The following is a 72089-nucleotide window of genomic DNA, read 5'->3' as shown; positions in this document are numbered from 1 at the left end:
TCGGTCAATGGTGATAGTGACTGACTGGGGAATTAGATTAACAAGCAACAAGCGTTACATATCATCTTTGTGACACTGGCGGTACTAACTACAGGATAAGGGTGAATGCACTGAGGGGATTTGATATTCAGTCAATGCTAGGTTCTCAGAATGATATCAAATGATTCGACTGATACTACTATTTACTCTCCTACTTCTAGTTGTATTGTATGCATTACTCACACATTCCATTAGTCTGGCGAGCAGATTTGTCTTACAGTATGTTTCCGTGATGGAACGTGGTGGCGATGCAGCGGGGCTGTTGATGTCGCTTTAGCCTGACTCTGATCATTTAGCGTCGTTGGCATTGTTAGCCGTTCTGGGTGCTCTGCGCCATGTGGGAGGAAGTCCCATTTATCTCTCCCCAGTCTGCCTAGAGAAGTAGGCATAAACATTGCCTGGTTGAAGTGGATGCTGGGATAATGATGGAGAACGGAGAGAGATAACCGGAGAAAGAAGTGACCACACTCCCTGAATCAGGAGGCAGATGGCTAACTGACCTCACATATCACCCTGTTCCTTTACCGTGTCACCTCCCAGGCTGTCTTATTGACTCCATTTATCAGGCCTTTATTTGACATCACTGCTTTTCCTCCTCACTGCACATTCATATAGGGGACACTTAGCATCTCTCTGTTTTAACACTGACTTATGACCTTGTTGGTTTGGTTCACACACACACACAGAGACAAAGATAGCAATCTTGGTACTGAAATATTAATTTCTTCTTGAGGGTGTTAATTGTTCTGAAACGGAGACTTAATGAATCTCAATGTGTCAATGTTGACTTTCATCAAGTTCAGGGTTCATTAAGTTCAAATATCACAGAGTAAATGTTTAAACCTACATTAATGCACAAGTTTAATCACTCTTGACATTTAAAGCCACACGAAAGAGAAGATAAAGCCAGATGAATGAAAAAAACTAAGCATAGTTATCTTTGTCTCTCTAGCCAAGAACACTGAGGGTCATGTTTCTTTATGAGTGGAGTTTCACTGTGTTCAGTGTTTAAACCAGCGTCATGAGGTAGTCACCTGGGATGCATTTCAATTAACAGGTGTGCCTTGTTAAAAGTTAATTAGTGGAATTAAGCCGGAAACGGTCCACATGGATGTTGGTCCATGCTGATGCAATGGCATCAAGCAGTTGTTGCATATTGGATGGCGGTAGACCACCCGTCTGTACCGTTGACCCCAGGCAGGATGGGTCCATGGACTCATGCCGCTTACGCCAGATCCTGAATCTGCCATCAGCATGACGCAATGGGAACTGGGATTCATCAGACCACAAAATGTTTTTCCACTCCTCAATTGTCCAGTGTTGATCACATTTCCACTGGGGCCGCTCCTTCTTGTTTTTATCTGACAGGAGTGGAACCCGGTGTGGTCGTCTGCTATAATAGCCCATCCGTGACAAGGATCAATGAGTTGTGCGCACCGAGGTGCGGTTCTGTACACCACTGTTGTACTGCTCTGTTATTTGTCTGTTTGTGGCCAGCCGTTCTCTTTCGACCTCTCTCATCAACAATGATTGGATGATTTTGGTTTGTCGCGTCAAACACTAGACACTGTCCTTCATAAAAGCCCCGGAGGGAAGCCGTTTCTGAGATACTGGATCTGGCGTGCCTGGCACTGACGATCATACCACGCTCTAAGTCGCTTTGGTCACTTGTTTTGCCCATTCTAAAATTGAATCGAACAGTAACTGAATGCCTCGATGCCTGTCTGCCTGCTTTATATAGCAAGCCATGTGACTCACTGTCTGTAGGAGTGATCCATTTTCGTGAACTGGGTGGCCTGTTTTCTTGTCCCGGACAAGCATTAATGTCGAGTCCTGGAGATTTAATCACCATCACAGGGTTCACACACACTCAGCCATCAGTATAAGAGATGCAACCAGAGATTTGAGACAGTCACAGCAGACTGCTGAAGTCATGGAAAAGAGAATCCGGAGACGTGCATCTCCTTTTGTCTAAATCACTTGACTAAATGTCCATTTATTTCTTTGCTTTTCCCCTCTTCTCGGAAGGATGACTGTGTGTGTTCTACTCAGCAGCAGTTTCTTATGATACATTTCAGCACAGTGATACACACTGTACACATTTCTAAGTTTTTAAGGTTAAGTTTAGGCATTAACTCAGAATGGTTTGGGATAGGCTTAAAACAAAAATTGAAAAACAACTTCCAAACAACAAAACAACTAGTGTCATGCTCAGTGTAAAGGAGACTTCTTGTGTAACATTCACAGTAAACCTGTTACTGCTGTTGTAGGGTCATTCATAAGTGAGGAATCACGTTTTGGTTTGAAAAGCCAGTGGGGATAACACAGTCCTGACTATTTGCCCAGGCCATTTAGCCAGCTTTGTCAGGTTAGGCTCTAGCCTCATGCTTTAGCGCTTCGGGGTGAATTATCTTCAGAAATACCAGTTTATCGCCAGGCTCTCTGACTCTATCACACAAGTCCCTTACTCGTTTTCCAATGATGCTACCACCAACAGGGTCAGGAGAAATGGAACTTCTTTTATCAACCAGTTCACCAGTCCAGTGAGGAAAAGTGCACTTCTGTTGAACAGGACATATACCATTTGTGACCCTGGTCGTCTGTAATGCTCTGGTACGTCTTGTCAGGCACGTCCTGCAGCTCTGAGGAAAACATGCTTGAAAGGATCGGTTCGAATTATCAGGTTGAGTGGAGTCAACCTTGTGGCTCTATGTCCTTGTCTTTGTGCCTGTCTCTCCACACTGAAAGGTGGCTTCATGCTAATCCTGGATCACATTCGTGTAATTTAATTTTCCTTATTTAGCCAGGATAGTCCACTCAGTAACAATTACCACTGTGTTCCAGGGAGTCCTGGGTTCCATGGATTCAATAAAAACATACACGTCACATCAAGGTTTACTCTATAACACGCCATACACAGAAGCAAATACTACATGTGCAGTAGCATACATACAAAAGCAAGCTCACATCACATCTATCTAGATGTGTGTACTGCTCTTCTTGTCTCCTCTCCTTGTCTCCTTCCAGATTGCAGACTATAAAGGCTAGTTTAATTTGCTAACTAAGGAAAGGAGGCATGAGTATAGGGTTAGTCAAGCTCAGGACCAAGTGTTACATGAAAGAAGACTACGCTCTCTACCAAGATAATAACCGAGATCCTATCATTTGTGAATAACAGGATCTCTAACACACAGTCAGTCAGAGATGCCATGGAGTTGGCGCAGCCATCTGGTCTCTCCTGGCTGGTGTCTCCGTAGTAAGTTCTCGGTGAATCATTGGGTTCTCTGCTCTTTGTGCTGTCTGTCTGGTGACTTGTAATGACGGACTGCCAGCCCTGGGCCTAGCTGGTCCAATGTGCTACAGTGACAGGACCAGCCTGCCTGGCAGCCTGCCGACCCACACAGCCCTCGGTGATGGTGAAGGGATGGAGGGACAGCGAACAGGAGCTGTGGCCACTGTCCATGTAAGTCTGCAGCTGTTGGGCGCAATGTATGAGGGCTCAGACAAGGAGCAGTAGCAGGGGACTCTGATGTACCTCATTGATTTATCAGCTTGGCCAAGCACCCTGCGATCGCTGCGGGAGTGTATTAAGTGGCGTTTTGATGTTGCCATTCTGTCAACACCGGTGCCCAATAAGACCCTTGGCTCACTGAGAAATGGCCCGTAAATCCAATGTGTTTGTTGGATGCTTGATTCATTTGAACAAACGTTTGTTGGCAGTGGAAGTGGATGGAAGTTGAGCTGCACAGAAGCAGGACTGACGGTAGGATTATGTGAATACAGGGTGTGTGCGTGTACAATACAGTCTCACTGAGTATGATTATTTGCAAACAAAATACAATTATTGTGGATAGTCAGATTAATATGATAGTTTGATTAAGACCTTCACATGCTTTGAAAGAAGAACGATTTCCCTAATAATCCTGTTTACATGGCCACATCCCAAATCAGGCTACTTGATGGGACTTTGATAAATGCAGAAAATCTCAATAAAAATAAGAGTTCTACCACTGCGACCATGTTATTTTTGGGAAGCCTATTTGATTCCGAGTTCAGACATACAGTGCATTCGGAAAGTATTCAGACCCCTTGACTTTTTCCACATTTTGTTACATTACTGCCTTATTCTAAAATGGATTAAATAAAACAAAATCCTCATCAATCTACACACAATACCCCATAATGACGAAGCAAAAACAAGTTTTTAGAAATGTTTGCAAATGTAGAATAAATTAAAAACTGATATCTTATTTACATAAGTATTCGACCCCTTTGCTATGAGACTCGACATTGAGCTCCTCTGCGTCCTGTTACCATTGATCATCCTTGAGATGTTTCTACAACTTGATTGTGGTAAATTCATTATTTGGAAAGGCACACACCTGTCTATAAGGTCCCACAGTTGACAGTGCATGTCAGAGCAAAAACCAAGCCATGTGGTCAACGGAATTGTCTGTAGACAGGATTGCGTCAAGGCAAAGATCTGGGGAAGGGTAGCAAAACATTTCTGCAGCATTGAGGGTCCACAAGAACACAGTGGCCTCCATTGTTCTTAAATGGAAGAATTGTGGAACCCCCAAGACTCTTCCTATAGCTTGCCGCCCGCCCAAGCTGAGCAGTCTTGGGAGAAGCGCCTTGGTCAGGGAGGTGACCAAGAACCCGATGGTCACTCTGACAGAGCTCCAGAGTTCCACTGTGGAGATGGGAGAACCTTCCAGAAGGACAACCATCTCTGCAGCACTCTACCAATCAGGCCTTTATGGTAGAGAGGCCAGACGGAAGCCACTCCTCAGTAAAAGGCACATGACGGCCCGTTTGGAATTTGCCAAAAGGCAGCTAAAGGACTCAGAGACTACGAGAAACTATATTCTCTGGTCTGATGAAACCAAGATTGAACTCTTTTGGCCTGAATGCCAAATGTCATGTCTGGAGGAAATATGGCATCATCTCTACGGTGAATCATGGTGGTGGCAGCATCATGCTGTGGGAATGTTTTTCAGCGGCAGGGACTGGGAGACTAGTCAGGGTTGAGGGAAAGTTGAATGGAGCAAAGTACAGAGAGATCTTTGATGAAAACCTGCTCCAGAGCGCTCAGGATCTTAGACGGGGGCGAAGGTTAACCTTCCTACAGGACAACAATCTTAAGCACACAGCCAAGACAACACAGGACTGGCTTCGGAACAAGTCTCTGAATGTCCTTGAGTAGCCCAGCCAGAGCTCTGACTTGTACCCGATGGAACATCTCTGGAGAGACCTGAAAGTAGCTGTGCAGCGACGCTCCCCATCTAACCTGACAGAGCTTGAGAGGATCTGCAGAGAAGAATGGGAGAAACTCCCCAAATACAGGTGCTCCAAGCTTGTAGCGTCAAACCCAAGAAGACTCGAGGCTGTAATCGCTGCCAAAGGTGCTTCAACAAAGTACTGAGTAAAAGGGTCTGAATATATAAATGTGATTTTTTATTTTTTTTTAAATATGTATATATTTGCAAAGAAATGTTTTTAAAAAAAGTTTGCTTCATCATTATGGGCTATTGTGTGTAGATTGAGGGGAAAAAATAATTTAATACATTTTAGAATAAGGCTGTAATGTAACAAAATGTGAAAAACTTTAAGGAGTCTGAATGCTTTCCGGATGCACTGTATATAAACATTTTTATGTGAAAATGTCTTCAAAGATGGATACTTTCAGTTGTTCCGAACTTCACTGGCGCTAAAGAGGGAGGCTCTCGGCTGGTGTTAGTACACGCACATGTTAAGATAAGCCGAGTAAAGTGTTTGCATGACTAATGCTATACTCGGCCTACTGCCATAACCAGTTTAATATCAAATTATTAGTGTGCATGTAAACATACGCTTTGATTTACCTCATTTCGGTAGCGCAAGACAACTCCCCCTTTTGTCATAACTCGAAAACAATTGAGCTGGTTAGTTTTGTGTAGCAGACCCCGATGTGACTTCCTGTCCAGTTTCCTGAAACACAGGAAGTTAGAAGGGTGGACAGTGTGTGTGAATGTGCGCGCGTGGACGTGCACCACTGTACAGGCTGAGAGGAAGGGCCACTCCAGAGAACCCTAAATCAAAGGTTACTGAGACAACCATATTGTGTTTGCGTGCCTGTATCTAACACTAACTTTTCATTGAGTAGACTTCTGAAATACAGATCAGGCTTGTTACAGTACACATTGGACTAATAAACCCTGTTTTCGTCTCTCGCGTCTTCTGGCTCCTTCCCACACCGTTGATAAACTACCCCATCTTTTATGCATCACCTAGTTCTCCTCCTCCTCCTCGGAGTGCTGCCTGCGCCGTACGTAGGTCACTGGAGTGTGTGGAGGGAGCTAGCTGTATTTCCTTTGAGCTTTAAGTGCCTCTTACACACAAAAGGACTGCAGTTCAAAAGAGTTGGAGCATAATAGTAGCTGCTCCACTCAGATGACCTCATATAGGAGTCGTTATTTCCCCCAACTTAACTAGGTCTCCTCATATCACTATAATGTGATCCATCAGTTAATTTGTAAAGCAATATCTCAACCATATCAAGTCACAACAAGACCGGTGTAGAGCGCCATCTGATGTATGTGTGCTCTGGTAAGACTGTAGTATTATGCCAGGGCTGAAGAAAGAAAGCAGGGCATCTCAACCTACGATGACTCATATTTCTAAGGCTTTGGGTCTGTAGGCGGGCGCTTGAACCCTCTCTTCCACTCCTCTTTCCCACTCACTCACTCTCTCCTCTCATCTATCACCACTGTTGAGGAGCTGTTCTTCGGGCAGTGGCTCTCCTCTCTGCTGCAGCTGGTGGTATGGCTGGGTGTAGCCCCTATCTGGCCTTTCCTGCCAGGATGACGTTATGCTTGGATCCCCGTGGCTGCTGACAGGGTCAGGACCCAGGGCCTGGCCCAGAGCCAGAGACCGGGGGGGCTGGGTAGTGGACGTCAGGACTGACAGCGGTCCCCTGGGTGGGATCCTGGCCCAGAGACCGGGGGGGCTGGGTAGTGGATGTCAGGACTGACAGCGGTCCCCTGGGTGGGATCCTGGCCCAGAGACAGGGGGACTGGGTAGTGGATGTCAGGACTGACAGCGGTCCCCTGGGTGGGATCCTGGCCCAGAGACGGGGGGCTGGGTAGTGGATGTCAAGACTGACAGCGGTCCCCTGGGTGGGATCCTGGCCCAGAGACAGGGGACTGGGTAGTGGATGTCAGGACTGACAGCGGTCCCCTGGGTGGGATCCTGGCCCAGAGACAGGGGGACTGGGTAGTGGATGTCAGGACTGACAGCGGTCCCCTGGGTGGGATCCTGGCCCAGAGACGGGGGGCTGGGTAGTGGATGTCAAGACTGACAGCGGTCCCCTGGGTGGGATCCTGGCCCAGAGACAGGGGGACTGGGTAGTGGATGTCAGGACTGACAGCGGTCCCCTGGGTGGGATCCTGGCCCAGAGACAGGGGCTGGGTATTGGATGTCAGGCTTGACAGCGGTCCCCTGGGTGGGATCCTGGCCCAGAGACGGGGGGCTGGGTAGTGGATGTCAAGACTGACAGCGGTCCCCTGGGTGGGATCCTGGCCCAGAGACAGGGGGACTGGGTAGTGGATGTCAGGACTGACAGCGGTCCCCTGGGTGGGATCCTGGCCCAGAGACAGGGGCTGGGTATTGGATGTCAGGCTTGACAGCGGTCCCCTGGGTGGGATCCTGGCCCAGAGCCAGAGACGGGAGGGCTGGGTATTGGATGTCAGGCTTGACAGCGGTCCCCTGGGTGGGATCCTGGCCCAGAGACAGGGGGGCTGGGTAGTGGATGTCAGGACTGACAGCGGTCCCCTGGGTGGGGGTCCTGGCCAGAGCCAGAGACAGGGGGACTGGGTAGTGGATGTCAAGCCTGAGACAGTTAAAGTAATACAATTATCTGCCAGTGCACTAAGATAGGTTGTCTTGGTAAGACATCAAATCAATGCATTCTTATGGTAAGAGATATCTAGGTAGCGTCAACATTTTTTTGCAGTGTAACTAATATGTTAATTTTTATTGCCTGGCGCCATGGTAACTTCCTTAATATTCCGTAATTTATGCTGATGGACCTGTTATCAAGTTAACACCCAGTGTGTAAAAGCATCACATGAAAACAGGCATTTGATCAAATAAGACTTTTTCATTGCCGTACCAGCCTGCCTCGATCTCCGGCCAAACCGCTGCTCCTCTGCGTTACGCCACCTGGTGGTTGCTATGTTTAACTGCATGCTCCCCTGAAATGGACCTTTCAGTCAGAATGTATTTGCATCCCATTTGGCACCCTATTCTTTCATCTGCGTCCATATGGCTCTGGTCAAAAGTAGTGCATTATAAAAGGAATGTCCCCAGACAGTCAGTATTCAAGGCAGTCTTTCTGTACGCATCATCATCTGTTCAACAAATGGCTGTGTGCGACGCCTCTTTCTCATCAGCATGTGTGTTGTTCCGTCATCCAGGTCTATACCTGGCTGGGTTCGTTGTTTCCCCTCTCTGAATCGATATACAACCAGCAGAGTATACAGTACATTGAGCAGTATGCTCCGGAGCTGATGGTTGTGTGTTTCCTCCTTCATCAGATCTGAACATGGAGTACAACCCTTCAGACCATCCCAGAGCCAGCACCATATTCCTCAGCAAATCCCAGACAGATGGTGAGTGTCCCTCTCCTCTCACTCTTTCATTTTCAATCTCTCCTCTCTCTCTAGTACGTTGCACTCTCTCTTTTTCTTTTTTCAACCTCTCTCTCTCTCTCCTTTTCAATCTCTGTCTCTCCTTCTCACTCTCTTTCTCTTTTTAATCTCTTTTCATTTCTCTCTCGCCCTCCTTTTCCTTCCCACTCACTCTCTTCCTCCCTCTCTCTCTCTCTCTCTCTCTGAACACTAACTTCTCCACTGCGCTGAGTCATGGATATTATCTGTGGCACTATGAAGCCCTTTCGTTAAAAACCCTTATTTTCAAAGCGAATCCATTTTTTACAGTGTGAGAAGACAACGTCTGCAGGAATGAATTGAAGTCACAGATGCCGATCGTGTTCAAACTATAATAACGGTCGAATCAAATGAAATTCTCATTTCTCATCTCATGCCTTGCAGCGTGGATGATTTGGCATACAGCTCATGTGTAGCCGACCGCGGGTTGATGTCGTAGTAACGTATTGCTTTAAGCGCTGTAGATAATTACCGTTTTGTGAGGTGCTTTCTTTGTTATGTAACAGTCTACTGGCCTAGTTAGCGATGGCTGTGTCCCAAATGGGTTCCTATTCCTTTAACTGTACACTCTGTAGGAAATGGGGTGCCGTTTGGGATGCAGGCTCATTGATGCAATATGAGAAAGATAAAAGACAGGAATCCAACTGCATTTGTTACTTGTCCCTTTTTACGTTGCTAGGTAAATAGATATATGTAGAGACCGCTTCAACTTAGTCTTTTTCAGTTCCTGTCCTCAATAAGAAAGGTAAGTAGGATTTGGTGTAGGCTGGTGTGACGGGTGCGTGTTTGGCTTGTGTTTTGGGGGTATAGCCCTGCTCTGTCGTCTCAAGCTGTGTGCTTCTGACGGGAACACCGCAGTATGTTTTTGCAGCAGATTTCTGCGTGTGTGCGTATGTACAGCGTATGTGTTCATATTTTGTGGATTATTGTAAGCTTTACCTCCTGCATGACGCGTGTTATCTGTACAAACCTAGCCACTTCTGCTAAAACTGGAATGTACCGATGAGACATTCTCGCACACCCAGACCCTCTGTGCCTTTTTAAGAAGCACAATCAGAGTTTCCCAGCTAGATCAATATTTGAACATGTAAAAATGTGTGACGCCTTGTGTTGCAAACGCTCGCTTCCACGCTTTATTTTAGAATGTGCACAGCCATGACTCCTCACAGGGTTTAGGTGTGTGTGAGCTGATTGTATAGCAAGGTGACAGAGCTTCACTATGTCAGCGTTGTGTATCTCGTCCTGCCCTGCTGCTTGGCCATGCAGCGCTCCTTCTATGTCGCTACGTCACTCACTCACACACACACACACACACACACACACACTGGATCTCCGTCACCCAATCAGAGCGGCTTCCATACTTGGAGTCAACCCATCAATCGCAGCAAGGCCCAATGAGGAATCATTAGACTACTGATAAACAGTATGAAGGCCCTGTATTCACCACATGAATACAATGACATGATTGAATAAAAGCCAGATAGCGAAGTGGCGCTATAGTTATAGACATGACAATATTAGCGTGAATGAACCATTTAGATATGATGTAATCCCCAGAGGATTGTTTTCGGGGCAAACGCATGAAAGGATTGATTAAGCAATTAACTCAATTGCTTTGCTTTCTGCTCTCACACAGTTCAGAGTGCTAAACGTGATGTTATTTTAAGGCCTTTGAGGAATGAAAAGCATTTGTATTACCCCACAGGCGTTCATCTATGTCAGAAATGAGCATAAGTGTAATTTTGAAGGAAATGTTGAGTTGTAGCAATTATTTGCTTGCGCAGTACTTTTCAGCGATATGTTTTTTTTGTTTTTTTTGGAGTTCCCACAAAGCTGATATTGAAAAACGGCCAATCCCTATAGTGCAGGACAGCCTTGGGATTGACTGCCCCCTGTCAGTAATGGCTGTGTACTGCAACCTGCCTTGACCCCTATCAGCGTGTGTTTCAACTCCAGGGGATGAACTCTGCTCAATCTTGTGTGCCTAATCATTGACTGTTGCCATGCTGTCACTGATTTCATCTCGCTCTCTCTCAATTTGCAGTGCGAGAAAAACGGAAGAGCATCTACATCAATCATGTGAGTGTCAATCTCAGATTGGACGCCATATTGAATATAATGCTGTATTTGCATAGATGATGATGCTGATGAAATTGTTGGCGTTTGCATGGTAATATGCTATGCTTTGTCATTGATTTTAATCATGTCATTTATGTATGCCCTACTGAATAGAGAATATTTGGTTAGCAAGTGTTCCTCTGTCATATGTCAGACTGCATTATTTCTTTGAGCACATGATTGTTCCTGTGATTTTGTTTATGAAGATTTTAATCAACTTTATTATTTTGCAAGTTAACACACATTTCGGAGAACAAGGTAAAGTATTTTGTATCCCTGGCATTTGTGTGTTTAGATATAGATTTATTCTAGATGTGCCTGTTATATCCACTCCTGTCTCTTTTGTCATCTGAGTACAGAAGCAAAGTGTATGTATGTACAGTATGTATGTACAGGTAAATGCCAAAATAAAGGAAACACCAACATAGTGTCTTAACCACGAGCCAGAACAGCTTTTTTTTATTTTTATTGAACCTTTATTAAACTAGGCAAGTCAGTTAAGAACAAGTACATATTTACTGGGGTGGCAGGGTAGCCTAGTGGTTAGAGCGTTGGACTAGTAACCGGAAGTTTGAAACCCCCAAGCTGACAAGGTACAAATCTGTCGTTCTGCCCCTGAACAGGCAGTTAACCCACTGTTCCTAGGCCGTCATTGAAAATAAGAATTTGTTCTTAACTGACTTGCTTAAATAAAGGTCAACAACTTTTTAAAATGACGGCCTACTGGGGAACAGCCTTGTTCAGGGGTAAAATGACAGATTTTTACCTTGTCAGCTCGGGATTCAAACCAGCAACCTTTCAGTTACTGGCCCAACGCTCTAGCCACTAGGAGACCTTCCACCCCAAAAGCTTTAGTGCACCTTGACATAAACTCAGCAAAAAGAGAAATGTCCTCCCACTGTCAACTGTGTTTATTTCCAGCAAACTTAACATGTGTAAATATTTGTATGAAAATAAGATTCAACAACTGAGACATCCGGGCTCTTCGCTGGCCATGGCAGAACACTGACATTCCTGTCTTGCTGGAAATCACGCACAGAACGAGCAGTATGGTTGGTGGCATTGTCATGCTGGAGGGTCATGTCAGGATGAGCCTGCAGGAAGGGTACCACATGAGGGAGGAGGATGTCTTCCCTGTAACGCACAGCGTTGAGATTGCCTGCAATGACAACAAGCTCAGTCCGATGATGCTGTGACATACCGTCCCAGACCATGACGGACCCTCCACCTCCAAATCGATCTCGCTCCAGAGTACAGGCCTCAGTGTAACGCCCATCGGCGACGTTGTTGCCGGTCATGTCTGGTGAGGACCTGCCTTACAACAGGCCTACAAGCCCTCAGTCCAGCCTCTCTCAGCCTATTGCTGACAGTCTGAGCACTGATGGAGAGAGTGTGCGTTCCTAGAGTAACTCGGGCAGTTGTTGTTGCGATCCTGTACCTGTCCCGCAGGTGTGATGTTCGGATGTACCGATCCTGTGCAGGTGTTTTTACACGTGGTCTGCCACTGCGAGGATGATCAGCTGTCCGTCCTGTCTCCCTGTAGTGCTGTCATAGGCATCTCACAGTACGGACATTGCTATTTATTGACCTGGCCACATCTGCAGTCCTCATGCCTACTTGCAGCATGCATAAGGCACGTTCACACAGATTTCAGAGTCAGTAGGAAGGCCTCTTTAGTGTCCTAAGTTTTCATAACTGGGACCTTAATTGCCTATCGTCTGTAAGCTGTTAGTGTCTTAATGACCGTTCCACAGGTGCATGTTCATGAATTGTTTATGGTTCATGGAATAAGCATGGGAAACAGTGTTTAAACCCTTTACAGTGAAGAGCTGTGAAGTTATTTGGATCTTTACTAATTATCTTTGAAAGACGGTCCTGAGAAACAGACGTTTCTTATTTTGAGTTTATATTCTACAGTGTCTGGAACTCTATTGAAGGGATGTGACACCATTGCTCCATGAGAAATGCCATAATTTGGTGTTTTGTTGATGGTGGTGGAACGCGCTGTCTCAGCGCTCCAGAATCTCCCATAACTGTTCAATTGGGTTGAGATCTGGTGACCACCTTGGCATTTGGCTTTCATCGTTTTCATGCTCGCCTAACCATTCAGTGACCACTCGCGCCCTGTAGATGGGGGAATTGTCATCCTATGGGGGCATAGCCATGGTAGCCAAAATAATAGCCTGCCCAGCATTTTTATACAAGAATGATGGAATGTTAATTGCTTAATTAACTAAGGGCCCACACCTGTGTGGAAGCACCTGCTTTGAATATACTTTGTATCCCTCATTTACTCAAGTGTTTCCTTTACTTTGGCAGTTACCTGTATGTCTGTCTATATGAATCATGCTGATTGTACATGACATGCTGTACTAGGGTGATGAGATGAATAGAGTGAAAGGGTTGGTGATTGGCTGATATAAGCCATCTCAATGTGCAGTAGACTGATGGATTAAAGTAGAAGCTACTGTTTTTAGCGAAACCCATTCCGTCTGTATGTGTACAGTATGTCACTCATATAAAACCACAAAGCAGGGGTATTAGCTGGTCTACAGCAGTTGATTCAAGGCTTTTTACAGGACCTGCTGTGAGTGTGCGCATGCCTGTACGTTTTGTGTGTGGATGCATGCGTTCTAGCCTGTGTGTGTGTGTGTGTGTGGACTGTGGACATAACAGTAACAGCGTGTGATGTGTGTGTGTTGCAGCACCATGCGGCTCCAGTCAGACGGAAGTACAGCTCCTGTTCCACCATTTTCCTAGATGACAGCACCGTCAGTCAGCCTAACCTCAAATACACCATCAAGTGGTAGGTTAATCACCAATCAGTCAGTCAACCAATGAATCCATCAAAATGTACTTCTGTTGTGTTTGTAAGAATTCTGTATGCAGTTATCATTGTGAAAGACTAAATTGCAAATGAAATTGTAACTTCATTGTAATGATTTGTCTTTACAGTGTAGCCCTGGCGATATACTACCACATAAAGAACCGGTAAGAATGACCTGTTAGGAGGGGGCAAAAAACAAACAAAAGATGACTATTGTAAAATATACTATGTCTGTCAAATGTACTGTATATTGTATGTATAAGCTGAACGTAGAAGTCGAAGAGTTATTGTCCATTAGGTTACTCCAATTAGGGGAGGGATGGTAGGGTTAGGGGAAAATAATGAAGGAAAATATATTTGGGAAGAGAAGGAAAAAGTCGGATGTTTACATACACTTAGGTTGGAGTCATTAACTTGTTTTTCAACGACTCCCCAATTTGTTTTGTTAAACTATAGTTTTGACAAGTTGATAAGGACATCTACTTTGTGCATGACACAAGTCATTTTTCCAACATTGTTTACAGACATATTATTTCACTTATAACTCACTGTATCACAATTCCAGTGGGTCAGAAGTTCACATACACTAAGTTGACTGTGCATTTAAACAGCTTGGAAAATTCCAGAAAATGATGTCATGGCTTTAGAAGCTTCTGATATGCTAATTGACATAATTGGAGTTAATTGAAGGTGTACCTGTGGATGTATTTCAAGGCCTACCTTCAAACTCAGTGCCTCTTTGCTTGACATCATGGGATAATCAAAGGAAATCAGCCAAGACCTCAGAAAAAAAATGTGTAGACCTCCACAAGTCTGGTTCATCCTTGGGAGCAATTTCCAAACGCCTGAAGGTACCATGTTCATCTGTACAAACAATAGTACGCAAGTATAAAACCCATGGGACCACGCAACCGTCGAGACGTGTTCTGTCTCATAGAGATGAACATACTTTGGTTTAACATTCTTAAAATAAAGTGGGGATCCTAATTGACCTAAGACGGAGCATTTTTTTCTAGGATTAAAAAAACGAGTTTAAATGCATTTGGCCAAGTTGTAAAAATCAAATCAAATTTATTTGTCACATACACATGGTTAGCAGATGGTAATGCGAGCGTAGCGAAATGCTTGTGCTTCTAGTTTCGACAATGCAGTAGTAACCAACGAGTAATCTTGCCTAACAATTCCACAACTACTACCTTATACACACAAGTGTAAACGGATAAAGAATATGTACATAAAATATATGAATGAGTGATGGTCCAGAACGGCATAGGCAAGATGCAGTAGATGGAATCGAGTACCGTATATACATATGAGATGAGTAATGTAGGGTATGTAAACATTATATTAAGTGGCATTGTTTAAAGTGGCTAGTGTATGTAAACTTCCCATTTCAACTGTACAATAATATGTGGGGGATTGGAAATGATCAGACAATTCCATAGATGGAAGCCACAAGGGCCCCCCCCAAAAAAGGAAAAGAAAGAATGATCTGTCACATTAGAATCAGCCTCTCCTAGTGCTATTGCAGAGCCTGCCCATGTTATACTGTAGTCCTTTATGTTGAAAGAACACCACCCCCCCCACTGAAGGTTATTACATTCTATTTGGACATCCGGTATCAATAAAGGGTGAGGGAGGGTCACACATAAAAGTCAGCCTTTGATAACACGAACAGACCCCCATTGCCCCCCCTGGCATGAGTCCAAAATTCCAGTCTTTAGAGGTCTAGTACCTTAGGTACTGTGAGTATGGGTCTGAAATGACGCCCTTTTCCCTTTATAGTGTACTATATTTGACCAAGGCCCATAGGGCTATTGTCAAAAGTAGTGCACTACGTAGGGAATAGGGCGCCATGTGGGACACCATTCTGAGTGTTCTGTGGCAAGATGAATCAATGTGCCTTTCAAACAGAGTGGCGAGGTCACTGAGGCTGTGTTCCCCTATTGGTCTACAGAGGATCGAAACAGCATCACTCTCCTCTCCTCAGTCAAAACAGTCAAAGCCACAGGGTGTTTGTGAACGAGCCTCCGTACTTGGGTCTGGTGACTGGTTACTGTCATCACTTGTCATTCAGCAACTGACCTGCATGGCCTTTTTTTTGTCATTCCAGGGAGATCGATGGGAGAATGGTATTAGATATTTTTGATGAAAAGCTTCATCCACTTACGGTAAGACTTTTGTATTTATATATAATACATTATGGATATGCTTGTGTATTAGGCTGCATTTACACAGGCAGCCCAATTATGATCATTTTGACACTAAATGGTCTTTAGATCAATTCAGAATTGGGTCAGAATTGGGCTGTTCCCATGTTTCATTACTATATTATCTGTCTCTTTGCTCCTCTGTTGATTACAGAAATCGGAGATTCCTGCGGACTATGAAAAGCACGACCCGGAGCAGAAACAGATCTATCGCTTTGTCCGGACGCTGTTCAGTGCAGCCCAGCTCACTGCAGAGTGTGCTATCGTCACACTAGTAAGTGACATCGTCATCACACCCTGCCACACAACACTAGGAGGGAGTGTTACTCCCATTTAATAACATCTTAACTAAATGGCACCATATTCCCTATATAGTACACTACTTTTGACCCGGGCCCCATAGGGCTATATATGGAATAGGGTGCAAGTTGAGGTACATCACTGTCATTTTGGGCCTACTTGTCCTTGTTCAGGTCAAGTTAAAGTACATGGGTCTTTCTAAACACTGAGGATTTCCTACACTGGACAACTTGTTATAACTTATTAATAATAATCTGCATAAAATGTTAATGTCAAGATACAGTATATGGCCGAGGGATCATAGCTATATTCAATAAATTCACAAGTTGATTGAAAACCTATGTTTAATCCTTTTATCATGTTTGGTGTCTTAAAGGATTTGTCCAATATCTACCAAATGGCAACCTATTCCTTATGTAGTTCACTGCTTTCAACCAGGGCCTTTCAGCAGCAAACCCCCCAAAAACAGCAGGTGTTATTGGGGCAGAGCATAGCCTAGTGGTTAGAGCGTTGGGCCAGTAACTGAAAGGTTGCTAGATCGAATCCCCGAGCTGACAAGGTAAACATCTGTCGTTCTGCCCCTGAACAAGGCAGTTAACATATTGTTCCTAGAATTTGTTCTTAACTGACTTGCCTAGTTAAATTTTAAAAAGTAAAAGTAAAAATTGTGATGGAGGATGTTTCTACAATGGTTTACTACACGGAGTACACAAACCATTAATAACGTGTCCGTGACTACGGAAAGTATTCAGACCCCTTGAATTTTCCCACATTTTGTTAGGTTATGCCTTATTCTAAAATTGATTAAATAGTTTGTTTTCTTCATCAATCTACACACAATGCCCCATAATGATGAAGCAAAAACATGTTTTTAGGTATTTTTGCTAGTTCATTAAAAATAAAAAACTGAAATATCACATTTACATAAGTATTCAGACCCTTTACTCAGTAGTTTGTTGAAGCACCTTTGGCAGCGATTACAGCCTTGAGTCTTCTTTGGTATGATGCTTCAAGCTTGGCACACTTTCATTTGGGGAGTTTCTCCCATTCTTATCTGCAGATCCTCTCAAGCTCTGTCGGGTTGGATGGGGAGCATTACTGCACAGCTATTTACAGGTTTAAGTCCGGGCTTTGGCTGGGCCACTTAAGGACATTCAGAGACTTGTCCCGAAGCCACTCCTGCGTCATCTTGGCTGTGTGCTTAGGGCCCTGGTCCTGTTGGAAGGTGAACCTTCGCCCCAGTCTGAGGTTGTGAGCGCTCTGGAGCAGGTTTTCATCAAGGATCTCTCTGTACTTTGCTCCGTTCATCTTTACCTCGATCCTGACTAGTCTCCCAGTCCCTGCCACTGAAAAACATGCCTACAGCATGATGCTGCCACCACCATGCTTCACCGTAGTGATGGTGCCAGGTTTCCTCTAGACATGACGCTTGGCATTCAGGCCAAAGAGTTCAATCTTGGTTTCATCAGACCAGAGTTTCTCATGGTCTGCCCCAAGCGGGCTGTCATGTGACTTCCGTCTGGTCACTCTACCATAAAGTCCTTATTGGTGGAGTGCTGCAGAGATAGTTGTCCTTCTGGAAGGTTCTCCCATCTCTACAGAGGAACTCTAGAGCTCTGTCAGAGTGACTATCGGCTTCTTGGTCACCTCCATGACCAAGACCCTTCTCCCCTGATAGCTCAGTTTGGCCGGGCGGCCGGCACTAGGAAGAGTTTTGTTGGTTTCAAACTTCTTCCATTTAAAAATGATGGAGGCCAATGTGTTCTTGGGGACCTTCAATGCTGCAGAAAACTTTTGGTACCCTTCCCCAGATCTTTGCCTCGGTACGATCCTGTTTCGGAGCTCTATTGACAATTCCTTCAACCTCATGGCTTGATTTTTGCTCTGACATGCACTGTCAGGTGTGTGCCTTTCCAAATAATGTCCAATCAATTGAATTTACCACAGTTGTAGAAACATCTCAAGGATGATCAATGGAAACCGGATGCACCTGAGCAAAATGTTGAGTCTCATAGCAAAGGGTCTGAATATTTATATGTAATAAATTTGCAAAAAAATGATAACCTGTTTTCGCTTTGTCATTATGGGTATTGTGTGTAGATTGCTGAGGATTTTTATTTATTTAATCCATTTTATAATAAGGCTGTAACATAATAACATTTTGGAAAAAGTCAAAGGGTCTGAATTCTTTCCAAAGGCACTGTACAGTATGTCATGGTGGTGTTCTTAATGTTTTGTGTAAACCATTGTAGAGCAGAACACCTCTCCACTCTGCTTGGAAACGTCCTCCATCCATCTCAATAACACCTGCTGTTTTTTTGGTTTACTGCTGAGAGGCCCTTGTTGAAAGCAGTGAACTACATAAGGAATGGGTTTCCATTTGGCATGCAGCCCCGGCCTGATGGAGCTTTGCTCTCTGGCCCTGAGATGTGTGGTCCTCCTGTGGTGTTCTGACACTCCATTGTCTGGTTATGACTTCACTGGCCTGTCATCTCTGTCACTTGGGATGATCTGGTTTCCACAAACACACACACACACACCGCGTGCCTGGCCCACAGACTGTCCCATTGACCCCACACCCTAGAGAGAAAACAGGGATGGATGTCGACAGTAATTGAATAGGGAACAGGACCAGTTTCAGCTGGAGAAAACGGGGAGGTTGTCCTGTGTTTTAGAGTCGGAGTGCTGATCTAGGATCAGGCCCAGCTTGTCCATTCATAGCGATTCAAAATGCGAAACTGATCCTAAATCAGCATTCGTCCTCTTGAGACGTTATATGAATACGGGCACTGGAGGGGTGAGGTTGTGCTGGGTGGGTGGTGTTTTACTTTACATACTGCCAGTGGTTAACAACACAATGTTTCCATGTTGGGAGAGTTTCCGTCTTCACTGTGTGAAGCCATGACAGGGATGCCGCTGTGCATCATAAGGCAATCTCTCCAAAAATGTGGGTGTCACGTACCCTGCCACCTCCGCTGTATGTAATCCTACGCACACATTTCCAAGTTGTTTTGTGTAGAAGACCAGCTGTGTATCTAGGCTTAGGTTTGGGTGAATCTAGATGTACAATCTGAAGCTAGGTAGGTGATCGGTGATGAAGTCTGTGGACAAAAGATTAACGGAGCACAGTCCTTGGAGACTGCTGGATGGATTAACTGAAGTGCGTACTCTATTAGTAAGTCTGATACATACAGTACAGGCCTCTAGATTCACCACCCACCTACCACATAGCACGGACTGTGTCTTAAGACAGACCAAACACATTTCCCCAAGGAAATGACTAAAATGATGATACATGGAGAGAATATAAAAGAAATTGCTGTAAATTAGACTACTCCTAATATATTGTGCCTAACGGTTCAGTGCATTTTTTTATTCACTGACGAACTGAATGGAGACTGTGGCTGCGATAATGGAAAGGCTTTTTGATTGACATGTATATTTTACGAGAAAGCCCAGAGAAACTGCATTACATCAGGTTTTGACATGGTCTATTATTTTGGCTTTGTGGAGACGGAATGCCAGGGGAGTTTGGAATGGAACATTCATTCCAGAATCCATTCAGGCACACAGAGAACAGGGTAATTATCTGGATCCAAAGTAATTATCTTAGATGAGGAAGAACTCTACTGTATATTGTTGTTCATACATCATCTGGGAAATGTCCATTTGTTATTTGAATTATTCACAATTCAACAAGATTCTTGTTTTTGCTCCAATTATGTATTGAATTGAGTCTATTGGAGTTTATCACACACCAGACCAGAGGATAGTTGAGGAATGTCTTTGACGTCAGACATCTTTTAAAAGGAGGACTGTCTTTGACATCTTTATTTATTTATTTTTCTCTCCCAGGTGTACCTGGAGCGCCTGTTAACTTATGCAGAGATAGACATCTGCCCAGTCAACTGGAAGCGTATCGTCCTGGGAGCCATCCTGCTGGCGTCCAAGGTGTGGGACGACCAGGCTGTGTGGAACGTAGACTACTGCCAGATCCTCAAAGACATCACCGTGGAGGACATGTGAGTCTGGAACAGTTTGACCCCAGTCCATTAAGCACACTAACCCAGATCAACCAGCAGCCAGCTAGTCCATCTAACAGTTTTCGGCAGAAGCTACAGGTTAAATCTCCTTTTTAAATCTCCTTTTTACAACAGACTTTCAATTGTCCTTATGCAAATAGACAGGGTATAGACCGTCTATTGTAGGATGCATGCATGCATGCATAATAACAGTATACATTATCTCATGTAGGGATAGGCATGAGTAATGGAGTACTCGAACGGACGTCAAAGCTCGATTTCTAACCAGAGATGGTGTAAAACTATTTAGTGGAATGCTCATTCATTTGCCTTGACTCTAGTTTTCCATTTGTACATGTGCATTTGCAGGGCACAACTAAAAAGAAACCAAGCCAAGCATCACACTGTTCTTCTCCCTAAATTCCCTTTCCACTCCGTGTCTCATTCACTCAGTTGTGTTCCACCCGCTCCCTACACAGGTGTGCTGAGATGGCACACAAGCTCCCATTAGGCCTACAGAAATAAATATGTACAACAACATATCTAACTGATGGGATACACAAGCTCCCGTTAGGCCTACAGAAATACATGCCTACAACAACACATCTAACTGATGGGATACACAAGCTCCCGTTAGGCCTACAGAAATACATGCCTACAACAACACATCTAACTGATGGGATACACAAGCTCCCGTTAGGCCTACAGAAATACATGCCTACAACAACACATCTAACTGATGGGATACACAAGCTCCCGTTAGGCCTACAGAAATACATGCCTACAACAACACATCTAACTGATGGGATACACAAGCTCCCGTTAGGCCTACAGAAATACATGTCTACAACAACACATCTAACTGATGGGATACACAAGCTCCCGTTAGGCCTACAGAAATACATGCCTACAACAACACATCTAACTGATGGGATACACAAGCTCCCGTTAGGCCTACAGAAATACATGCCTACAACAACACATCTAACTGATGTGATACACAAGCTCCCGTTAGGCCTACAGAAATACATGCCTACAACAACACATCTAACTGATGGGATACACAAGCTCCCGTTAGGCCTACAGAAGTACATGCCTACAACAACACATCTAACTGATGTGATACACAAGCTCCCGTTAGGCCTACAGAAATACATGCCTACAACAACACATCTAACTGATGGGATACACAAGCTCCCGTTAGGCCTACAGAAGTACATGCCTACAACAACACATCTAACTGATGTGATACACAAGCTAAATTCCTTGCCAAATGACGACAGTTTTATCACCAATTCAAAATGGACTGGTTGATCGAAGTATGAAAGTATGTGTTCCAACAACGAGCTGCAGTTTTGGAATAATTGCTTCCAGTCTGGTTTCTACTTCAGATACTTTGCGAACTCCTAGTGCCATTTAGAATTGTTTAGCCTAGGCAATAACCCTCCCTAAACATAGACCGGTTCCACTCTGAATATATGCCAAAACATTAGTTTGGTAAAGACAGAACGTATTTTCATCAGAATCATGAAGATGCCTACTCACAAAAGGGATGTTGTAGCTGTAATTCCTCACCGTACAGTGTTCAATGTGAAATTGTTTATCCATTTACAAAATTCCAAAATGTTTTTCTAATGATCAATTAGCCTTTTAAAAGTGATAAACTTGGATTAGCTAACACAACGTGCCATTGGAACACAGGAGTGATGGTTGCTGATAATGGGCCTCTTTACGCCTATGTAGGTATTCCATAAAAAATCTGCCGTTTCCAGCTACAATAGTCATTTACAACATTAACAATGTCTACACTGTATTTTGGATCAATTTGATGTTATTTTAATGGACAGAAAATGTGCTTTTCTTTCAAAAACAAGGACATTTCTAAGTGACCCCAAACTTTTGAAAGGTAGTGTTTACTTCAGTATAAATCAAATGTCTGTATATCAAAAATAACACCGATGATTTTTACATTTTGTCATTGAAAATAAGAATTTGTTCTTAACTGACTTGCCTAGTTAAATAAAGGTAAAATAATAAATAAATTAGCCTATCAGAAGCTTCTAAAGCCATGACATAATTTTCTGGAATTTTCCAAGCTGTTTAAAGACACAGTCAACTTAGTGTATGTAAACTTCTGACCCACTGGAATTGTGATACAGTAAATTATAAGTGAAGTGATCTGTCTGTAAACAATTGTTGGAAAAATGACTTGTGTCCTGCACAAAGTAGATGTCCTAACCGACTTGCCAAAACTATAGTTTGTTAACCAGAAATTTGTGGAGTGGTTGAAAAAGGAGTTTTAATGACTCCAACCTAAGTGTATGTAAACTTCCGACTTCAACTGTGTGTATATATATATATATATATCTATACACACACATTCACACACACACACAACATGTGGAGTAAGTCAAGGGGTATGAATACTTCAGATTAATTTTATTTTAGTACTCTGAAATAATAATGCAAACAGTAAAAAAAAAAAAAAGTCAAATGCCCATCCCTAATCTCATGCTCTACTGCCAACCCCACTCAGTGCTGGGAACAGTCGGGGACAAATGCCCATCCCTAATCTCATGCTCTACTGCCAACCCCACTCAGTGCTGGGAACAGTCGGGGACAAATGCCCATCCCTAATCTCATGCTCTACTGCCAACCCCACTCAGTGCTGGGAACAGTTGGGGACAAATGCCAATCCCTAATCTCATGCTCTACTGCCAACCCCACTCAGTGCTGGGAACAGTCGGGGTCAAATGCCCATCCCTAATCTCATGCTCTACTGCCAACCCCACTCAGTGCTGGGAACAGTCGGGGACAAATGCCCATCCCTAATCTCATGCTCTACTGCCAACCCCACTCAGTGCTGGGAACAGTCGGGGACAAATGCCCATCCCTAATCTCATGCTCTACTGCCAACCCCACTCAGTGCTGGGAACAGTTGGGGACAAATGCCCATCCCTAATCTCATGCTCTACTGCCAACCCCACTCAGTGCTGGGAACAGTCGGGGTCAAATGCCCATCCCTAATCTCATGCTCTACTGCCAACCCCACTCAGTGCTGGGAACAGTCGGGGACAAATGCCCATCCCTAATCTCATGCTCTACTGCCAACCCCACTCAGTGCTGGGAACAGTCGGGGACAAATGCCCATCCCTAATCTCATGCTCTACTGCCAACCCCACTCAGTGCTGGGAACAGTCAGGGACAAATGCCCATCCCTAATCTCATGCTCTACTGCCAACCCCACTCAGTGCTGGGAACAGTCGGGGACAAATGCCCATCCCTAATCTCATGCTCTACTGCCAACCCCACTCAGTGCTGGGAACAGTCGGGGACATTTTGCGTTTTTGAACTCAGAATAATCTTGATATGGGGTCAGTGGTGGTTTAGTCGGTGTTGGGACAGTCCAGTGTTTTGGAATCGGGCATGACTCAGGTCTGCTTCTCCCAGTCTGGTGCCTAGGGCTGGGGCTTGGGTATAGGGCTGCGACAGGGGCTGGACCTGAGGCTGGGGCTAGGGTTGAGGCTAGAGCTTGAGCTGAGATTAGGGCTGGGGTACGGGCTGGGGTGTTTTCAGAGAGGCGGTATCTGCGGCATGGATACAGTCTGAAGTCTCATAGCCTGGTAGACAATAGTTAACTAAGGCCACAGGCCACTGGGGCTTCGACCTCCTTACCCAAAATGAATCACAAACAGACGACAAGGAGAATCTATGTGGATTATTTAGAGACGTTATCTGACACCTTGAATGTGTAGCCACCAGTAAACCTCCTGACCCATCCTGAGTACACAGTTAGTTTTAAGACTGCTTGTTGTCACGACCCCCTCTCAGTGGGCTCATAGAACATAGCCCTGAACCCAAAACAAATGCATGCGATTCTTTCTCTTGGTCTCTCTCTCTGAGGAGGAGTAGGAGGAGGAGAGGAGTTTTATTAGGCAGAGCCTCCACCGCTCCTCGGTGGGCTAAATTTAGCTTGTCTGTTGCTGCATGAATTAGAATATCTATGTAGGTGGTGAGAAAAGCCTGATGCTTGGTGTAGCAGACGTCTTTAACCTTTTGAATCAAAGACCGGGGCTTTGCTACAGAGACACAGACTGACCAATTAGGCTGTCTCAAGAATGTCAGAGAAACAGTCGGTCAGGGGAAACGGTCAACTGAAACCAATCAAAGCTAAGCTGCAACCACAGTTAATTGACTTGATACCATGGAGTCTGTAATTTTGTATAATTCTAAAAGCTTAGCACATAAGACAGTTGGTGACGTCTCTTTTTCAGTTGTTTAGTTCTTCTTAAAGTTCAGTTCAAGACACTGACTGGTGATCATTTCTTTCGTTCTCTCTCTGTCTCTCTCTCTCTCTCTCTCCATATGAAGGAATGAGCTGGAGCGTCAGTTTCTGGAGCTGCTGCAGTTCAACATCAACGTTCCGTCTAGTGTTTACGCTAAGTACTACTTTGACCTGCGCTCCATGGCCGAGGCCAACAACCTCAGCTTCCCTCTGGAGCCACTGAGCAGGGACAAGGCTCAGAAACTAGAGGTGAGTTGCAGTGGCGCATACAGTCGCTGCTTCTCCACCATCCCATCAGCTGTGAGGATGCTGATCTTGTTTTCGTTGACAGCATTCAAAGGACCTACACAATGCTACTTGTTTATAGACACTGCTACCACTTCTACTACTGTCATCACCAACTAATTGAAGCCTCTTTGAAAACAGCATGCACAATTTCTTATCATTCATTTGTGCTCCAGAGGGAGCTTTTCTCGTTTCATCAAGATATTAACTCTGTAAAACATGGCTGGAGGATGCACAAACACAAGGGCTAGATATAGCCTGCTAATTAGTGGGCAGTGAGCACAGTGTGCATTTGACAGAGGTGGTGGTGTGTTCTCTGCGTTCGTTTTGTGTCTGTGACGGAGGACGTGAGGCGGCATTCGTTGCCATGTAATTATCTTCCCAGCAGCACCAGTGACCCCCTTCTCTCCCATCCGCTCTTCCTCCTCATCCCTCCTTCCTCCCCTTCCCCTCGTCCCCCTGCATCTCCGCTGGGCAATTAAGGTCTGAAATGAGCCCTTGTGGTGTGGATGCTGGTTGAGGCGTCGTGTCGTTCTCCGTTCTCTGTCAGTGGAGCTGTAATAGTACTGCTTATCTGCTGGTACACTGATCACTGGAGAGGTAACAGGCAGAGTTTTGGATCGTATTCGATATTGATCTGACTTGTTAAAGAAATGCCACCAAAGATGATAAGTGATCTTGCTCTGTTTCAGAGCAGAACTATGAATATCCCTACATTTTTGTTATTAGGCTTCCATTGTAGTTTATGTAGCTCTGTGTACATGAACATAAAGTTAATTATGTTTTATATTATTCTATGTCTTAGTGTGCATTTTTCCATGTCTCAGGCCATCTCCAGGTTGTGTGATGACAAGTATAAAGACTTGAGGAAAGCGGCCAAGAAGAGGTCTGTGAGTGCAGACAATCTGACGGTGGTGAGGTGGAATCCGGCCATCATATCCTAACAGCGTCCTTCGCCACCAGGAGGAGGACAGCGCATCCACCATGACGGAGACATGACATGGCTGCCTGGCCTGGGAGGTCAAGGGTTAGGGCAAGAGAACTTAGACTCAGAACTCAGTTGTCCAGTTGCGTCTGTGTGGTTTGTTTCACACAGAAATGACCTGCTGGCACTTTTGTGGATAATAAGTGTTATTGTTGCTCTGATGGTCCACTTGTGTACTGTACATACAAGATGTCCCTCTGGTTGTCTGAAGTTGAACTTGAGTCCTACAGGTGACTTGGTGACCAATGGCAGAAGAGCAGTGGCCAGATGGGAAAAGATTAAAAGAACATTGAAAAGATCAAGAGACAGTGGGAAGATTTGAAAAATCCTAGAATAATAACCCATAAACTCAAGCAAAAGCATTCCAATAGCCATTTTAAAGGTTGACTGTCTTGTATAGAGAAGAAATCGCTCGGGTATACTGTACATTCCTATGATTTTCAAGGATTTCAGCAAATTCCTCTCTAAAGCACAATGTTTTTTTCCCCCAGGTAACAGGCAAACCTAATTTGTACACATTCCTGAAATATAGAAATGTCTCTACTTTCCTTGGAGGCAGTAACAAGAGCTCATCAAGTGTTATTCTTACTGTGTTTGGTTGCAATGAAATCAAACTGCCAAAACCTCAAGGGTTTCTTTCTCTGTAACGTTCAACAAACTGCACCTGTGTTTGAGTTTAAAATGGCAACTGTTTTGTATTTACATTTCCATAAAGACACCAAGAGAGGGAAAGTGAAGTGAGAGATGTACAGTAAAGGAAGACCGACATTTGAAGAATAACTTAATTAGGGCGATAAGACTGATAAATGAAGTTCAGTTGAAGGTGAACAAAATTATCTTTATCTTTAATTGCATTCCCTTCTATCTCTAGCTATACCAATTTGCCACTGAGTGATGATTATCTAAAACTATTTCACACATTAGTTCTATCTCTCTCTTTCTCATGGCCAAAATGATACAGCCTGCGTCCCCACATGGCACCCTTTTCACTATATAGTGCACTACTTTTGACCAGGGCCCATAGGGTAGCCATTTGGGATACTACCACAGTGAAACATTCCAGTGAACATTCCGCTCACGCCAAGCAATATTCATGTCCCACTTTGTTTCATGCTAGGTCTCGAATGACGTACAGGGATGAGTTTGAAGGACAAGCCCTCGAATAGATAGGAGAAAAACATCTTCCAAGAACAGGAAATGACTGTAGTATAAGTAAGACAAAAATGGTGAGTTTGAACATCCATATAGTGTATTCACTGCCGTTGTTCTGACCTGTGGTGCCTGTAACATGCTAGTGTAACATGCTAGTGTAACATGCTAGTGTAACATGCTAGTGTAACATGCTAGTGTAACATGCTAGTGTAACATGCTAGTGTAACATGCTAGTGTAACATGCTAGTGTAACATGCTAGTGTAACATGCTAGTGTAACATGCTAGTGTGACATGCTAGTGTGACATGCTAGTGTGACATGCTAGTGTGACATGCTAGTGTGACATGCTAGTGTGACATGCTAGTGTGACATGCTAGTGTGACATGCTAGTGTAACATGCTAGTGTAACATGCTAGTGTAACATGCTAGTGTAACATGCTAGTGTAACATGCTAGTGTAACATGCTAGTGTAACATGCTAGTGTAACATGCTAGTGTAACATGGAGACCTTCCTTTTTCCTTTTTAAAGTGCAACTGGGGTTGAGTTTTTTTTCTCAAGTGTTTCTTTTTTTAAATTACTGATCTTCCAACTCCTAAAGAAACAGCAGAAACCTAATTTCAGAAAGCCAATTTGCATGATGATTCTTCAATATATTGGAAATGTATTTCTAAAAATGTCCTACAGTATATTAGAACAAAAGGACGTTTATTGATTAACAAACACTGTTCACAAAACCATTAGGAATAAATCAAAAATAATTATTTAGCAAATTAATTGATTTTGTACAGTGTATATAAGATATCAGTGTGCAGACAAAGAGCACATTAACTTTCAAACATGGAGAATTGGGGTGAAATATTTATCAATATCTGATCAGTATTTACATTTTTAAAAATTGCAATGTCTTATTATACCAGATATGAGGAGAGTTTAGAACTATTGGTTATATGGAAGCTGGTATTATTTTATCTAGAATCTAGATAGTAAAGCCATTGGAAGGAATTTGAATCTTTGTCAGGATCTAGTTTTTCATATCAAGTTTTGCATAGCTCAGATAAACTACAGTGAATGATGGGTTCATGTGTTTTTCACACTCAAACATTGAATTGAGGCCGTTCTGTTAGACTCTCTCATCTTATCGTACATACACTTTCTGTGACCGTATGAATGATGTTTTCAGTGTTACATGGTTTTATGATATCCCTGTTGCAAAACCAGGTATGTAAGTGAAACATTCCTCTTGTTCTTGATGCTGTTTTATTTGAAAGTTGTTGAGTTCACGGTGTTTCCCCACTCTTAAGCAATCTTAACTATTGAAAAGATGAAAGCAATTCCTTATCAAGGCTCTCTACAGTTGTTGTTTTCATAGTTTTATTTGATAGCATTCCGTGAATACCAATCAGCATTCATTCAAACCATTCATCAGGACCAACTATCTGCCAGATGTTTCACTTTCATATGTAAAAAGGGATGGAGTTGAACCAAAGTATCAGACAATGAAGGATTAGCCTTGGAATATGTATTTGTTGGCCTTGAAACAGAACAGTGAATGATAACTCTGAAACGGAACAGTTGGAATGGCATGGCCTTGAAACAGAATGGTATGATGGGGGACTCTGAAACGGAACAGTTGGAATGGCATGGCCTTGGAAACAGAACAGTTGGAATGATGTGGGGACTCTGAAACGGAACAGTTGGAATGGCATGGCCTTGGAAACAGAACAGTTGGAATGATGTGGGGACTCTGAAACGGAACAGTTGGAATGGCATGGCCTTGGAAACAGAACAGTTGGAATGATGTGGGGACTCTGAAACGGAAATGTTGGAATGGCATGGCCTTGGAAACAGAACAGTTGGAATGATGTGGGGACTCTGAAACGGAAATGTTGGAATGATGTGGGGACTCTGAAACGGAACTGTTGCGTTCTATGGAGCTGTGACTGAGCGACTGGAGTGCAAATGTCTTCGGGCGAGAAGAAACAGGCGTTGTCGTGAGGAGACAGTAGAGGTATTTTTAAGATTGTATATCTTATTTATTGTATGTGTGTGTGCATACAGTCTGAAGTTGATTTCTAGAAATGAAAATGAACTCCTCATGCTCTATGGGCCCGAGCCTGTGGTATAACCTAGGCTAGTGACTGGGGTGATAGTCGTGTGCACTAGACTCTACCTCTGCATAGAGTTTTTACTTCTTCTACCTTTTCTCTTTCTATCTCTTCTACGACAATGTTAGGATTTACCAATGCAACTCTCAGTTGTCAATGATTTCCTGTGCTAATGAAAGAAACTGCTGTAGTTGTGTGAACTCTGTTTTTATGTTTTGTTTTATAGTTTATTTCTGGGATTTTATTGCTGTTTTATGTTGTTTGTCCCTGTTCTCAGTTTGCCCAATGTGGTTAGTCTATCTTTTTGAGTACTAATCTCTTAGTTAATTGTAGCCTACATTCTAAGAAGTGATCCCAGGACCAACAACCCTAAGGGACTGGAGTCTGAATAAGCCGCGGTCTCTCTCCCTATATGGACTGTTCTAACTATGATTTTAGTTTAACTGATGTGCCCAGTTCAGAAGCAATGTTTAGAAACCTGCACAATAAATAAACGTTTAAACCTTGCAATAAAAATACCATGGTGTCACTTTACTTGGGCGTGACAAAGTAGCATTCGTAAAGTCTTCATATGCATATGTCAGTCCCTGTGTTTTATATCATCTTTTATAAATACTTTGTCGTTGTTTTTTGCTGTACTTGAACAGGATCAGTTCCATTTTCAATGGGGGCCGTACTCCTGTTTATGCTGTACGCGTCTCCAAGTCAACTGTATACCACAGTGTCACCCATTTAACTATGAACCTTGCTTTGGTTCTGTGGTGGTCAGGGCTACTTGGCACGTCTATCGGTGTCTCTGATTGAACAGCCCTGGAAGAGAGACGATGATTATGTCATGTCATCCCAATGTAAAGGACTGGGTCAATGTCGGTGAAAGAGAGACCGTTTTGAATGAGAAATATGAATGTAAAGTTCAATTAGTTGGCCGCTAGACTATCTTCCGTCAATGTTATGTCCTATTATGCCATTCAAAGTTGGTCACTCACAACGTTAGGTATCTGGAGTTCAAGCAGGGCTTATTTTTTTTAAAGAAGATCACCACTACACATGACTTCAGGCCAAAATCAAAGTAGTTATTTATTTTTTTTTAAAGGAAAAGTGAGTCGTTTCTATTATTCTGCTAATGTAGCCTATGTTGTGATCGGTATGCGTGTTTTTTTTTCTCTCTCCCTAAGAAACAAAGATTTAAAAGCCAGAAAAGCTCTCTGTTTACACTCGCACAGTCACATTGTCACTAAGGACCGTGGATAATCCTCCATATATTAGCCCAGATTTACATTTCAAATACTGAGCGGTAATTGCTGCGCTAGTCAATTGATTCTCTGCCGTGACATTTACTGAAGGAGAGCTGTAGGCTAATGAATAACATGCTGCCACATTTCTTATAAACACACACCTGCAGGACCATCTCTGCGCACAACCAGCCAGGAGTACTAATATGTTACACAAGGAAAAGCTTCATTTTATGAAATATTGGTTCAAGTGATGTGTGGGTATGATATTAATAAGTCTACCAAGCTGACGGAGAGATGATAATCAGTTAAAAAATCCTACATTTATTACAAGCCAATGAGGTTGAACAAGGACCAAAGCAATACAATCTGTTCAACTGACTGGTGATGCCCATCACAAAGTAAAATGTATTCCTTTGGTCCATTTCTTTTAGTATGGCCATTGTGTATCCTTAACGTGCACGTTTGCTGACCGAATGGAGCCGTACAAATAGCAACGTGCTAACCTGTTTCCCAACCTTTTTTTAAAATAAGTAATTACCTGTGTTTTATAGACATTTACAGCAAATCCACTGCAATCCTCAAACACACATACAGACACACGTGCAAATGGCCCCCCACGCTCAACCTAAATCCCCCTGGGTGTTCACCACAGCCCGTAACTTAATCCCCACAAAGCAGCCTCCACGCATGGAACATGTTTCCACACAACTACATGATAATAACTGCAACTCTTTGTTTATGTTTATTTATTTTTATTTCACCTTTATTTAACCAGGTAGGCTAGTTGAGAACAAGTTCTCATTTGCAACTGCGACCTGGCCAAGATAAAGCGTAGCAATTCGACACATACAACAACACAGAGTTACACATGGAATAAACAAACATACAGTCAATAATACAGTAGAACAAAATAAAACAAATAGTCTATATACAGTGAGTGCAAATTAGGTAAGTTAAGGAAATAAATAGGCCATGGTGGCGAAGTAATTACAATATAGCAATTAAACACGGGAATGGTAGATCGGCAGAAGATGAATGTGCAGGTAGAGATACTGGGGTGCAAAGGAGCTAAATAAATAAATACCAGTATGGGGATGAGGTAAGTAGATAGGCTAAGTACAGGTGCAGTGATCTGTAAACTGCTCTGACAGCTGGTGCTTAAAGCTAGTGAGGTAGATATGAGTCTCCAGCTTCAGAGGTTTTTGCAATTTGTTCCAGTCATGGGCAGCAGAGAACTGGAAGGAAAGACAACCAAAGGAGGAATTGTCTTTGGGGGTGACCAGTGAGATATACCTGCTGGAGCGCGTGCTACGAGTGGGTGCTGCTATGGTGACCAGTGAGCTGAGATCAGGCGGAGCTTTACCTAGCAGAGACTTGTAGATAACCTGTAGCCAGTGGTTTTGGCGACGAGTATGAAGCGAGAGCCAACCAATGAGAGCGTACAGGTCGCAATGGTGGATAGTGTATGGGGCTTTGGTGACAAAACGGATGGCACTGTGATAGACTGCATCCAGTTTGTTGAGTAGAGTGTTGGAGGCTATTTTATAGATGACATCAGCGAAGTCGAGGATCTGTAGGATGGTCAGTTTTACGAGGGTATGTTTGGCAGCATGAATGAAGGATGCTTTGTTGCGATATAGGAAGCCGATTCTAGATTTAATTTTGGAATGGAGATGCTTAATGTGAGTCTGGAAGGAGAGTTTACAGTCTAACTAGACAACCAGGTATTTGTAGTTGTCCACGTATTCTAAGTCAGAGCCGTCCAGAGTAGTGATGCTGGACGGGCGAGCAGGTGACTTTATGACTGCTTATTGCCTGGCATCTGCCAATGCTAATCAGCATAACTCTCCAGTCATTAATGGGGCAAGCCTAGTCTGTACCCCATGCTATGTGTCCAGTAAAGATGTGCTTCTCTGAGAGGATGAAAGGATTTATGACAGCAAGGCAACAATACAGAGGAATACCAATGTGGGCCTTCTTTCCCATGGCAACGGTTAAAGCTTCCATCCTTGCTTTTCGTCTATCCTTTTGTTTATTATATATAATTCCAGAGTTTTTTTTCTTCTTCAAGTCTCACACAAAAGCCATTTTAAAACTTGCCATGAATTATCCTGATTCAACACAATTCATCATTCACCATGTTATCCAGCCAACATGACAATGTGAAGAAGATGCCACATGGACCCTCGATGTCCTTGGCAGGGATATACATTGGGACTAGCTTTGAAATGCTTTCCATTGTGCTTGAGAACTTAATACGGCAACTTTAATGAGTAATCCTGCAGCTTGTTATTCTCCTGGAAGGACACCCAGCCAGCCACCAAAATATCTCAGCAATGCCAGGATGGTGGACATGCCTCTCTTAACTGGTGGGTAAGAATAACCCTTACAATGGGACTCACTCCCATCTCCTGTTCTGTTGTCTGAGGACAGTGGTCACTGGGACAGGACAGACGTTGGGAAGAGACCAGAGGCAAGACGGGACTGACGTTGGGCTGACGTCAGGCACGGTCGACTCCACGGACTCTGGAGGTGTACGGACTCTGGAGACTCAAGAATTTGGGAGGATGTTCAGATTTGTATCCGTTGTGTTAGGAGAAACTAGCCACCTATTCTATCTGATCACCTGGAGCTGACTGGCTGATGTAGATTCTAGAAGAGAGATTGTACTATTCTAAATGAAGATATTCATCTGTTCGAACTGGACTCGAGTGTCTCGTTAATCTGCTCACTGGAGGTCACTGGCTCCTGTGGAACCATTTTTGCCCTGGTGTGGAGGCGGGTTAGGGTGGACAGTGTCCTGGTGATCGAGGAGGAGAAGAGGCTCAGACAAGCCTGGAGGGCAACAGCGTGGCTTCAGAGGGCCTTCATCATCATCATCTGCTAACATGGGCAGACAGAGCGCTTCCGAGGTGGTCTTCATCTGTCTAAACCACAACATAACGCTTGTAGGTGAGTATCTTGTGGATCTTTCACTGAGCGGAATGCGGACTGGATTTGTCATTGTAAGATATTGTCAGTCAGAAAATATCAGAGAACATCAGTTTGCTTTGCATATATGATTATGTATGTTTAATGCAGTTCTGTCAATTCTGGAAGTTGTATCCTTCCATTGGTTTGATTTGACATCTGACAAGGGCTCATAGAATAGATCATCAGAATGCCAATGTCTGTCAGCCTGTCTAAGCTCAAACTCAAGGTGAGAACTTTCCCCTATCTGTTAGGTATGAATGATTGACAAATGTTTGACCCATATAGGTAAAATAAGTGCAATTTACTAAACTCCCTGTCAGACAAAAAGTTTTAAAGTTTTACATTTTGGGATATTTTCCATTTAGAATATATTGATATTCCCCAAAATACCTAACAATTGTGATGAAAATGTACAGGCAAGATATATTTTCTTGGTAAGCTTATTAACACATTTATTATTAGCAGTTAAAAATAATTTAAGACTTTACCAGTCCTGCAATATGAAATTAAATTAAACTACGTGATTTCAACATATCTGTAATATTTATTGCAATATAAATAGCAAGTGTGAGTGGTTGTGACTAACTCTGACATTCTTTACTTCACCTTCACTGTCTTCCAGGGAAGATATGGTTGATCCTGATGATTTTACTGAGGATCCTGGTCCTGCTCTTTGCAGGATATCCCCTCTACCAAGATGAACAGGAACGCTTTGTGTGTAACACCATCCAGCCGGGCTGTGCTAACGTCTGCTACGACATCTTCGCTCCTATCTCTCTGTTCCGCTACTGGCTTGTTCAGCTGCTCGTTCTCTGTCTCCCATACATCATCTTCGTTATCTACGTCATCCATAAAGTCACATCACGCCTCAACGTCGACACTACTGACCCCTCAGATAGAGTTAGAGCTGAACCGCTCTACCAGATCCAGCAGGAGTCATTCAGGAAGATGGCCCTGGCCAAGACAGCTCTCCAGGCGCAGCACGGCAGGAGTCAGTGCTTCACAGGAGCATACACCCTCCATCTTCTGTTCAGGATACTGCTGGAGGCCGGGTTCGGGGTGGCCCACTACTACCTGTTTGGGTTCTATATCCCCAGGAGGTTCCTGTGCCAGCAGACTCCCTGCACCACTCAGGTAGACTGCTACATCTCCAGGCCCACGGAGAAGACCGTCATGCTTAACTTCATGCTGGGGGCCGGAGCCCTGTCGTTATTACTCAACTTGGCTGATCTCATCTGCGCCATCAAGCGCTCGGTGACGCAGAAGACCAAAAGGAAGATGTTGGTGGAGAAGATGTACGAGGAGGAGCAGTACTACCTCCCCTCCAGCGGGGGGAGCAGAGGCGTGGAGGCTAACATCCCTCTACTTCCCCAGAACCTGGTGGTGGAACCTATAACCTTCCGGAAGAGAGGGGCCAGTAAGTCCAGCACTGCTGACCAACGAGCCTATCCCCATCTGGGGGAGGCTGAGAACACCTCTGCCCCTCGCTGTGGCTCTAGTTTCTCCTCAGGGCATCCAGGCGCCAACACCAATGGGAACAACCTCTACCCTGCAGCCCAGGAGGAGGGCCCCGAAGCAGAGGGGAGCGAGGTGGCTCTGTGCCCTGTAGAGCCCATCGGGACACCCAGGTCCATCAGGGTTTGCAAACGCAGTCGCCTCAAACCGCCCCCGCCCCCACGACGGAACCTGTGCCCCCCAACGGCAACCGCTGCAGGCGTCCCACCAGGAACAGCGGTGTGCACCAGGAGAGTGGGTCAGTACACCCTGGTAGAGATGACAGCCTCGGACTTGCAGTCCAACACCAGCGAGGGCCAGGAGAAGAGGTCTGAGTGGGTTTGATTGGACTGAGATGATGCGAGAGCTGCAGCACTGAGGAGAGTGATTTTATTTATTTCCATGATGGAGATGTGAGAACCAGTGTTGGGGAAGCTACTCTGAAAATATAGTTTACGAAGTTAACAATTACTTCACACTGAAATAACTCAATTAAGCTACACTAAAGCGACCCTTAAAAATATAATTAACTTAACTAAAGTTACTTTGAAGAAGTAGTTCACTACATCCAAACTACTTCATGATAAATCATATCTAAATATGAAGTATCATAGACTACATATTGCAAGAACAGATCACTCTGGAGTCAGATAATAACACAAAAACAATGTTTCAAGTGAGAACTAGAAAGTTCTGATGCCAAAAAGAAAGGAAATGATTGCCTACTTAAATAGTTAACCACTACATGGCTAAAATGTCATACAAAAAAACACTGCCAAGATTTGAATGTAGTTCAACTACCACCGAGCTACTGCAAAGGGTAGTTACATTACTAGTTGAACTAGATGTAGTTCACTACTCCCAAACACGGGTGAGAATGTCAGGATCAAACCCACCTGCCTCTGTGGGATGTGGTGACAGATTCTTATGTGGCTAATACATCAGCAACTGTTGGAGAAATGAAATCCTTTAGGCCCATTGTGTGCTGTAAGACTGAAGTTCATTCTGACATTCAGACTACGCTTTCACACCAGGATAATTACATGGAATACGTGTCTGTCATTTCTATCTGACCATGTGATAAATGCACATAGTTATGGTGTTATTATACCATCAGTGCGTTGGCATAAACTGTATAATGTATATTCTTTTAGAATGACGCAGAGAGAAGATAATCCAGTCGTGGATACTATCTTACTGCCAGGGACTCACTGCCTTGGTGCCTATCATTATAGCCGAGTGTCCTTCAGTAAAACCTTTAGTAAAAAGCTATAACTGTTCTGCCCACCTGTTCTCTCTGTCTACGTTAGATCCCCTATCACTGTCAGTAAACAAAGACAGGCCTTGACCTGTCCTGGCCCTGCCCCCAGCTAGGTCAAAGGTCAAAGATGACTGTAGAGCCTAGCTCTTAGCTCTGGGGTCAAGGTGGACATGTACATACAGCCTGCGGATGGAGACGTGTTTGGATGGACACAAGGTCAGGTGGTCAGGTCGAGTTAAAAGACAATGACCCTGTAAGGTGCTACTCCTCCAGGCCAGGGTCTTCAGTAGGGAATGATATACCAGACCTGGCATCAAATAACATTCAAAGTAATTTCAAATACTTTCTGTGCTATATTGAGCTTGCCTGGCTTAATAGAACCAACAGAATAGTCCCAAAACTTCAAACCTTTTGCCTCTGGCATTTCAGGCAGGCTCAATGTATTTGATTTAGAATAGAATTTGAACCCAGGTCTGGAGGATATACTTCCCCTCAGATATGGCCCATCCACAGTTGGAATCTGCCACAGTTGGAATCTGTATTTATGGAGATAGATTGTCACTCTATTTCAAGGCCTCTGAGGGCTTCAGACATATACAGAGTCTGGAAATAGAGTGAGGTGGTGCAGGGTGTAACTCAACTATACACTAGAAGAGCTGCATCCCAAATGGAACCCTACTCCATATACTTAGAATGTTTTTATTTAACTAGGCAAGTCAGTTATGGAAGAAAATATTATTTTCAACGATGGCCTACCTTGGCCAAACCCTCCCCTAACCCGGATGACGCTGGGCCAATTGTGCACCGCCCTATGGGACTCCCGATCATGGCCGGTTGTGATAAGGCCCGGGATCAAACCAGGGTCTGTAGTGACACCTCTAGCACTGAGATGCAGTGCCTTAGACCGCTGCGCCACTCGGGAGCCCTATATATAGTGCACTACATTTGGCCAGAGCCCTATGGGGTAGGTTGAAAGTAGTGCACTAAATAGAGAATAGGTTTCCATTTGGGATGTAAACTTGATGTGGCCTACCTAGCTGCCTTTTCTGGTGACCTAGTATGTCATTGTAGCGTTTGTTTCACCTCGACGGTCAGATTAATTTGTGAGAGTCGGTGTGTGCACGGTGCAGTGTGCCATTACTTGTGGCTGACTGTCAATTGTAGTATGTCATGAAAGAAGCATTTGATTCCTTTTACACGTTGTTAGAACCCTGTCAGAGCATGACTGTTTAGTGTTTTATTAGCCTTTACCTTGGCTGACATGTCCTTTGGTTTAAAATAGTTTTTGTTGAGATGTCATTTATTTTTTTTCTCTCGAAAGGTTATATTTCATTGTTTTGTTATACAATGATTTCTTTTCTAGGGCAAAGAATCCAGTCATCGTCATTGTGACTGTCAGATACAGGTCATAAACACTTTATACGTATTCCTAAACATATCTGAACATGTATTTAACCAGTGACTAACCAACAATGGATTGCACTGTATACCACCACCCAGTTATAAATGATCCCCATAGATTGGGGTACAATCTGATTTGGCCATGGGGTGAACCTCTGTGTAAAGGGATAGCTCTTGATCTTGATTTGCCATTATGTCTCCTCCTATGGTCCCTTTGAAGGTGACAACAAAGCTGGCTCCTACCTCACTGAGTCTCTAACAGCACTGTAATGTGAGTGAACTGAGCTCAGCGCCATAGGGCAATAAGCTCAACTCCTCTCTGGTGAGATGCTTGATGTCATATGATCTGTCTTCGTCTAGGGTACTTGTTGCAGATAAATGAGTTCTGTGAAACAGGATGTACAATTATAAAAGTGTTTTATTTGTTTGTATTAGAGACGAAACTGACGTTCAATTCCTCCTGTCTTCATCTACTTTTTGCAGGTATCTGATCAACTTCTTTGAAATACGACGCAACATTTTTTACATCGTTTTTATTTGTTTGTATTAGCATGAAAGCAGGCATCCATTCCCCTCTGTTTCATTGGTGTTATGATTGGTTGGGTGAAATGGGTTTGGAGGCCATTCAATGCAATGAAAAGAGTCTGTGAAGTGACTACTGCAGGTGATTTTGGGTCTCTACAGATGATTTTGGGTCTCTACAGATTACTATTTATTACTGTGCTATAACTACTTTATTTTCCAGCCACATTCTTTCAACAATTGATTTCATAATATTTGTTTCATTATCTGTTTGCCATGGTCAACTGAAGAGCTATGCCCTGGCCTAGTATTTGTATCTTAGTGTTTACACTGAAAGTCAGCTGACAAAAGTTTATTAGAAATATCAAAACATGAGGTATCCTTTATTGAAATAAGGTCTGTAATAGAATGGAATAATGTTTTTTTTAAGACTAGATATAGAATTTGTTTGGATGTTTTCTTGTAACACCCCACTGCCCCCCAGTGGTATGAACCATTAAGTCTTTTTTAAATTTACAATCATACCAATTTGGTATCTAACCACCTCATAATACTTTATTTATGATGATTAATATCAATGTTTATATAAATGTATATTTATATTTCATGAACTCTATGGGTTCAGTTCATTCAGTCTGAGTGAATGTGAGACAGTGCTGCGTTGATAGAAGATCAAAGCCTTTCTTCCTCAGCTTTCAGATTCAGAGTATATCTATCTATCTATATCTATCTATATCTATATATATATATATATATATATATATATATATATATATATATATATATATATATATATATACTGCTCAAAAAAATAAGGGAACACTAAAATAACAAAATACTTTTTTCTTTACATAGTTGAATGTGCTGACAACAAAATCACACAAAAATGATCAATGGAAATCAAATGTATCAATCCATTGAGGTCTGTATTTGGAGTCACACTCAAAATTAAAGTGGAAAACCACACTACAGGCTGATCCAACTTTGATGTAATGCCCTTAAAACAAGTCAAAATGAGGCTCAGTAGTGTGTGTGGCCTCCACATGCCTGTATGTCCTCCCTACAATGCCTTGGCATGCTCCTGATGAGGTGGCGGATGGTCTCCTGAGGGATCTCCTCCCAGACCTGGACTAAAGCATCCGCCAACTCCTGGACAGTCTGTGGTGTAACGTGGCGTTGGTGGATGGAGCGAGACATGATGTCCCAGATGTGCTCAATTGGATTCAGGTCTGGGGAACGGGCGGGCCAGTCCATAGCATCAATGCCTTCCTCTTGCAGGAACTGCTGACGCACTCCAGCCACATGAGGTCTAGCATTGTCTTGCATTAGGAGGAACCCAGGGCCAACCGCACCAGCATATGGTCTCACAAGAGGTCTGAGGATCTCATCTCGGTACCTAATGGCAGTCAGGCTACCTCTGGCGAGCACATGGAGGGCTGTGCGGCCCTATATATATATATATATATATATATATATACAGTACCTGTCAACGGTTTGGACACACCTACCTATTCATTCAAGGGTTTTTATTTATTTGTACTATTTCCTACTGTGGTAGCCGCCATGCTAGTTAACTGTGCCTTGAATTCTAAATAAATCACTGACCGTGTCACCAGAAAAGCATCATCACACCACCTCCTCCATACTTCACTGTGGGAACCACACATGCGTAGATCATCTGTTCACCTACTCTGTGTCTCACAAAGACACTGCAGTTGGAACCAAAAATCTCAAAGGACAGATTTCCACCGTTCTTAATGTCCATTGCTTGTGTTTCTTGGAACAAGCAAGTCTGTTCTTCTTATTGGGGTCCTTTAGTAGTGGTTTCTTTGCAGCAATTGGACCATGAAGGCTTGACTCACGCAGTCTCCTCTTAACAGTTGATGTTGAGATGTGTCTGTTACTTGAACTCTGTGAAGCATTTATTTGGGCTGCAATCTGAGGTGCAGTTAACTCTAATGAACTAATCCTTTTCAGCAGAGGTAACTCTGGGTCTTCTTTTCCTGTGGAGATTCTCGTGAGAGCCAGTTTCATCATATCGCTTGATGGTTTTTGCTTCTGCACTTGAAGAAACTTTCAAAGTTCTTGAAATTATCCGGATTGACTGACCTTCATGTCTTACTAATGCTTTGTAAACTTCTGGAAAAAATTGTGATTGACCAGATACAATGCTATTTCACAGTTAACAAATTGACAACAGAATTTCAGCATGCTTATAGGGAAGGACACTCAACAAGTACAACACTTATACAAGTGACTGATGATGGGCTGAGAGAAATTGATGATAAAATAATTGTGGGGGCTGTCTTGTTAGACTTCAGTGCAGCTTTTGACACGATCGATCATAGTCTATGGCTGAAAAAACGTATGTGTTATGGCTTTACACCCCCTGCTATAATGTGGATAAAGAGTTACTTGTCTAACAGAACACAGAGCGTGTTCTTTAATGGAAGCCTCTCAAATATAATCCAGTTAGAATAAGGAATTCCCCAGGGTAGCTGTTTAGGCCACTTGCTTTTTAACATTTTTACTAACGCATGCCACTAACTTTGAGTAAAGCCAGAGTGTCTATGTATGCGGATGACTCAACACTATACACGTCAGCTACTACAGTGACTGAAATGACTGCAACACTCAACAAAGAGCTGCAGTTAGTTTCAGAGTGGGAGGCAAGGAATAAGTTAGCCCTAAATATTTATAAAACTAAAAGCGTTGTATTTGGAACTAAACACTCACTAAACCCTAAATCTCAACTATATCTTATAATAAATAATGTGGAAAGTGAGTAAGTTGAGATGACTAAACTGCTTGGAGTAACCCTAGATTGTAAACTGTCATGGTCAAAACATATTGATACAGTAGTAGCTAAGATTGGGAGAAGTCTGTCCATAAAAAAAGCAATGCTCTGCCTTCTTCACAACACTATCATAAAGGCAGGTCCTACAGGCCCTAGTTTTGTCACACCTTGACTACTGTTCAGTCGTGTGGTCAGGTACAACATAAAATGACTTAGGAAAATTGCAATTGGCTCAGAACAGGGCAGCACGGCTGGTCCTTGGGTGTACACAGAGAGCTAATATTAATAATATGCATGTCAATCTCTCCTGGCTGAAACTTTTATTTATGAGAGCTATTGGCATGTTGAATGCACGGAGATGTCTGTCTGGAATACTTGCACACAGCTCGGACACCCGTGCAGACCCCACAAGACATGCCACGAGGTCTCTTCACAGTCCCCAAGTCCAGAACAGACTATGGGAGGCACACAGTACTACATAGAGCCATGACTACATGGAACTCTCTTACACATCAAGTAACTCATGCCAGCAGTAAAATTAGATTTTAAAAACTGATTAAGGCCTCCCGGGTGGCGCAGTGGTTAAGGGCCACCAGAGACTCTGTGCTGTGCCACCAGAGACTCTGGGTTCGCGCCCAGGCTCTGTCGCAACCGACCGCGACCGGGAGGTCCGTGGGGCGACACACAATTGGCCTAGCATCGTCCAGGTTAGGGAGGGTTTGGCCGGTAGGGATATCCTTGTCTCATAGCGCACCAGCGACTCCTGTGGCAGGCCGGGTGCAGTGCACGCTAATCGAGGTCGCCAGGTGCACGGTGTTGTCTCCGACACATTGGTGCGGCTGGCTTCCGGGTTGGATGCGCGCTGTGTTAATAAGAAGCAGTGCGGCTTGGTTGGGTTGTGTATCGGAGGACGCATGACTTTCGACCTTATGGGAGTTGTAGGGATGAGGCAAGATAGTAGCTACTAACAATTGGATACCATGAAAAAGGGGGTAAAAATTCAACAACAAAAAAATATATTAAATTTTTTTTTAAATGTTTTTTTTAAACTGATTTAAAAAACACCTTATGGAACAGCGGGGACTGTGAAGCAACACAAACATTGGCGCAGACACATGCATACACACACACGATAACATATGCACTATGCACACACATGGATTTAGTACTGTAGATATGTGGTAGTGGTGGAATAGGGGCCTGAGGGCACACAGTGCATGTAGTGCATGTATTGTGAATGGAATGTATTTTTTTTTAAATTGTATAAACTGTCCAGGAAGAGTAGCTGCTGCTTTGGCAACAGCTAATGGGGTTCCATAATAAATACAAATACAAATGATGAGGTCGTTTTTCTTTGCTTATTTGAGCTGCTCTTGCCATAATATGGACTTGGTCTCTTACCAAATAGGACTATATTCTTTTTTGGTTACTACATGATTCCATATGTGTTATTTCGTAGTTCTGATGTCTTCACTATTATTCTACAATATAGAAAATAGAAAAAAATAATAATAATAAAAAAACCTTGAATGAATAGGTGTGTCAAATTTTGTCTGGTACTGTATATATGAACACTTGGCCATACGGTCTGTTCACAGTTAGGCATCTCCCTGCAAGATGGTATGAAATGTATTCTCCATGTAGCATGTCTCCCCTCCTGAATATCGTAGTGGTCCGGCTATAAACTGTCCTTTGTGGAAGAACGTCTGGGAAATAGCTCAGTCCTTTAGATAAAAGGAGAACTTTTCCTTTTGTGTGTGTGTGTCAGTCACAGGGGGACCGAGGAAAAGGAGCACTGTGTTCCTCCTTGCCGTGTGGGGGACAAGGGGGTTGCATGGGAACTCTTGAGAGTCAGGATGTTGTACAGACCATTCTCCCTCTGCGGGGTCATTGTTGTCATGTTAACATGACATCTTTGTCACACACAATAACAGTTCTGCCTCTGCTGACACCTGTCCTTAAGTTAGAGAGGTACTAAAACGGCAAACTTCTTAGTTGGACTGTCGGACCACTTCTCAAGTGGTCTTTGAAGTTTAAATTGCTTAATTGGATCAGAGGATACTTTGAAGAAAGGATATGTCACAAAGATAGAATTTCCCATTTGGGAAAACAAACTGGGTGTGGCAGGTGGTAGAGTCAGGTGTGGGGGAAGCCTGTCTTCTAGTGTGTTTACTAATCATAAAGCAACTTTAATCCCAAGCCCAACTGTAACCGTTTCTGTGACGTTTATTTCCCTTGTGGTGTAACTCCAAAATATGAGAGAACACAGATGTTGCTGAGCTCTTTATTTCTCAACATCTGCGTTTTGAACAGGCCTGTTGGGAATATGAGCATAAAACCAGTCTACGGGGTCATGAACCCTCCCACTCCATATGAGCAAGTCACAGATCACAAGGGTCAGGGCATGCTCTATCTCATACAGTAGATGTAGTCATACACTCGGATACACAGCTGTGGGGTCTTTTTTATTAAGTTGTAAATGTTGTCGTCTTCACTGTAAATGGAAGGGACAGGGCGGCGGGTAGCCTAGCGGTTGAGAGCATTGAGCCAGTAACCGAAAGGTTGCTGGTTCAAACCCCTGAGCCGACTAGGTGAAATATCTGTCTGTGCCCTTGAGCAAGGCGCTTAACCTTAATTGCTCCTATACGTCGCTCATGGTATAAATGTTTGCTAAATGACCAAAAATATATATATAATTTAAAAAATATCAAAATGACTATTCAACAAAGCTGTGGTATAGTCACAGATCACTGTGGTGAAATATTAATCCAATACCTAATTACATTTGTGTCTCTTTTGTGATTTTCGCACACCACAACGTGTTGTTTGGGGTTGGTGACATATAGGCTGATTATAGCCAAGAGAACCGTTTTGATTTCTGGCTAGCAAATTATCTGAGGTTGGTGTCAGAGTTGCTGTGTGTCCTCCATCATCACTAAGGCTTTGTACTAATGTATAGGCCTACTCCACTCTACATCTCACCTCACGCACTAGGAGATGAAAAGGCTGTGTGTGTGTGCGTGCGTGCGTGCGCATGCTTGCGATCGATGGTGTTTAATAAGCATAACCTGGCTCTGACCCTCTGCAGTCCTCTGTGTTGCTCCTTCATCAAACACTGTGATTAATATTTAATGGCCTAGCCATGTCAGAATGCATGCATCTCTTACCACGTACGGCAGAAAAAGGAACAACATAAAGGCTACGGATGCTTCGCTTCACTGCAGCCACTGATTAGGAAATCAGACAAGTCAATCGCTGCAATGCAATGAGAGGTTGTTTCTTGCCTCGCTGCACAAAGCTAGAGGATTCAAGATGAGTTCTTTAATCTTGTTGGTGAGGATTTCACTCTGTTAATAGTTGATATTAGGTGGAAGGATAGGCTAGCTACCTTCTTCTCTGTCTGATACCACAGTGGTGATACATTGTAGGCTATTCACACTGTATATAGATTTTTTTATTGACTGTATGTTTGTTTATTCCACGTGTAACTCTGTGTTGTTGCTTGTGTCGCACTGCTTTGCTTTATCTTGGCCAGGTCGCAGTTGTAAAGGAGAACTTACTGGCTTACCTGGTTAAATAAAGGTGAAATAAAATAAAAATAAATGTGCCTATTATTCTGAGTAGAACACCAAGGTTATTTCCACAAAAAAACACATGCATGCTTTAATAAATGCAGATTTGAAATGGATTCCGGTAGCAATCCAATGTGTGAAGAAAAGTGTAATCTCAGAAAACAAAAGGGAACTATATGGAATCGTTCATTTGGCTTTCAGCAACCAGAGCCCAGTGTAAGGTCAGAGTGGACAGCCATTTGAAATGTTGGAGTCACTTCTGATTACGATGTGAAGCTCATCTTAACGACACTCCCAGGGAGTCGCAGGGTTCAGGTTTTACTTTCTTAGATAACATCCCCAGATTTGGGTTACGATCCTCTTAAGAAACAGACGGCTCTCCGATAATTACATCTTGTGACAATCAGCCAAGCCAGGGCTTGCCCCGTTGCCCTGAACCGCCCGCTTGCTCAATAGACGTGCGTGTTAAGAAGAAATCAGATGCACAGCTTTCTTTTTACCACTAGGTGGGAGTATGAAATCATGTCTGCGTCAACGAGGACTGGTTTTTAAATTAAACCTAAGTTACCTCTGCAGGGTAAGTTTGGCCAACTTCATGTGCGTAAAGTTGATAGTAACACAAATGAATAACTGTTTCCTCAAAGCTGATAGTTGAAGCTCCAGGTCAGAGCACAGATCCAGGTAAATGAAAACAAAAAGTGTCATAACTTTGTAATAACAGTGTTATAGCTGTAGGCTGAGTTGTTAGTTTAATAGGCCTATCTTCATTCCAGACATTCTGTTATGGACACACCTCATTTAGATCCAGTGTTTTGACTCACAGAAGTTCGCTTTAAAACACTCTCAATTGACATCTCTGTCCATTGCATGGATCTTCATCCAAATAACGTTTAGCCGGGCCACAAAACACATAAGAGCCTTGAAAAATACCTCAAACATCAGAGGATCACAGTCACATTTGACATTTTGCTGAAAAAAATGTGCACCTTTTATGTGGGGTTATATTGTATCATCTTATGCCAATGCATTGGGGTTACTTGGACACAAAGATACATTTGCTGCAAAAACGTCTGTCCCGGGGCGTCCTAAGATGTGACATGATGTGAACAGACCAGCTGTGGAGCATTCACTGCCATTTCAATATCATGTCAAAACCCTACGGTCTTCATAATAGGCTACATAGAGAGTTGAGACAGAGATGTTTTGATTCAGCTTTATAAAATGGGAAGAGTTGCAGCTTCAGCAGCTCTGCTCTGACAAAAACCAAAGCGAGAGAGGAGCCCTAAAGTTCTTTTAATTCAATAACGGCGTCCATCAAAGCAACAACAGCCGCGCAAATTGGACATTAGGGGATCCTTGGCGCATCTGAGGGACACTTCTAACTACATGTCACCTTTATCCTCTGCCATTAAAAAGTGAGATCAAAGTCTCCGACAGATGAAAAGAACCCATTCCCTACATTTAAACTCTATTCAACTTGGTCCTCTTTTAATCAATTAAGTAGCGGGCCTATGCAAAGCATGCGACGAGTTTGAACCCTTTATGGAGAGGGGATGCTTCAACTCAACCCCTGCCTCTAATTACGAGGCCGATGGTTAAAAGGGTTCTCTTTGCTGCTCAGATTCACAAAAGCATCTATTACAGCGGTCTTCAACATGGTGACTGACTGACCGCAAGGAACCATCAAGTACTGAGTACCAGTAGGGAGTGATTTGTAGAAGAATCAAATAGCTTTAGAAAAGTTACACGGAAGTTTTACATTTATCAAAATGTTTATTTTTGTCAAAATAAAAGTCAATATTTGCTTTTTTACAAAGAGACATCTTCTACACTTTATACACATTTACAATAGCTTATACATTTTCTTTTATACAGAATTTACAAGTTTGTACATAACCATTATATAAATACATCTTTATAATAAAAAAAATGACACGTATAATATTTGGGCACTATTAAGGCTTAATTTAAACCATCTTTGATATTGTTCTGATTGATTTATACAATTATATCTGACTGGCACTATGTTAAGGTTATCAATCAGTCCTTATAGGGTTATGAACTAAATGTTTCTTTGCGTAAAAAGAAGGAACACATAATGCCCATGTGCCCAGAAATGTCAGTCTGCTCGTTCTATACATATGAATGGGTAGGAATGAACTCTTGTTAATGCCAGGTAGGCTACAAGGTTATAACCAGTTCTTCAACAGTATGTTAAAATGCTAACTGGTATAAAAAAAAGAGTGCTAGCCAAGCTCTGGAACACTTAGCCCATTAGTCCATCCATGGGTTTCTCTTCAAACCTGTGACAATGGCATCTGTTTTGGGCAAGATACAGAGCTGGCAGTACCCGATCTCCAGGTTAGTCCTGTGCTCACGTCACTGTACATTGAGCCACTGGTGCCTTTGCTACCCCAACAGCAGCGCGTGCAGAAGGTCCTCCATGATTCCAGGGTCTTCCCCGACCATATCCACACGCCGGACGTGATGCCCACCAGAAGGCACATAAAGTACTTCAACATGAAGACCGCATAGTCCGGCTTGTTCAGTTCATGCTCCGACAGACAGGAGCAGTTGTGGGTGATCTCCCAACTCTGTCTGTTGTGCTGCTCGTAGAAGTAACAGGCCACTATAATAGTGGCAGGTACGGTGTACAACACTGTGAATATCCCTATCCTTATCATCAACTTCTCCAGCTTGTCTGTTTTGGTGCCACCCTGTTTGATCACGCTGCGTATCCTGAACAGGGACACAAACCCGGCCAGGAGGAACATAGTGCCGATAAATAAATATATGACCAGGGGGGCCAACACAAATCCTCTCAGATTGTCCAAGTTTTGATTGCCAACGTAGCAGATTCCAGCCACTGAGTCCCCGTCCACAGAGCTGAGGGCCAACACAGCAATAGATTTCATACTAGGGATAAGCCAAGCAGCCAGGTGAAAATATTGGGAGTAACTGGCTATGGCTTCGTTTCCCCATTTCATCCCAGCAGCCAGGAACCATGTCAAAGAGAGAATGACCCACCAGATAGAACTGGCCATGCCGAAGAAATAAATCAAAAGAAACACAACCGTACAGAGTGCAGGGCCAGTGGTCTCATAGTGAATGTGTTCCACGTCATACTCCCGGTTGCAGGCCACCTTTTCGTGTCCAGCGATTAGTCTGACGATATACCCGATGGAAACAAACATGTAACAGGCAGAGAGGAAAATAATGGGTCTCTCTGGGTACTTGAACCGCTCCATGTCTATGAGAAAAGTGGCAACCGTTGCGAACGTGGACACAAAACATAACACGGACCACAGACCTATCCAGAACGCGGTAAACGTTCTCTCGTCTTGCGTAAAATAGGGGTTATGGCAGGGCATGGCGCAGTTTAAAAGCTGCCCGGTCTTCACCCGGTTGTAGAGGTGATGCCGGTCAGTGTTTACCGGGACCATGGGCGAAAGACACTTGCACTGCGGCTCGCAGGGAGCCGGCGGTTTGTATTTACCGGGAACACCGGGTCGATTGTGTCCTTTGTTGTTTTTATTAGGGTTAAACGCCTTACCCGGATAGTTGGTAGGCTTAGAAAGGACCGGTGATACTGTGGTCGAGTGAGTCCTATTGTAGTCCATACATAACATCTCCGGATTGCCTTGAACCGGTAGCGAGTCACATTTCATTCTGTCTGGCCAGGGAAAACCATACTGCCTCATAAGAGGCGCGCAGCCTGCCTTCGCTCTCTCGCAGACGCTCCGGCACGGTGGCAGTGGTTTCTTATAGTCCTCTAGGCAAATAGGAGTGTACATGCTGCAAAGAAAGAACTTGAGGTCCGGCGAGCACTGGATTTCAACCAGAGGCCAGAACTGGTGTACCTCCAAACCCGCCTCGTCCTGGGTGTCGTGATTGAACTGGTTGGGCATGTAGGTATAGTTGTAGCCGATCCCCTTGCACAGAGGCACGGCAATCTCTTGGCAGGTGATCTCCTTCGCCGTGGTGCCGCTGGATCTCGGTAAAATAGCAAGTGAGAGAAGCAGGTATATCCCCGACAGGTAGCACTCCATCCTTTATCGGATCCCTCTCCTCTGTTGATAAAACAGCAGTACAGTAAGTCCTCCTCTGCCTGCTCCTGTCTCTTGCCAGAGCCTGCGCAGTCTAATTAGATCGTGTACAGTGAACCCATCTCGCTTACTCTTTTGGCACGGAGTTGCAAGCGATTTGCAAACCGTGTATACTTTCAGAGGAGGAGCGGGAGGAGAAAATATAGCCTTCAGGCGAGCAGGAGCAGTCAAGATGGCTGAGGACTGAGGAGAAGCGAGAGATGCAGAACACCCGGCTTTATTCCCTTGTAAAAAAAAAAAAGGGTGCTATGGTTATCCTGTAGCTTATCCTCGACCAGGCCTCTTTCCCCTGAATTGGTTTGCATGCTCCGTTTAAAACGATTATAGAAGTTTAAAAATCGTGGCTACTGTTTCTCGAAAAGCAGTGGCTACATTCGTTGTGTGTACTCTATGTTCTATTGCCCATACAATTCGTTGTGCCACGGACGCCACGTTCAGTATTTATATTGGAGACGTGAAGTCCTCCCCCCATGCTCCGTTGACAAATCAGACAGCAGGGGCGGGACTTTGGGATAAGTCAATCAAGTTTTCTCTGAGCGTTTTGTTTAATAGCCTTAGTTTGTTTTTCAGTTGCCTACGGTAATGTTTGACCAATTCCATTAGAAATGCGACGGAGTGTTCGTGTAACACAAGGCGTAAAGGGAGGTGAATAGGTTTACCAGGTGTAGAATAGCAATACCATAATAGTAACACAGTAATAACACAATATTGATCACATTTATATAGGCAACTGTAATTTGTATGACGGTAGAATGAAAAGTAGCCAGTAGCCACACTAAAAGTGAAAATGCACAAGTTATTTTCATTTGATACCTTTGTCAATTTTCAGTTAAAAAAAAAAATCACTATTGACACTGATAAAAATACGATGTTCAACAGAATTAAAATACCACTACGACCCATAATGGAATGGGAGCTCTTCTTCGGCAGGTTCATTTGCGCATGATGGGGCTGCCCAGGGGGTTGTCTGTCTGTGAGAAAGGGGTATTTATTGATTAATTGAGGTGCTGATGTTTTGTTTAGCGGTTGTATAGGGCTCACGCAGGGGGGGTAATTGCGTGAACGCCAAGAACAAGCACCACAGTTTGTAAAACACTGGCAGAGCACAACGTACCCCCTGCTTCCAACTAGTCCAGTCCCGTTTACTCTTTGTAAAGTGATGGTGTCGTTTGCTTAAATTAACTTACAGCCTACTGCAATAAACAATTACGACTTTTTTTCATGACAATTCAGTTTTTCGACATAAGCTACCCTGATTAGTGTCTAGCTTTGTTTAAGCAATACATTAATTAAACATTATATGTTAATGTGACAAACAATGGATAAATCAATGTATTTTTACAAAACATATTAAAGGTGTAATATGTTTATAAATAGCCAATGACTCGCCTGCCTTAGCCATATAGCCTACTCCTGGCACCGTCCTTTAGTATCTATTAGTATTGAATGCTTGCAGAACTAAAAACAAAGCCTGTTAATGGTTAAAGGCTGACAACAGGTGTTTGGTTTCTGAACAGACCATTATGAAACAAACTAGCAGAGAGCGAGCAGATGACTATCAGAATCACTTACACTGTGATAGGGTATTACTGCTGAACACATATTAATTAACATGGAAACGGGGGCTATGTGTGTTCCCTCCATCCACCAACTGGACCCTCACCACTCTGGCCCAGGATTTCATCCCAAATGGCACCCGACTCCCTTTATAGTGCGCTACTTTTGACCAATGCCCTACAGGACCTGGCCAAAAGTAGTGCACTGTTTCGGGAATAGGGTGCCATTTGATACAACCCACATCCGCAGACTAAATCCAGAGTTGGGTTACTCACAGCTCCAGCATTCCAAGTTTGAAAGGGTAGAAATGTGATTACTGCATCTGTTCAGAACTTTATTATTTTCAATTCGCTACTGAGACTCTCGGGTGGTGTGGTTGGGTTCCAAAGGGACTTCAATGCTTCCCTTATTCCTTTATACTGCACTTCCCGCGTGGCAGACCCAATGTAGAAGAGCAGAGCCCCTGTCTGAGGGGACACAGAAAGCATTCTGTTACCTAGATATGCAACCTCTGAAGATATTTTTTTTCATGTGGCCTGCATTTGGCTTTAAGTGTTTGATAAGCTATAAAAAAAAATATTAAAGCCAAGTCAACTCAAATTGCACATGTTGACCTACAACTAGAGTAATATCAAATACAACGTTTATTTACACATAAGTCAAATGTGGTATCTTGTCGCGTTACGTGATGTTTAACAAGGATGATGTAAGAATCAGTGTATTTTATTCTCCCGTTATCATGTCCAAGAATTATGCCAGAGCTTGGGACTATAAGGTATTTTTGTCAAAATGGAGTTATTGATTTAGCCTTGTTCTGTTCAATGTTCTCAAAAGAATATAAGATAAAAAAATAACTGACATCATTCAAACCAATGAGGGTTCAGAACTTTCAAGCCAATTATCTCAGAATCATCTTTTTGCAGATGGAACCTTATAGTCCCAAGAACTCAAAGGAACGATTGAAGCAGAAAAGTAATGGCGTTAAGGTTGAGTAGTATTGTGTTTGGGTTGGAGCCAGGTCTTTGTCATGTGAGGGAGTTTTCACATGCAGCAGACACACTAATCTAATAAAATAAACACACTTTAATTCATCAGTCTGCCTGTGTGTATAGAGAGATGGTACCTACATGTTCTTTAAAGACATAGTGTGACTGGGATTAGATCTGGTTTACTATATGAGATAAGAACAGTGTAAATGGGTGTTTACCTTTGATTAGGCTCAGAGGCAGAACAATACCAACCAGACGTGTGTGTGTGTGTGTGTGTGTGTGTGTGTGTGTGTGTGTGTGTGTGTGTGTGTGTGTGTTGGAGGAGAGATACCCATTACTCTTCCAGAAGCGCCAATAAACACCAATTGATTGAGATGTGTGAAAATACACACACACACACACTATAACAATAAGGAGGGAGGAGGAGGGAAGGCATGGTCGAATAGGCGTGAGGTGAGACAGTGTGTTGTTGCCACTGTACTCAATCTGTTCCAACAACAGGTAATGATTCACTGTGTGGTAAAGGGTTCAGTCCTGATTTACAACCCAGACTGAGACACAGAGTTACTCAGTGTCAGGAAGCATGTGAAAATTGCCCCTATAAGACCTAGTCAACCAAAATACAATTGAACTCATTAAACTAATGAATGTGTTGACCCAAGCAGTTTTTTCTTCACATTGAAAATAAGACAATTTGTGTGCGTGTTGTATGTGTGTGTGTTTGTGTGTGTGTGTGCACATTGACTTAACCCAGAGATGGTGGGAAGGATACGGTAATACAACTTTATCTTGTAAAGGGCTAAGCACTCAGACAGAGAGATGCTAGCCCAATCTACCAAACACAATTCCAAGAACCTATACGGCATTTAGCAGACTCGTGCTAAACCAGCAGTGCTTGTTAAGTCTTAATTAGCTGTGTTTGCTCAGCCTCTCCTTTCTATAGAGATGGAGGAGGTGGCTGGAGGCCTCAGTGTGCCCGGTCGTAGCCCCACTTGGAGACTCCCCATATGGGTCTGTGTGCTCAGGGGTTGGCCTGCTAATCAGTTTCAGGTGGGGCTTGGGGTGAGGCTGGGGTTGAGGCTTGTGGCTAGAGCTGGGGGCGGGGATGGGGGTGGGTGCAGGGGTTCGGGGTGGGGGCTGAGGGCTTGGTGGCTGGGGGTGGTGGTGGTGGTAAGGTTGAGCCTGTGGCTGAGGCTGGGGGAGGTTGAGGCAGGGAGTGGGGTGTAGACTTAGGGAGTGTGTGTGTAAAGTTGCGGGAGAGCCTCCTCCATTGTGGAACTCCGAGGTGTCGGAGTGTGTACCCTGTGAATTACCTCACCTTCGGTCCATTACCTTAACAAACATGGCCAACCCCTCATCCCCTCCAATCAGTCTACTGCTGTGAAGAGGCAGGGCAGGAAATCCTCCCTTAGCTACCTGTGTGTGTGTGTGTGTGTGTGTGTGTGTTTGTGTTCATTCACGCTATGGGCCATTAAATGCTGTCAAGGGAACTCTGGTGCACAAATCAACAGGGTTCATTATTTACAACTATGTACTGTCGAAAAATGTTCAGGCAAGTAAACCAATTATGTTTAACGGAGCTGTTTTTTGTTATAATCTTGGAACCACTGTGCGCTGTACGTTAAGTGAAGCGTTGTGCTACATGACTATTCCGTTTCCCTATGTATTCTTCGGTATGTGTCTGGCTGGTATGGGCTGCTATTTGACACCCAGGTCAGATTTACCGCTCCTCTTGTAAAAGAGAATGCATCTTGTTCTTTCTTAGTGAGCCCAAAGGAAGTTCCCTTCCTCCCTCCAGGAAACACACACAGTGAAAAGCTTTTTTAACCTGGTCCGTAATTGGAGAGGAGGCCTAGTTTGCCTGACACATGGGGAGCGAAGTTGCCTTACAGGTAAAGAGAGAACAGATGGAGGGAATACTAACCTAGAGAACGCAATCCCATAATTACTTTTCCTGGCCTCAGTGTCATCATTATACCATAGATAGACATTAGACATTCTGGAGGGTGATATATGTTCTACCAGAGCTGACCCCTGACCCTGACCCTGTCTGGATGTCCGGGTTACGTGCCTGGGTGTGTGATGTAGTGTCTCCTCTTTGTAGGGCTAGCGAGCTGGGGTGGGCTGGACAGCTAAATAACTTTCCTTTTTCGTATGCATCCAATTTGAGAATATTTGATTAATTCCTCTCTCTCTCTCTCTCTCTCTCTTGAAATGGCTTTTCCTCTGTCCTTCCTCTTTACAGACAGAGTTCATGATGTCCTCCTGACCGTGACAGCTGGGTGGGACAGGTGTCGGTGCAGGTTGTTCAGTAGACAACACCTTTACCTGGGTGTCTCATAGTGTCAAAGGTCGCTGCTGAATAATTTGATTATGGTTTGTTTGTATCTCTCTCTCTCTCTCTCTCTCTCTCTCTCCGCTATCCTGTTAAGAACTGTAAAGATATCAGGTCCTCTCTCTCACTGTTTCCTGTCCCAAATGTTTGTTAATGGACTGAGCAATACCTTTCACAGCAGTGGTCTGCCGGTCCACTTCCTCCGTCTCTCTCTCTCTCTCTCTCTCTCTCTCTCTCTCTCTCTCTCCCCATCTTTATGTGTGGACTGCAGAACAGATGGCGAGGGCAAGGATGACCACCAGACGGAAAACTACTATATAGAGGAGAAAACGTCAAAGCGGATTGAGGGGAACCAAAATTCAGTTAGCGAAAGAGAGAGCAAGAGCAGATGTACAACACAACAACCTTGCAGACATTTCACACACATACACACACACACACACACACACACACACACACACACACACACACACACACACACACACACACACACACACACACACACACACACACACACACACACGCACATGCACACATGCACACATGCACACACGCACACATATCACACAAACATATCACACAAACATATCACACAAACATATCACACAAACATATCACACAAACATATCACACAAACATATCACACAAACATATCACAGGCAGGCAGACACCTCAAGCGAACATCCCTGGGCACCTGTAATGCTCATTAGCACTAGGATTAAGCGATGTTTATTTATATAGAAAAACAGTGTGGGTAAACATCGGCTTATTTATTAATTTTGCCTTCATATCCAGTTCATATGATGACTGACTGAATTGGGGAATTGCAGACGAGGAGAGATCTGTGTTTGAAGTTCTCCTGGTGAACATCTGTAGTGAGTTGGGGTGAGCAAAGCAGAGAGGAGACTCTTGGTTGGGTGGGTGGTATTGGAGAAGGGGGACCATGCTCCCTAAGAGAGAGAGAGAGAGAGAGCTGGGGGGAGAAGGAGAATGAGAAGGGTAGAGAAAGTGAGAGAGAGAGAGAGAGAGAGAGAGAGAGAGAGGGGGGGAACATTAGGAGTGAAGGATCTGTTTCTCCCATCGGCCCAAACATAGGGACATGGATGACCTGAGACTACATGTGATCATGTGTTACACACACACACACACACACACACACACACACACACACACACACACACACACACACACACACACACACACACACACACACACACACACACACACGCACACACCATGTTCCCTGAGAGAGAGAGCTGGGGGAGAATGAGAAGGGTAGAGAAAGTGAGAGAGAGAGCTGGGGGAGAAGGAGAATGAGAAGGGTAGAGAAAGTGAGAGAGAGAGAGAGAGAGAGAGAGGGGGGGAACTTTAGGAGTGAAGGATCTGTCTCTTCCATCGGCCCAAACACAGGGGCATGGATGACCTGAGACTACATGTGATCATATGTTACACACACACACACACACACACACACACACACACACACACACACACACACACACACACACACACACACACACACACACACACACACACACACACACACACACCATGTTCCCTGAGAGAGAGAGCTGGGGGAGAATGAGAAGGGTAGAGAAAGTGAGAGAGAGAGCTGGGGGAGAGAAGGAGAATGAGAAGGGTAGAGAAAGTGAGAGAGAGAGAGAGAGAGGGGGGGAACTTTAGGAGTGAAGGATCTGTCTCTTCCATCAGCCCAAACACAGGGGCATGGATGACCTGAGACTACATGTGATCATATGTTACACACACACACACACACACACACACACACACACACACACACACACACACACACACACACACACACACACACACACACACACACACACACACACACACACACACACACACACACGCACACACACCATGTTCCCTGAGAGAGAGAGCTGGGGTGGAGAATGAAAAGGGTAGAGAAAGTGAGAGAGAGAGCTGGGGGAGAAGGAGAATGAGAAGGGTAGAGAAAGTGAGAGAGAGAGAGAGAGAGAGGGGGGAACTTTAGGAGTGAAGGATCTGTCTCTTCCATCGGCCCAAACACAGGGGCATGGATGACCTGAGACTACATGTGATCATATGTTACACACACACACACACACACACACACACACACACACACACACACACACACACACACACACACACACACATTCATCTCTCCATGGACTGGTAACACCCCCACACTTCAAACTGGTTCATCTGCCCCCTTCTACCCAGAGTGGCAGGCATGTTGATGCCATACTGAATAATGAATGATGGACATGATAATGAATACCACAATTACCTATGTGGCTTGGATATGTTTACCATATTATTATAGATGAAATACTGTGGGGGACTCACAACTAATGGTTGACTGCCTGGTGTTGATGGTGATGCACTCTGAGGTTGTTGAAATTCTGCTCACGGCTGTGTGTGTGTATTGCTTTCTATTGCTGTGTGTGTGGTTGTGTGTGTGTGAGTGTGTGTGTGTTTATGGCTCCCTGTAGCTGATGTTAACCTTTGAGCAGCACTAGTAAACCAAGATTTATTTATTTAACCTTTATTTTAACAGGGAGCCATGCTAAGACCAAGGTCTCTTTCACAGATGAGCCCTGTAGATAAACCTTGACCTCTTTCTGGTCCTCCCACAGCAGTTGGCTGTGTCCTCTCACTGCATCCACCATGAAAACATTACAACCCTTTTACTTTCCTACATTCAATGTTATAAAGGCACTGAATACAGTTACACATTCAGAGCCCCTGGGATTTTAATGGAATCAAGAAGGGGTTATCTTTATTGCACAGTGCAAACTTAGTAACACATTCCAATTACAAACATAACGTGCTGTGCTCCATAAAATGTCCTTCTGTCGCTGCATATCTCTCCTGTTGTAAGTTTCCGGAACACGGAGTGTTACTTTTGCAGCCGGGGACACAGGGATAGATAAAAATGGGATACCACTAACTCAGCTAAAAGGTCACATAGGGAATATCAGTTTGTTCTCTACAGATAAGTAACATTTTACCAACGAGATGATGATTAGACCAACCAGCCTGTGCAAATGTAAAATGTACAGAGTGAATGATTTGGATAATTATAGCATCAGATCATTAGACACGTCTTTGCCCCAAATGGCACCCTAACACCTTTATAGTGCTCTATGGGCCCTGGACAAAAGTAGCACCCTATAAAGGGAATAGGGTGCCATTTGGGATGCTGGCCACTACTGTCCTGATAAAGCCCGTATGACTGTTCGGTATCAGAAGCCGTTGTTGGTGGTGCGATCCAATTTCTCCCCAGTGTCACTCTGGTTTGTCACAGACGTAATTAGGGGTGCTGGACTTTTCATTCACACGAGAACAGGGAACACAGACAGTGACAGCAGAAGTGTGTTTGTGTGAGGGTGTGTGTGTTTGTGCTTTCTGGTGTATTTCCCAGACTAGAAGGAGTGTGTTCATGTTGATAGACGTTTAAGGAGTGTGTTCATGTTGATAGACGTTTAAGGAGTGTGTTCATGTTGATAGACGTTTAAGGAGTGTGTTCATGTTGATAGACGTTTAAGGAGTGTGTTCATGTTGATAGATGTTTAAGGAGTGTGTTCATGTTGATAGATGTTTAAGGAGTGTGTTCATGTTGATAGATGTTTAAGGAGTGTGTTCATGTTGATAGATGTTTAAGGAGTGTGTTCATGTTGATAGATGTTTAAGGAGTGTGTTCATGTTGATAGATGTTTAAGGAGTGTGTTCATGTTGATAGATGTTTAAGGAGTGTGTTCATGTTGATAGATGTTTAAGGAGTGTGTTCATGTTGATAGATGTTTAAGGAGTGTGTTCATGTTGATAGATGTTTAAGGAGTGTGTTCATGTTGATAGACGTTTAAGGAGTGTGTTCATGTTGATAGACGTTTAAGGAGTGTGTTCATGTTGGTAGACGTTTAAGGAGTGTGTTCATGTTGATAGACGTTTAAGGAGTGTGTTCATGTTGATAGACGTTTAAGGAGTGTGTTCATGTTGGTAGACGTTTAAGGAGTGTGTTCATGTTGATAGACGTTTAAGGAGTGTGTTCATGTTGATAGATGTTTAAGGAGTGTGTTCATGTTGGTAGACGTTTAAGGAGTGTGTTCATGTTGATAGACGTTTAAGGAGTGTGTTCATGTTGATAGACGTTTAAGGAGTGTGTTCATGTTGATAGACGTTTAAGGAGTGTGTTCATGTTGATAGACGTTTAAGGAGTGTGTTCATGTTGGTAGACGTTTAAGGAGTGTGTTCATGTTGATAGACGTTTAAGGAGTGTGTTCATGTTGATAGACGTTTAAGGAGTGTGTGTCCTGCCTTCCTCAGTCCTTGATCAGCTTCTATAATGATACAATACAGATTAAAGCAGGATTTCAGCCAATGATAATTGGACTAATTGAATTCACGTATAACGACACGGCTAGGCGTTTCTGTATTGGGGTGCATGGCACAGGGATGTTACTTAAATGAGGTAGGGGGATGACAAAGCTGAGCTCCTTTGAGGTGAAGGACTGTTTTACTATGACTGATTGAATCAGCGAGGTAAGGTAAGATTGAAACGTAATAAAGATTTCATTCTGAGTTGTAGATGTTATCTGGCTGTATAGATATAGAGGGAATCACAGAGGCCTTTATCAGTCAGGGACAACATTAAGATAGCTATCTCCAGACAGAATGGATTAGGTAAGTGGACCATTGCACCACAGACTGAGATAGTTGAAGTGCAAAGTCAAGATCAATATTGTAACCCAGCAGTAGTGTAGTAGTACACAAATTTTGCCCCAAAATTCTCAAAGGATCCCTGTGTGAAAATTCCTCTGAGAAAAAGTGACATAAACTCAATGACCTTAAATTATGAATCCCATAGCAGTGTTTCTGTAGCACATGAGATTAAGTTTGCAATAAATTTACTATATTGATGTAAATAATCATGATATCATTCTGTCAGGTAGGCATAGGATAGTTTGTAGCTACACTGAACAAAAATATAAATTCAATATGCAACAATTTCCTAGATTTTACTGAGTTACAGTTCATATAAGGAAATCAGTCAATTGAAATAAATGTATTAGTCCTAATCTATGGATTTGACATGACATGACCGGGAATACAGATATGCATCTGTTGGTCACATATACCTTTAAAAAAAGGTGGGGGCTTGACCACCATTTACCTCATGCAGCGCGACACATCTCCTTCGCATAGAGTTGATCAGGCTGTTGATCGTGGCCTGTGGAATGTTGTCCCACTCCTCTTCAATGGCTGTGCGAAGTTGCTGGATATTGGTGGGAACTGGAACATGCTGTCGTACACGTCAATCCAGAGCATCCCACACATGCTCAATGGGTGACATTGGGACATTTTAAGCTTCCAGGAATTGTGTAGAGATCCTTGCAACATAGGGCCATGCATTATCATGCTGAAACATGAGGTGATCGAGGCGGATGAATGGCATGACAATGGGCCTCAGGATCTCGTCACGGTATCTCTGTGCATTTAAATTGCCATCGATAAAATTCAACTGTGTTCGTTGTCCGTAGTTTATGCCTGCCCATACCATAACCCCACTGCCACCATGGGGCACACTGTTCACAACGTTGACATCAGCAAACCTTTGGCCGACACAATGCCAAACACGCTGTCTGCCATCTGCCCGGTACAGTTGAAACCGGGCTTTTATCCACGAAGGGCACACTTCTCCAGCGTGCCAGTGTCCATCAAAGGTGAACATTTCCCCATTGAAGTCGGTAACGACGAAGAACTGCAGTTAGGTCAAGAACCTGGTGAGGATGACAAGCATGCAGAGAAGGTTTCTGACAGTTTGTGCAGAAATTCTTTGGTTGTTGCAAACCCAGAGTTTCATCAGCTGTCTGGGTGGCTGGTCTCAGATGATCCCGCCGGGGGAAGATGCGAGATATGGAGGTCCTGGGCTGGCATAGTTACACGTGGACTGCGGTTGTGAAGCCGGTTGGACGTGCTGCCAAATTCTCTAAAACGACGTTGAAGGTGGCTTATGGTAGAGAAATTAACATGAAATCATCTGGCAACAGCTCTGGTGGACATTCCTGCAGTTAGCGTGCCAATTACCCGCTACCTCATAACTTTAGACATCTGTGGCATTGTGTTGTACAAGGTGCACCTGTGTAATGATCATGCTGTTTAATCAGCTTCTTGATATGCCACACTTGTCAGGTGGATGTAAACAAATCTTTTTTTGATGAATACGTTTTTTTGTGCGTATGGAACATTTTGGGGATCTTTTATTTCAGCTCATGAAACATGGGTGCAACACTTTCCCTGTTGCGTTTATATTTTTTTCACTAATAGTTGACATTTAATTGACATGGTTTTGGGGGATTTTTTTCACTAATAGTTCATATTTAATTGACATGGTTTTTGGGAAAGCCTTTCCATCTACCAGAAGACGGTTAGCAACGCTACAGTATATCGTTCCTGTTCCTATATTGTTTTAAACCCGGAAGTTTTACTTCATATTATGAGGCCTATAGTAAAAATCTCCCCATAGAAACATAGAGGCAATTATTTTATAAAGACTTCCTCAAATGTGTTCTCCCGTTCTATTGGTTTTCTTTCAACTTTTTTCCATTTTCTAGCAGCCAAAGGCATTATCCTAGTCATATTAGCAACCCCTGATAGTTTCTGCATCTTAAGATCTCCCCTCTTTCAAAATGTATAATTCATATTTCCATCTCAGCCCATGAAAATGCTTGCATGTGTGCAGGGCATTTTAGAACAGTGTTTTCCCCTTGAATTGCATTTTTGAACATTCGCGCACAGGTCTACTGCCGTGTGCACGTTGCTGCGCCTAAAATGTGAAGAAATAATAGTTTAGCAACATTTTTGGCTAAATATTCAAATCTGTTCCATCAACCTTATTTATTGATACGGTCTATACCTCCACTACAATACTTTGATATGCACCGTGGGGATTAAGAAGTGAGTATACCCAATGGCCACGGAAAAATACGACATATACCTGCGTAAACCGTCCACTACACCACTGTGACCCTGCTCTTACAGTGTCGTTATCACTCAATTTAATAGAATTCTATCATCTCTATGATGGTTACGATCGCATGAACACAATAATCTATATAAAGGGCCTTAGATTTGTCTTCTGCCACCACCCCCAATCTCAACGCTGCTATAGTTTATTATGACCTGTCATTCTAATTAATTATTACTGCTTTCTTATTAATGAATGAAGAAGAAGCTGTTATTTCTATAACTCGTTCTCAGAATGTGCTGTTGCTCAGAGATCTTCTGCCAGTGTAAATAGAGGAATACTTGGGTCTGCTGTCCCAGTGTATGATTTATGGTTATATGGATCTTACATATAGATCTCAAATCAACAGTGCCAGTATCAACACATTGAGCATAGAGAGATCAACAGGGAATGGCTAAAACAAAGAATTACATATAGAACTGATTTATAGGATCTCTGTAGGGTCAACAAACCCTAAAAAGTCCAAACCCAGTTGGTTTGTATGGAATTTTGTAGCCTCGTCAAAATCTTGTTTAAAAAAAAATAATTTTTTACCACAAAGCTTAATTCAGATATGAAATAGCAGTTTGTTATTCTGATATTTCAATCTGTCAAAAAGTAAAGAAAAAATCACAGATTGTATACTTTAGGCCCTGAATGCATTTGCATTTATAAAAGACATACAAAGAAAGAGGCTGAGAGAGACATAATCTGCGGCCCAAATGGCACTCTATTCCTTATCTAGTACACTATATAGGGAACAGTGTGACATTTGGGACATAGACGTTACGTCGTCAGACCACAAGTTCTGCTGAGGGACAGGCATACTGCCATAGTGACTGATATTTGATTGACAGAGAACATAGTGGATTTACCTAAGCTTCTGAACCCTCTCTTTCTTCTTCCCCTTCTCCCTCCACCCCCCCACTCTCTCTCTCTCTCTCTCTTTCCCTCTCTCCCTCTATCGCCTTTTCTCTCTCATTCTCTTTCCTCTCTTCTCTTCTCCTTCCTCTCTTCTTCTCTCTCTCTCTCTCTCTCTCTCTCTCTCTCTCTCTCTCTCTGAGAGGATGAAACCTGACGAGTGTAAATCCGGGGTGGAATGGCTCGGGGCAGCGACCTGCTCTAGAGAGGGTCAGTGGGAAACAAAGGCCATTCAGGTGAAGGATCCCGGAGACAGCTAGGGCTCCCATGGAGATAAGAATAAGACTGAGTGGAGCGGCTAATGTACTAGCGTTTGCATAGGCAACGCTTAAGACTTAGCAGCGGAATGTGTGTGTGTTCGTGTTTGTGTCTCTGTGTGTGTGCGAGTGTGTCTGTGTCTCTCTATATCTGTGTATTTGTGTGTGCGTGTGTGTGTGTGTTAGAGAAGGGAAAACAGATTGACAGGTGAGTAAACACACATTAAAGCCCAATAGACATTCCACACATTTCTACCAGGGTTGAACATATGCCATAGAGGGGTGCTAATCCTCCCTATGGCAGCTTGGCTTGAGCAAATTCACAACATTTTTCAAATGCATAATAGACAACTTGAGAAGTCAACCCATTGGCCAATTGTAGTGAAATACTCTATAAATCTGTGTAACTAGCAGTCCTCGAATGGCTAGTTGCAGCCATTTCCCACTGTCAGTGTGTCAAGCCAAAGGCATTTTGTATGATAATGCAAAAGTAGATATTATTCCCTCTAACCTTTCCAAGTTACACACTGCAAAGGAAATGAGAGAAATCATGACTATTTAATAGTCACTTCAGTGAGTAGGCCTAGGCTATGTGTCAGGAGGAGTGGTATATAAAATGTAAGCGTGTGTTCGCTGATTATCCTTCATTTGTGCCTACAGCTCTAGTGTTCCCTCACAGTCTCCTATCTGCTCTGAGCAATAACACTCGGTTCCCATGTGGAACCATACAGGCTCCGGTTGAGCAGAACTTTAAACATTACTGTCACTAGCATCAGCTGTTAGCGCTGAAGAACTCTAACTCACTCCCAGCACACAGAAATGTCTTCCAACAACTGTACAAGTCAAAATATAATTGTGCTTGTTTGAGTTTGTGACAAGCACTTTCGGGGGTCTGCCTCTCTCTGTGCCTCTCTTTCTCTCTCTCTCTCACTCACGCAACACCCATCCGTAGCACGCGCTCCAGCAGGTGTATCTCACTGATCATCCCTAAAGCCAACACCTCATTTGGCCGCCTTTCGTTCCAGTACTCTGCTGCCTGTGACTGGAACGAATTGCAAAAATCGCTGAAGTTGGAGACTTTTATCTCCTCACCAACTTCAAACATCAGCTATCTGAGCAGCTAACCGATCGCTGCAGCTGTACATAGTCTATTGGTAAATAGCCCACCCATTTTCACCTACCTCATCCCCATACTGTTTTTTATTTATTTACTTTTCTGCTCTTTTGCACACCAATATCTCTACCTGTACATGACCATCTGATCATATATCACTCCAGTGTTAATCTGCAAAATTGTAACTATTCGTCTACCTCCTCATGCCTTTTGCACACATTGTACATTGTATATAGACTCCCCCTTTGTTTTCTACTGTGTTATTGACTTGTTAATTTGTTTATTCCATGTGTAACTCTGTGTTGTCTGCTCACACTGCTATGCTTTATCTTGGCCAGGTCGCAGTTGTAAATGAGAACTTGTTCTCAACTAGCCTACCTGGTTAAATAAAGAAATAAAATAAAAAAAATAAAAAATTGTAGGTCCTAATTATGAGGCAGCATCAAATAAATACATTTTAGCTAGTTTATTGAGGAAAAATTTACTTGACTATGACTGAGACACTGTAAGTCACTCCGGATATGATCTGCCAAATGACTTAAGTGTTCTTTACTGAATGTTTACCTACAGAGAGAGAGAGAGAGAGAGAGAGAGAGAGAGAGAGAGAGAGAGAGAGATCTTATTCAGTGCATGGGGGACCACCACTTAGGGATTGGCCGGACTGGAGGAAGGAAGGAGATTTCCTGGGTGCCGCAGTATTTGTGTCTTGTTAATTCTTACAGTAATGCGGGGTAATGCAGGCTAGCTATACAGGCTATGCAATTAGCAAGCTGAGCTCTGAATAGGCTGGCTAATCAGGGGACAAAGGCTGGGGCTCAGCCACCATTATAGCCAGGGGTGAGAGTAGATTTACTTTCTTCCCGGTACAGACTTTTTTTGGGGGGGAGGGGGCTAATCATAGCATAACATAGAATCCCTATTAATTTAATAGGATCTCTGTGGGCCTAATAGTAAAGATATGTTGTTTATCTTTTAAAAGGTATTACCTTTTAAAAAATAATCTGATGTTTTCAACAGATTGTCAAACAATCACTTCAAACGGCTCCTGTAAGCCTGGCTACCTCCCACGTTCGTCCACTCTACACAATTACCTCATCCACACAGGTCACTGTGCACCCGCCATTTGAGGAATGGAAAGAGACATCTCTAACAAAACACCAACAAGTGTAATCAATCACATTCAGTTTTTTTTCATTCAGTAGGCCTACACTTGGAACCTGAATTCATGAGTCCACTGTCTGCCCACGCCTCAGCCATCTCTGCGTTTTGGAGCGTATTCCACTCGTTTTCATGTTCATTCGCGCATTTTTCATGTGGGTAACATGCAGTAATGATAAGTAATAGTGTAATAGCCTACAGTTTTCTTGGCATCTTTGTTTTAGTTATTATGATTGGCTCATGCTTTACCGGCAAAGTGTACCCCACTATTTAGTTTGCCGGTACTCCGTACCGGCACCGGCTTACTTTCACCCCTGATTACAGCCCTAAGGAAGTTTTGCCATTGTCAGGAAAAGAGAGAGAGAGAGAGAGAGAGAGAGAACCAGCCAGATATAGAGAGAAAGCTCTTATTCAGTGCATGGGGGACCACCACTTAGGGATTGGCCAGACTGGAGAAGGAAGGAGATTTCCTGGCTGCCGCGGTATTTGTGTCTTGTTAATTCTTATAGTAATGCGGGGTAATGCAGGACCAATCAGAGAGAGTAGAATTTACCCATTTTCTTTCGTCCTCTCTAAACCAAACTTGCTGGTTCTGCTGTGATTCAGGATAATGTGGTCAAATAATACCTAGATCAGGATCAGGACTGGCTTTTACCCCCCCCCCAAAAAAAAATTATATTACCAGGAAAGCTTTTTGGCATTTTGAGGAGCAATACAATCTTGTTCACATGCACCTTTTGAGATCTGTGGGTTTTTAAGTAATGGCTAAATTGGGTGAAATACAAAAGGGGAGGGTATGCATGACGAATGAACCTGACTGGTATAGCTCATGTACATGTTTTCATTCTTACATTCACCTGCTCATGAAGACAAGAAGACCATATCTCTAGCATGCCCCTCTCCCTCCCTCCTCCTTCCTCCCCCTCCCCTTCCCTCTTCCCTCTTCCCTTCCCTTCTCCCCCTCTGTGTGCCCCAGCCACACTCAAATCTGTCGACTCAGTAGTCTGGGGGACCTTTTGCCACCTCGGAAGGGTGAGGGAGGAAAAACAGAATAGCAGATCCTAACGTTATCTTCCCCCCGTTCTCTCCTTTTCTCTCCCTGCAGCTTCATCTTTCATCCCTTCATCCCTGCTAATCACATCGGCGGCCAGGCTCCGTTCCTTCCTTCGTTCAGCAGAGAATAAAGGAACTGAACTCTCCTGCATGGTCATTAAAATTAAGCATTGAATTATTGACATGTAATTAGCCTGGTCTTTATGTGGGAGACACTGGAAACTTTCCCCCTGCGGTGCGCTGAGGAGGAGAGAGAAGAAGGATCAGTCTCAAATGGAACCCAATACCTATTTAGTGCACTACTTTCGACCAGGGCCTATAGGGGAATAGGGTGCCATTACGGACGTAGACATAATATGACTTACAGCTGTAGTCATCAGAACTCGGGAAAAAAAAGATGACAGAAAATCCCAACTCCCAACTTGAAAATCCTATTTATCTCATCATAATAATACGATTGAGGAACTGAGCCTGGTCCGTTGGTTCCATCTCATTTAACAGAGTTTCTCGTCCCATAAGGAGTCGAGTCTTGTCTTCAGCTTGTTATCTGCTTCTTCGTTGGATTATGTGGTGGATTATGCAAATGTGGGCAAAATATATGCACATAGATAACTAACATTTAGGTGCTCAATTGCCAAGCATTTATGTGTGTGGTATACTTATTTATACTAATCTTGTTTATCTGTTTATATTTAATTATATTGTTACATTCCATATTCTAATTCTGTTTATCTGTTTATCCCCTGTCACTCAGATTCATAGTGTCTAATAGTCACATGTACAGGGTTGCAGGTGTGATTGCAGGGTACAGTGAAAATCTTACATGGACTCACACGCAATAAGTAAACGACAACATGTCAACAATACCCATCTGGGCATTATTATTGAGGGGAATGGTGCTAAATATACCCTTTTCACTGCAGATGGCAATTACAGTGACAAATGCCAAATGCCAAATAGCATTTCTCAACAGTGCGAAATAAATAATTCCTTGGCTTGTTGACTAAGTCAAATACACATTTGGACTATTTTTAAAGGAGTTTGACAAGCTGTTTATGTTAAGCCTAAGTAAATCAAATTCTGAATTTGCTGTCCTAGTAATCTCATTTTGTTTACCGCTAACGCTAAGTACATTAGCATCTTCATTGCCTTGACTTAATTTACCCCTACTGTATACAGGATTTATTAAGCTTAGCAGGGAGTAGCCTAATGTTGTGGAATAAGGCTAACCTACTGTATTACAGTTACATTTGAGTCATTTAGCAGACGCTCTTATCCAGAGTGACTTCTAGTAGTGAGTGCATACATTTTCATACGTTTCCGTATATTTATGAAGTGTTCACTGGCATAATCTGACATTGAGACAGGATAGAATTCATTGCTTGGAGAACTGGATGCCTTCTGGGTAAGAAGTGATAGCAGAATATGTTTTTCCTTAAAGGCAAATGGACATATATTTGGGAGTTGAGGACCTGGCAAGTACTCCAAAGCACATTGTTGAAGAAAAGTGTCAAATTAAATCACACTGCCAGATTATAATGAGTTTTACAGTATTTCTTTTTCACAGATATAAACTATCTACTGTACCATGTAGACGTGGCCGTTAGTTTCTCTCCTGTCTATCTGTTGGTGTTTATAGGAGGAAGTGAGTAACCACTGAGAGGGAAACCACCAAACCCCTGCTCAGGAAACAACAATGTACACAATGGGAAATAATTATTTGGTTAGCTCATTCCGGCGGAGGACGTTTTTTTAGTGGGGGGGTTTAGTTGACCTTTAGGAAGGATGTAAACATTAGGTCAAAGGTCACAGTGTTTCCAGGTTGTTGTGGTTTACGTCCAGGCATCCATCCATTCAGAGCGAATGGGAGCAGGTTTCATGTCTCACCTAACTGTGGCTTTCCTGTTTGTCCTGTTCAACCACAGTTCCAGTGGTTGACTACAGTCCTGGTTCCCATAACCTGGCAGTAATCTGGACTCTATGGATCATTAGGTAGCCATATCACTGCCCTATACAGCTCTGTGTCACACCCTGGATCCTAACATCTTCCATTCTACAGGATCTAGTAGCTTCCGCGATGTAGCAGGCGGATAGATTGGTTCCATGTCAACAACTTTGTAAAGGTTTCTTTCAATGGATCCTTTTTTTAATGGTTGGTGCGTGGCGAATTAACTAAGTAGACCAGACCCAGCTGCCATCGCATTGGTGCCTATTGGTACCTTATGTAGACTGGAACTGTGAAAATTTTTTCAATGGTCAAAGGCCTTTTTGCGTCATCTTTATAATCCACCCTATTTGGTGCGGCCTGGCTTTTACTGACTGTGATGTGGTTGTTTGAGTGAGCTATTTGCTAATAACCCCTGGCAAACACTAACCCCTTTTGTACAAATGAACAATGTTACAGACAGGTGTCTGGGAGAATAATAGTGCCATAGGCTAAGTGCCGTGTGTTGTTTACTCACTGGAATTAGGACATTATCTTTATAGATAGTACATGTTTCTGGCAATCTGCTCACACGGAAGCCGCCATTAGCAAAACAATGAGAATGGGTTCGCAGAGACAAACGAGGCAATTCGTTAACACTAACGTTAATCATTTGCTTGCGCTGGTGGTTGCCAAATAATCATTAGCACCTGTGATAGGACAAGGAGGGTGGGCTGCTACTTAGAATGGCAAGAAAATGAAGTGGAGCAACACTTGTCCATTCTCACAAGACAATACACTTTGTTGTATTTTCAGGAGAAACTATACCCATCTTACACATTTTCACAGCTCTTCAAATGAAATATATATACATACATCACCAGTCAAAAGTTTGGACCAACCCCTACTCATTCAAGGGTTTTTCTTTATTTTATTATTTTCTGCATTCTAGAATAATAGTGAAGACATCAAAACTATGAAATAACACATATGGAATCATGTAGTAACCAAAAAAGTGTTAAACAAATCAAAATATATTTGATATCTTAGACTCTTCAAAGTAGCCACCCTTTGCCTTGATGACAGTTTTGCACACTCTTGGCATTCTCTCAAACAGCTTCATGAGGTACAATGTAGAAAATAGTTAAAATAAAGAAAAACCCTTGAATGAGTAGGTGTGTCCAAACTTTTGACTGGTGCTGAATATGTATACTACCGTTCAAACGTTTGGGGTCACTTAGAAATGTCATTTAAAAAAAAGAAAAGTACATTTTTTGTCCATTAAAATAACATGAAATTGATCAGAAATACAACGTAGACATTGTTAATGTTGTAAATGACTATTGTAGCTGGAAATGGCAGATTTTTTTAATGGAATATCTACATAGGCGTACAGAGGCCTATTATGAGCAACCATCACTCCTGTGTTGCAATGGCATGTTGTGTTAGCTAATCTAAGTTTATAATTTTAAAAGGTTAATTGATCATTAGAAAACCCTTTTGCAATTATGTTAGCACAGCTGAAAACTGTTGTTCTGATTAAAGAAGCAATAAAACTGGCCTTCTGAAGACTAGTTGAGTATCTGGAGCATCAGCATTTGTGGGTTCGATTACAGGCTCAAAATGTTTGAAACAAAGAACTTTCTTCTGAAACTAGTCAGTCTACTCTTGTTCTGAGAAATGAAGGCTATTCCATGCGAGAAATTGCCAAGAAACTGAAGATCTCGTACAACTCTGTGTACTACTCCCTTCACAGAACAGAGCAAACTGGCCCTAACCAGAATAGAAAGAGGAGTGGGAGGCCCCGGTGCACAACTGAGAAAGAGAACCATTACATTTGATTGTCTAGTTTGAGAAACAGATGCCTCACAAGTCCTCAACTGGCAGCTTCATTAATTATTACCCGCAAAACACTAGTCTCAATGTCAACAGTGAAGAGGCGACTCCGGGATGCTGGCCTTCTAGGCAGAGTTGCAAAGAAAAAACCATATCTCAGACTGGCCAATAAAAAGAAAACATTAAGATGGACAAAAGAACACAGACGCTGGACACAGGAACTCTAACTAAACTGATTTCTTTGCTTTGCTATTGGCATAGGAGGTTTGAGTTTTAACGTGAAGGACAATCATAATTATTCTAGGATGGTATTTACATTCAGAAACAGTCAATTAAAGAAATGTTCACAATAAAAAAGTAAAATCTTCAATATGAGTTGTGGATGTGAGTATAGGAGTATTGTCTTTCAGTTGGATGTTTCTATCTCCACAGTTCACATAGATCTATCTCTTTGATGTTGTGGTTTAATACCTTAGACGCGTTAGGAAGAGGATATAGTTTAGTTGATGACCTGTCTAGAGTTGCATCCCGCACACAATTAAAATCATCATTAATTCACTTTGAGTCGTCTTCATTTTGGCAATAACAGTTCATTTAAGTGACTTTTTCTTGTGCCAGTTTTCTTTGAATCATTATTAAACTTCCATTTTGGTCTGTAGTAATTTCTGTAGACTTAAATTTGACTTTTTAATTTTTTTTAATCAATGACAATTGACACTCCTCTGGATTTTGAGGAGAAGGTGGAGGAGAATTCCAAACCATCCCAAGCTCACCCAAACCTTTCACTTTCCATTGCTGATTGGTGAGTTTCTTGTAAAAAAAAAACAGAAGTTGGTGTTATTCTTTTTCAAATAACAAATATCAAAACATTTTCAAAGGCCTTCATTATTATGGCTGTGCGCAATTTCATTGACATCCCATGTCACACACGTTAATGTATTCATATCTTAATTATTATCCATAACACGTGATATTGAGATGGGTCTTTGCATATTTTTTGTTTCATATTGACACCATACATCATATAAAGTGTTTGAAACACTGCATAAACAGCTACAATGAAAATAGTGTCGATCAATGTTCAAGCTTCTAAGCGGGACTTCCCATTTCCCCTTCGATGCTTCCCACATGAATCTGTCCTGTACGGTTGCAGAGGTAAGAGAGCGACCTTATTGGTGCCTCTGTGGTGGCCAAATGACATATCTTTAACAGTCATCCTTTCCATTTTACCGTATCACCTTTATCCCTGCCTTGAATCATAGGTTGAATCATACATTTTCACATAATAGTGTAGCATTCACAACTCATAATGCTAGTATTTTATATCTACAGCCTCGTCTGAGGAAAATGCATGTTTTTAGACAAATTAAATCCAGTTAGATTTGCAGTAGGGGTACAGTATTCCACTTCAATATTTTCCATTGCTATTTCTATACTGTTTGTGCATCCATTGACTTTAGTGTACTATACATTGAAGGGGCTTCTCTATCTGTCTGTATGTATTGGTATGCATGGCTGGCTACACCAACAGATCACATGTTCTCTCCAGTGATGAAAGAGTATAAAAAGGATTCTTCCACTTCATGCCGCCACTTGATTCTCTTCCATAATACGAGGATCAAACACAATCCAGACCAACTGTAGCTTTACTATAGTTTCATTCAGCCACCAAGGAGTTTTAGTGGTGGTGGGTTATGTTTCTGCCCTGTGGCAATGCAATCTCAATATCCCAATGCAATTATCAGGATGAGACATTTTATTTCTATAGCAAAGGCCAAAGTCTCAAGCATCAAGACTCAATTTGATTGAAAAACCATGCGTGCTTATTACGTCTCCACAGGCTTCAAACTAAGGGCCCTCAAACTTCAAACTAAGGCCCCTCAAACCCCATAACTCTTCCCTGCACTTCTCTGTCAAATGTATTTTATTCCAATTTCTCCATTCTCTGTAGGAATGTATTTTGATTTTAAAAAATCTGCATATGCTGTTTGGGAGAAAAAAAAAGCCTTCCCTATTTGTCTAATTTTCATCTGAAAAACATTGTGTGTGAAAACAAAAAGGCAGTTTCCAGGGAATATAGACGTGATCAGTATCTCTTCTGTCTCAGTCAGTGTCCTTATGGGTAATAGAATGTAAGAACTTAAAAAAACAACAACAGCTCCAGAAAACTACAATGAACTACATCCATCATTGAAAAAGCCACCAGACACGAAACCAGCGTGTCCGTTTGGACTTTGTGATTCATTTTTAAATTCCCTGCATGCTTTCATGTTGTGTCCTAATTCTGTATGCTAAACCAGAAATGCCAGAGAACACAGTTGAATAAATTCCTGCTTGGCTGGTTAAAAATTAATACTGCTGTCAATGTTGGAGAATTATGTTACTTTTTAACCACACACTCTGTTAAATATTCAATCTCAGGAAAGCAAACAGTGCATTCCTTTACCTTCAGCTGTGCCTTGTCACCTGGTGTGTGTATATGTGTGTGTGTGTGTGTTGTTTGCGTGTGTCTTTGTGTGTTTTCATCTGTTTACTCTGATGCCAGAATTTCAACTTAATTGGGATATCTGTAGAGGTTTCCTTCGAGTGCGAAACACAGTGGACCTCCAACACCTCAAATATTGATTCGTTATTTGTACACACAGTTTTCTGATGGCGGGAATTCTTATTAGGCAACCTCATTTAAGGGGTGACTACCAATCCAATTAGGTGTAATTGGAGGCTGATAAAACAGTCTTCAGAGGTAACCTGTGTTGACACAGGCTACATCCTCACACCCCGACGCTCCTCTCTCTCTGTCTCTCTCTGTGTGAAGGCTGTGGACCTGCAGAGAGCGAGAGACAGAGAGAGTGAGAAAGAGAGAGAGAGTCCAGGCAATGCCGAAATCCTTAGCAATTACATAATAATGAGAATGTTATATTATGTGTGGCGACAATGCTGTTCTATTCATCAGTGTTCAGCTGACCAGAGAACCAGTTGGTGTTGACAGTTTAGCTGACATCATGAGGAGAGAGGAGACAAGCAATGGCAGGGGCTAATTCAACCAGTCCTACTCCCAGTCTCCCACAAAGCCCCCAGGATCCCAGCACAATGCCCCAGGACCGGCCTATTGTCTCAGGGCCTGGACCACCCTGGACCACCCTGCTCAACCCTCAGTCACACATACAATGGACCCTGGTGTGGTGGTCCTTGTGGCTCTGTCTGTCTGTGGGCCATATTCACTGACAGAGACTGATAAGAAACCAATCAGACGTCATGTACATGTATATAGACTGGCGTGTTGATCGTATTGAGAAGATATGCTGGCCTGTTATGCCCTTGGTCTGTGGCGATTGTGAGGTTTCTCTGTAGGTGACAAGGGAATGTCAGGCTCATGTCGGTGCTACTGTGTCAAGGCCCATGTTAATGCTACTTCTTTGGTAGTATAGAAAATGACAGATACACAGGTACATCACACACTAACTGATTTGACTGATGAGTTCTCTAATGAATCCTGTGAGATAGATCACTAGATCACTGCTCTACTAGATAG

General features: G+C 43.1%; 3 protein-coding genes across 4 annotated transcripts in view; 2 read left to right on the top strand and 1 right to left on the bottom strand.

Annotated features, from left to right (window-relative positions):
• ccny (cyclin Y) overlaps positions 1-26511 on the top strand; it is an 88559-nt gene extending 62048 nt beyond the window's left edge. Inside the window, exons 2-11 of one of the 2 annotated variants that reach the window (XM_024374721.1) lie at positions 8616-8690; positions 10792-10826; positions 11100-11123; positions 13571-13671; positions 13821-13856; positions 15806-15863; positions 16057-16176; positions 20058-20224; positions 24596-24758; positions 25622-26511. In XM_024374721.1, the coding sequence (XP_024230489.1) occupies positions 8616-8690; positions 10792-10826; positions 11100-11123; positions 13571-13671; positions 13821-13856; positions 15806-15863; positions 16057-16176; positions 20058-20224; positions 24596-24758; positions 25622-25738 (896 nt within the window). In that variant the 3' untranslated portion in view covers positions 25739-26511. The remainder of the gene's footprint in view (positions 1-8615; positions 8691-10791; positions 10827-11099; positions 11124-13570; positions 13672-13820; positions 13857-15805; positions 15864-16056; positions 16177-20057; positions 20225-24595; positions 24759-25621) is intronic. The other variant, XM_024374722.2, reaches the window with a different exon arrangement.
• Positions 26512-32489: 5978 nt separating this feature from the next.
• On the top strand, positions 32490-36817 carry LOC112216559 (gap junction delta-4 protein). Its single transcript, XM_024376543.2, has 2 exons — positions 32490-33224; positions 33868-36817. The coding sequence occupies exons 1-2, from the start codon at positions 33161-33163 to the stop codon at positions 35082-35084; spliced, it is 1281 nt and encodes a 426-aa protein (XP_024232311.2). The 5' UTR covers positions 32490-33160; the 3' UTR covers positions 35085-36817.
• Positions 36818-46045: 9228 nt separating this feature from the next.
• fzd8a (frizzled class receptor 8a) lies at positions 46046-48799 on the bottom strand. The gene has a single exon (XM_024374720.2). It carries the CDS (start codon positions 48339-48341, stop codon positions 46590-46592), a length of 1752 nt encoding a protein of 583 aa, XP_024230488.1. The 5' UTR covers positions 48342-48799; the 3' UTR covers positions 46046-46589.
• Positions 48800-72089: the final 23290 nt, after the last annotated feature.

This window comes from Oncorhynchus tshawytscha, linkage group LG16 (genome assembly GCF_018296145.1).
Source record: "Oncorhynchus tshawytscha isolate Ot180627B linkage group LG16, Otsh_v2.0, whole genome shotgun sequence".
Lineage (NCBI taxonomy): Eukaryota > Metazoa > Chordata > Actinopteri > Salmoniformes > Salmonidae > Oncorhynchus > Oncorhynchus tshawytscha.
The sequence above is the reverse complement of the archived record's forward strand: the minus strand, read 5'-3'. Positions and strand labels throughout refer to the sequence as shown.

Excerpts from the sequence above, each read along its gene's own strand:
- LOC112216559 (XM_024376543.2), top strand. The coding sequence starts at position 33,161 with ATGGGCAGACAGAGCGCTTCCGAGGTGGTCTTCATCTGTCTAAACCAC. Across the intron at positions 33,225-33,867 it reads CCACAACATAACGCTTGTAG|GGAAGATATGGTTGATCCTG; the intron begins GTGAGTATCTTG and ends ACTGTCTTCCAG.
- fzd8a (XM_024374720.2), bottom strand. The coding sequence starts at position 48,341 with ATGGAGTGCTACCTGTCGGGGATATACCTGCTTCTCTCACTTGCTATT.